Source organism: Notechis scutatus, chromosome 1 (assembly GCF_049901735.1).
Source record: "Notechis scutatus isolate UNSWTSFEM ecotype Mainland chromosome 1, rNotScu1.2, whole genome shotgun sequence".
Lineage (NCBI taxonomy): Eukaryota > Metazoa > Chordata > Lepidosauria > Squamata > Elapidae > Notechis > Notechis scutatus.
In genome coordinates this window covers 138,675,197-138,747,285 of record NC_142009.1, presented here as the reverse complement: position 1 = coordinate 138,747,285, position 72,089 = coordinate 138,675,197, and the positions used below count along the sequence as shown (strand labels likewise).

At 42.4% G+C, this 72,089-nt stretch overlaps 1 protein-coding gene across 3 annotated transcripts; it reads right to left on the bottom strand.

The window, feature by feature from the left end:
- Nucleotides 1-26,918: 26,918 nt before the first annotated feature.
- Nucleotides 26,919-71,614, bottom strand: KCNS3 (potassium voltage-gated channel modifier subfamily S member 3). 3 transcript variants are annotated; one of them, XM_026675581.2, is made up of 4 exons: nt 71,465-71,561; nt 61,521-61,682; nt 58,607-60,132; nt 26,919-27,560 (listed from the first exon to the last, which is right to left on the bottom strand). In XM_026675581.2, exons 3-4 carry the CDS (start codon nt 60,081-60,083, stop codon nt 27,523-27,525), a joined length of 1,515 nt encoding a protein of 504 aa, XP_026531366.1. In that variant the 5' UTR covers nt 60,084-60,132; nt 61,521-61,682; nt 71,465-71,561; the 3' UTR covers nt 26,919-27,522. The 3 variants fall into 3 exon arrangements, with proteins under 3 accessions (XP_026531366.1, XP_087803188.1, XP_087803193.1); XM_087947062.1 differs by having other exon boundaries at nt 61,557-61,682; XM_087947067.1 differs by lacking the exon at nt 26,919-27,560 and having other exon boundaries at nt 56,704-60,132; nt 71,465-71,614.
- Between the last annotated feature and the right edge of the window lie 475 nt (nt 71,615-72,089).

The following is a 72,089-nucleotide window of genomic DNA, read 5'->3' as shown; positions in this document are numbered from 1 at the left end:
AGATCTTCTAATTAGCTGTAACTGAGTCTATCCACCCTGCTGTGGGTTGGATTCTTTCTTTCTTTCCTTCCTCCTTTCTCAGCATTAATGACTTCTCCAGTGGCCTAGGTCTTCAATAAGGTAACCAAACTCAGGTCATTTCTACCTGGTCATTTGTGCTTTAGCTAAGAACTCTGGGTAGTTTCCATGATCCACTGGTTGCTTTCTTGGCTCTTCATGGTTTTCTTAAGAATCTCCTCCAACAGCAAAGTTCCAGTGCATCAATCCACCCTAAAACTTCTTCATCTTTGAATTTTTGGGGGAAAATAATTTTTTTCTTGGCTGTGTGTGAAAAATATCTGCCCTCTATTTTCCAACCATTCCAGAGTTGGATTATAGAGAAGACAATAATAGGAAAGCACAAATGGCACCCAATGGTGGTATACTGTGTTCCATAGTTCAGCTAACCAACAAGGGCCTCCTTTAGGATTTTCCATTCCAGCTCTCTCCCCTAGTTCAAACACTCAGGCTACTAAGCCTTCCCTGTGGCCTCTTTGGGGAAAACTAAAAAAATACAAGTACATTCCTACAAACCTCAGGATTTTTTCAAGCATATTGTTACTTCTTTTGCATTTTTCTGTAACCTCATTCATGATGGAATCTTATCATTCATTACTTGAATTCCTACCACAGGAAGCAGCCATCATCCTCACAATCATCACCCTGTTTGCTAGCTAAATTTAAAGTATAGCTTAACAAATGTGTTATGAGGCTAGGTTTTTCTTTAGACTTAGACTCATTCACCAGATATCAACCATGTAGGAAGAGAACCATGTTAGTTTACAGTGGTAAAAAAATACCAAAAGGATTCTAGTAGTATCTTTCCTGACTAAAAAATGTTATTAAAGGCATCAGGAGCTGGATATTGACTGGTAGAAGATACTGTATACACTACAATGGTATCTCAGTACTCATTGTTAATTGGTTCCAGGAAGTACAATGAGTACCCAAAACAATGAGTATCAAATCAATTTTTTCCCTTAGGAATAATGTAGTGAGTCACAAGGGAGCCGACACTGAAAAGTTCTAGCTTGTGCATTGAGTACCAAATAAACAATGAGTACCAGGACAAAATTTTCATGTCAAAATGCACTGAGTACCAAATTTGATGAATTTTAAACTAGTAGATACCAAGATATCACTGTATATCACATCATAAGTAACAGTTGTTGGCAGGGAGTAACTACATTGGGTACACATTTGAGGCTGAAAACAAGTCATTAGTCCGAAATGAACTACTATAGTTAAAAAAAGTAAAAAGAGACCAGGTCATATCATACCAAATCAAGACACCTACACACACATCTACACACATACCATCACCTAACCACCTTTAGGAGTAAGTTCCATGATGCAGAATGCAGAAAAGCAGAAAAGCATGAAATAAAGAATGTAGATTAAACCAACCGCATGCATGATAAACCTTCGCTTTCTATCCTTGTTTCAAGCAGATACCTACCCAGCTTCCCACATTATCTTTTGATTTTTAAACTTCACACGGTCTCTTTTTTTTGCCTTGGCTTCCTTTATCCCCAATGTGCAGTGTGTTATATGAACCACGATAGCTGGATTCCCAGCTGGCTTAAAGTGATGGATAGATCAGTCAATGTCCAAATGTAAGCCAGTGGGCAAAACTGCAGCTGGAGAAAGGCTATGAACTTCAAATGGTTGTTTTGAGAAAAACAGGTGCTGTTTGCATGGCTACCTGCTCCCTTATGCTGTGTTTATTGATTTGTAAATCATGTATTTATTTAAAATAATAAACAAAGGAATAAAATAAAATGGATTAGACCTCTGCAATTATTTTAAGACTCCGGGCTGCAAACAGTAAAGCAAAATGGAAACACTAATAGCACAATAAAAAAAATACTATAATACATGCCCAAGAGAAATGCCCCCAGACAATCAGTTTGAGCTGAACCTACCATGAAAAATATGACTTTATCTGCCAAGTGGATTGGAAAGAGGGAGGAGCTTTGGAGTATCATCCAGAGTACAGTAACCTCAATAGAGATGGTTTCCCATCTGGCCCATCTTCTATGCCTTCTCAAGGAAGAAAAATTCTCCGCAGACCTTCTCTAGATGTTTGGGCTGAATAGGCAGATTCTGTTCTGTTAAAATGGTGCTTGATGTAACCAAGAACTATGCTGTAATGAGCTTTAAAAGTAATAATGAACGTTTGAATTGAGCCGAAGAACCTAATGACAATATTGTAGCAACATGGGAGTTGATATTGTTCTACAATGGAGACATTGCCCCACCAACATCTAGCAAAGACATTTTGGATCAGATGCAGAGTCTGAATCATCTGTAAGGCCAGTACTTTATAGAATACTGTCAGGTGAGGCTCCATTCAAGAAAGAAAACTTTAGACTCCATTGTGATACAGAAAAGGACTTTTACTGAAAAATTGAAGTGGCAGCATCAAAAGAATTCAAGATCTGAGGCAATAGGTGCGCAAATCACATATACAAAGTTATCCCAATGTTCCCACCCCCAGTAGTTCAAACTGACCATCCAATCTGAGACGTGTATAATGTCATTTGGGGCATCTTCAGGTGGTGTTTCAGACATCTGGCATGCCAGGCGGTTGACCTTGGCCTGAATAGATAAGAGGCTACATCTGTGCAGTAAGCAAGTAAGCATAGTGTTGTGTCGGCGCTTAAGCAGGCTCGGGAGTCAGTAACTGATTTTCAGCTCTTTATTAGTCCCGAGATCGACTCGGTCTCGGCTAGGGTGTGTGGCGGCTTATATAGAACTTGCCGGCCAAGCGCAGCCAATGACACCGCTTTGAATCTCCCGCGATCGGTTTCCTCCAATCGCGGGGATTCGCAGCGAGCCAATCAGTGCGGCTTGCTTGACCAATCGGATCGCCGCGCGCCTTAGACAATCAGAATGGTTATTTACAAGAATGCTAATGTACAATACAGAACACCCCTCCCCTCTTGGTATGGTCCCACGTGACGTAGTCCCGTAAGTAGGCGGGCTCCGTACTTGCCTACTTGACCTGCGCAGGTTAGTTGGTGTCTGGTCTTCGAGCGGTTCGGTCGGGTTCTGTGTTGCTCCTTGCCTCATTGGTGGAACTGCCTGGAAGGGTGAGCCGGGCCTTCGCTGTAGCTCCCTCCCGGTCTACTCGGGTTGGTTGAGCTGCTGGCTTTGTTGCTCCCGCCCGGTCTTTCCGGGCTGGTTGAGCCGGCTTGGCTGTATCTCCCCAGCAAGGCCTTCGAGTTGTTCGTCTGCTCCTGTTTTGGTTGGTGAGTATTCTTGGTTTCTTTCTTGTTGGGGTTGGCTATTTTGGTTTCCGGGGTTTTCCCTCCCTCTTGGCTGGTGTCGGGTTTCCCCTTCCCTCTGTGGTTTCTTTTTCCGTGTGTGCTTGCGTGTCGGTTGTATTTCCCATGTTGGTTCTCGATCTTAACTGATCGATGTGTCTTTTCCATGCTCGTCCGTCGGTTGTCTGTAGCTGGTACGAGCGGGGACCTGTCACCTGGGTTATGGTTGCTGGTACCCAGAGTGGGTCCCCTGTGAGGTTTTTCGCATATACTGCGTCGCCCGGTGCGAATGTTCGGTGTTTGCTAGATGAGTTGGGGGTTTCGGGGTTGTATGTGGGGTGCAGTCTGTCAAGCGGGGACCTTAATTTCCTCCCCATTAATAGTTCTGCTGGGCTTTTGTTGGTTGTCGTGTTTGGAGTTATATGTTGTATGAATAGCATTTTATTAATCTTTTCTTGTATTTCCCCAGTTTCTATTTTTGGATTGGTTTTTTTGTAAATTGGACCATTCGTTCCGCCCTCCCATTCGCCGCCAGATGTGCCAGCGCGGTCAGCGCATGCCGTATTCCCTTCCGCTAGGAATTTTTGAATCCAGCGATGTAAATTGGGGCCCATTATCTGATACGATGACATCTGGGAGGCCGTGGGTTGAGAATAGTCTGTTGAGTTCTTTGGTAACAGCCTCTGTGGTGGTAGTTCTCATGTTGCTTACCTCCAGCCAGTTGGAGTAAGCATCTACCGTAATGAGGAAGATGTGTCCCTTCGTAGGTCCGGCGAAGTCTATATGGATCCTGGACCATGGTCCTCTAGGGTTTTCCATTCCAGGATTGGGGCGGTGGGAGGGCTTGGCCTGGATGTTTGGCATTGTTTGCATGTTGCCACCAAGCCTCGATTTGTCTGTCCATCCCTGGCCACCAGGTGTAACTCCTGGCTAGGGCTTTAGTCTTAACGATGCTCGGGTGCCCCTCATGCAATAGCTCCAAGACTCTTTCTTGTAATTTTTCCGGGATGACAACCCTATCCCCCCTTTTGTAAAGAAAGTTCTGTTTGCTGGTTCCGAAATGTCCTGAATTGTTCGTCGTCATCGTTTTCTGGCCACCCTTTCTCTACCCAATATAAAACCCACGCCAGACGTTTGTCTTTATTGGTTTTGCGGGCAATGTCTGATGCGGTTACAGGGAGATTGGGTAGAGTCTCTATGCTCAGGGTGGACGTTGTGGGTGCTGGGTCGGCGTCCAGGTCGGGCAGCGGCGTGCGGCTCAGGGCGTCTGCGTGGGCAATTGTCTTACGGTCGGTGTGTTAGCCAGTAACTGTAGGCGGCAAGGAATTCGACCACCTTGTCATTCTTGGAGATAGAATGTTCGGGGTGGCCCTGTTCCCTGCCAGGATTCCCAACAGCGGCTTGTGATCGGTGATGATGGTAAAAGTTCTGCCATAGAGGTACTCGTGGAACCTCTTTACTGCGGCAACGATTGCCAGAGCCTCCTTATCTAGCTGGCTATAATTTCTTTCTGGTTTTGAGAGGGTTCTTGAAAAGAAGGCGATGGGTGCTTCTTTTCCGTCGGGGAGAGTGTGGCTGAGGACGGCTCTGACGCCGAAGGGTGATGCGTCGCATGTGACCGCTAATGGTAGGGTCTCGCTGTATTGAATGAGGACAGCATCTGATGTGAGTAGGTCTTTTGTCTGGTTGAATGCGTTTTCCTCTCGCCTTCCCCAGTTCCACGTGGCTGTTTTGTTGAGTAGCCTATGCAAAGGCTCCGCTGCAGTCGCCTTTTGGGGCAGGAAAACATTATAGAAGTTAATCAGCCCGAGAAATGCTTGCAGTTCGGTTTTATTATTTGGTCTGGGGGCCTCCTTGATGGCCCTGATTTTTTTTTTTCTGTGGGGTGGATTCCGTGCTGGTCCAGGAGGTACCCTAGGAATTCGACCTAGCTGACATTTTTCTTTTTTTGACTTTTAGCCCCGAGTCTTTGAATTTTTGTAGCACCTCCCTTAGTTGGCTTTCTAATTGTTTCGTGTTGGCCGCTGATACCAGCACATCATCAAAGTAGGGCACTACCCCTTGATGCCCTGGAGTAGTCTTTTCATAAGGCTCTGGAAGATTCCCGGTGCCACACTGACTCCGAACTGGAGTCTCTTACAGCGGAAAGCCCCGGGTGGGTTACTATGGTCTGCGCCGGCGGTTTCTGCGTCGACTGGCAGTTGTTGGTAGGCTTGCGAAAACCTTGCCCCCCCAGTGAGTGCAGGAGGTGTTGTACTACCGGGACCGGGTAGGCGCTTTGCTGTAAGGTGCGGTTTAGGGTGGCCTTATAGTCCCCGCAGATTCTCACCGACCCATCGGGCTTGACCGGGTGACTATGGGGGGTCTCCCATCTGGCGTGGTCGATCGGTTCTAGCACTCCTTGTTTGATGAGCTTGTCTATTTGCTCGTCGATCTTGGGTCTGAGTGCAAAAGGCACTCGCCGCGGCTTAAGGTGGATTGGGGGAATGCTGGGATCTAGGCTGAAGGGGGCCCTCGGTACTTGCCTAGGCTGCCATCGAAAATCTCCTGGAAGTCCCTCGCGAGCTGTCCTTCCCAGTCTGCTTCGGTGATGTGGTCGATGCCCATTACTCCGATTCCGAGCGGCACGAACCACTGTAGTCCGAAGAGGCTGGGTCGGTCTCGGTCCACAATCGTTAGGGGAAGTGTTGCTGTTCGCCCTTGAAGGTGATTTTGAATTGTCCTGTTCCGACTACGGGGATGCGGTTCCCCTGGTAGTCCTTTAGAATTAGCTTTTGGCTTTCCAGCTCCCTCTTTTGGAGGTTGGGCATCAGGCGCTTGATTTCCCGCCATGCAACCATGGAGAGGTAGGACCCGGAGTCCACCTCCATTTTGCATGGCTGGCCCTCGATGCCCACTTCCACGTGTACCTTGCGGGCATCCCAGCTAGACGAATGGCCGATGATGACCGTCTGATGTGTTTCTTCTCTTTGTCGGTTCTCGCCATTCCGTCGGCCCCGTCCATCTCGGCTCCACTGGCTCTCGGCTTGGCGGTCTCTTGTCCGGGGGGTGCTGTCTCATCTTCAGCCGCTGCTGTTTTGCCGTCGGGGCTGTAGTTTCGCTTTGAACCGGCAGACTCGAGCGATGTGCCCCTTTTGTCACAGTGTCGGCAGATTGCCTCAAAGAAACGGCATTCTGACCGAGGATGGTCACCCGCACACGGCGCATTGCAGCCCCGACTTACAACTCCGCCCGTTCATGCCGGTCTCATTCCGCTTGGAGTCGGTGGATGTCCTCCTCTTCCTCAGTGGTGTCAGAGAAGGAGTCGAGGTTGCCATGATGGGTGGTGGTGGACGCTCGGCGGGTTGTCTCTGGGAGTGCCTCAGGTGTCTTGGTTGCCTCGGTGGTTGCGGGTCGGTCTGCCCGTCGGTTCGTCGCATTCGGGCTGCGGACTTCTGGGTTGCCTCGGCGGCGGTTGCCTCGGCGAGGCGTCTGCGAGGAGATGTCGCCCTCACCATCAACCGGCTCTGCAGGACGGGGTCTTTGAGCCGAGGATGACACGGTCTCGTAGTGCCTCGTCCATGTCTGTGAACCGCACATGCCCCCAGATTCCGCAGATCAGCCACAAAATCGCCGATGCTCTCACCCTCCTCTGATCCCGGTGGTAGAAATTGTGCCACCGGATGAGGGTGGGCACGACGGGGCATAGTGGCTCCGTAGCAGAGGCTTGAGGTCGGCCCAGTCCATCGCCTTTACATCTTCGGGTTTCGCGAGGGCTTTTGCCATTTTAAACACTGTGGGCCCGCAGTGTGTCAGGAAAACAGCCCTTTTTTTCTGTCCATTCACGTCCTTGAGGTTGCTGCTTTCCAGGAACATCAGGAATCGATCTATGTACGATTTCCAGTCCTCAGTAGCTTGGTTAAAGGGTGCGGGTGGCGCGATGCTGGCCATCTTGCTGGCTGTTCTATCTTGTTGCCACGTGCTCAGGGGTATCAGTTCCACGATCCCATCCTCGTCGCCAGTGTTGTGTCGGCGCTTAAGCAGGCTCGGGAGTCAGTGACTGATTTTCAGCTCTTTATTAGTCCCGAGATCGACTCGGTCTCGGCTAGGGTGTGTGGCGGCTTATATAGAACTTGCCGGCCAAGCTGCAGCCAATGACACCGCTTTGAATCTCCCGCGATCGGTTTCCTCCAATCGCGGGGGATTCGTGGCGGGCCAATCAGTGCGGCTTGCTCAACCAATCGGATCGCCGCGCACCTTAGCCAATCAGAACGGTTATTTACAAGAATGCTAATGTACAATACAGAACACATAGTCAAGAAAAATATCCCAACTTTTACATTTCACCAACTCAAACCTCCAGCACTCTTCCCCACTCATGAATCCCAATTAATCTTCCCTTCCCCCCATTTCTATGGCAACCAGAAAGACAAGCAGATGAAGGATTCTTGGAGGCTGACAAATACATTGCAAGAATCCAAGTACGTCGGGATTAAGCATATGTCACGGCCACCAGGACATCCTAGTCTAAGTAGGTTCACAAATGGTATACTAGCTGAAGTTGAGAGAAGCCTGTCCTGCTAACAACAGCTTAAGCAAGAGCTGTGACTCCAGAAATAACCCTGATTGGTATAGTTGTCAGAGGGAAAAAGACAGAGAGGGAAGTGAAGCATTAGGGTTACGTTCATTGTTGTTGTATGAATGGTTAGTTGAGGCCTACTCCGCTTGAACTTTTGATCCGGCAGGGTTCTCCACTTATAGGAAAAGAAACACAATTGTCATGTGACCGATTCTTCTTTGCCAGATATAGAACACTTCTATTTTACTTCTCGCATTAAACCAATAACCATACAGATCTGTAACCACATTTATACAGATCCAGGGAGTTCTCGACTTATGAACGGTTCATTTAGTGACCGTTCAAAGTTACAACAGCACTGAAAAATGTGACTTATGACCGTTTTTCACAGTTTGTGACCTTTGCTGCATCCCCATGATCCTGTGATCAACATCCCGATGCTTGGCAACCGGTTCATATTTATGACCATTACTGTGTCCCCTTTTACGACATTCTCACAAGCAAAGTCAATGGTTCTTTTAACAACCAGGTTACTAACTTATCAACTACAGGATTCACTGAAAAAATGTAGCAAGAAAGGTCGTAAAATGGGGCCAAACTCACTTAACAAATGTTTCACTTAACAAGAGAGATTTGGGGCTCAATTGTGGTTGTAGGTTGTAGGTTGAGGACTGCCTGTACAGAAGCTCAAGAATGATGTTATACAACAAAAGTTTTTATAGTCAGTGAGAATGAATTCACCACTATCTGTCTAACGTGCTTTCTTAGTGAATACAGTCTCTTGTTATCCAATGGTTCAAAACTTTTCCATTTTAAATGCCAAATATAACACCACTCAATGTTCTTGGTCCTAACTGGCTTACAAAAGTCTCAGGAAGCACTTTCTGTTCCTTTCTTTTTGACTCTGCTAGATTCCTCTGGCATCTCCTCCTCACTGGCTCCAGTCAAAACCAGGCCAGCTGCTCATCAATTCTTCCAGTCACAATCTAACTCCTGAGCACTCTTTACTCTCTCAAACTCAATCTTCTCTCCAGCTGTCAGATTGGGTTACACGTCCCCTTACAGATTCCCTTCAAGGTGGCTTCTTCACTGATCCACATTGCAAACCGCAAGTCAACAAAACACCCAGCAGAAAGAAAGCCTTGTGGGTTCTTGTTTCCCCCTTGCTCATGAGTAATCTTTTATTTCCTAATTTTATCTTCCCCCTTCCCTTTTGGCTTCTTAAACTGGCTAGCGAGTAAGTCATCTTTCACCCATTTTAAAGCTTTTCCTCTTTTCTTTCCCTCGGATCATCTTTTAGTCTCATTTTAAACCTCGAAATCCTTGTTGTTTCCTTAGGTTGCTTCCTTAAGCTAACCACTTCCTTTTTGTTTTCCTAGCTGTTTCTTCCGAACTTGGTCTCTCTAGATCAGGGGTCCCCCAAATTGGCAACTTTAAGACTTGTGAACTTCAACTCCCAGAATTCCTCAGCCAGCTAATCTGGTACAAAGAAATCTGGTACAAAGGTATGCTGGCTGAGGAATTCTGGGAGTTGAAGTCCACAAGTCCTAAAGTTGCCAAGTTTTGAGACCTCCGCTCTAGATCAAGTCTGTTTCGGTTCAGCAAAGGCGCTAGTTTCACCCACAACTCCACTTGTTTCCCAAACTCATTTGTATCTTTCTTGTACCTCTTTAGGTAATCTTCCATTCCCTTATTTTGACTTTCTCATTTAAAAAAATAAAATCATTTATTTCATCTAGTGGTCCAATTACTTAATATCCACATCTACACCCTCAAGGCCTCACAGTCTTTTAATTACCAGCCATAAAATCCCAGTTTCCTAGCATTCAAGTTATCATCTTGCTTCTCATAGCAAACCCGTATCAATTTCAGCAGCTTCGCTAATTTTCTCGATTTTACAGCAACTTCTTAGGTTATAGATAATCCATGGCGGGGGGTACTTTTTGACAGTGTTTGGATATAAATGTCCTCCCCACTCTTCTGCGTCAAAGAAGCTAGGCAGCCATGTAATGGTGAGATTAGGCATTTTCCCCTGCAAAGTTTGAAAGCAGAAAAATCAATGTGAAAGGGTTTGATGTAAAAAGTTGCTGCCTAAGGAAATACTATAGGAAAGATTCCAGTGAATACAAATAACTCAATCCTTTTTCTGTGTACAGAAAGTTCTGTAGGAAAACATATAGGGTGAAGTAAGGAAAACACTGTGTGGTCTCTCTGGCTCTCTCTGTTTCCCATCCTACTCCAAATCTGGTACAAAGAATCAAGAAACTGGCAGAGCAAGCTACTATATATAAACAGGGAGAAAAACCCACTCCTTCCTAGCACTGCTGATTTTGCCTAGCTGGGTAATGAAAGTTTAGCTAGCAAACAATCAAGATGAGAGAGCATCATGGACTCCACAGTTCAACCCTGAGCTAAAGATATTCCTTTCTGGCATGAAGAACCAGATAAGCTTCACTAAATCTACCCACCATAGAAAATTTTCTGTTTATATTTCCCCGTTGGTGACTTACGGCATCATCTAGATTCGTCCAAATCTAGTAACAATAATAAAGATGGACTTTCTATCTCTCAAACTCAATCTTATCAACTACAGGATATGTATAATGAACACAGTACTGTCACGAGGAGGAAAAAGGATGCTCAGCTGTACCATAGAGACATATTTATTATATCAGAAACACTGAACTTCCCACTGTAAGACGAGAGTAACTGTGGAGTCTATATAAGGGGAATATATATATGTGGGGATGCGCTATATAAGGGGATTTTTGCACAGGGTCCTTAGTTAACTGGACTCTCTTTCAAAAAATGAAGACCAAAATATCTGTGGTCCAGAATTCATACTGGGCTTCCCTACCAACTTACCTTGGAAATTAAGGGTTCAATTCTCCTCACAGTTATCAGCCATCATTTTAAACTGCCCCAAAACAACTATTAGGGGAAATAATCTTAACACATAATAGTAACTTAGAGGGAAATGAGAGTTGGGGGCTTAACTCAGGAGCAAATGGTTGGGCCTTCCTTCTATTCTTCTATGCCAAATTTCCCAACCTCTGCCTTCAGATATATTGATTTGATCTCCCCTCATCTCTTTGGCTAGATAAGTTGAAGTGCCACTGTTGAAAAAGGAAGATTTACTGGTTATAATGATAAAACTTTTCCTTTATCTCTTAAAAAGTTTCAAAACAAAATACAAACTGGTACAACTTATAAAACAACAACAATGTTCTGTAGGTCAAACTTTAGAACATGTGTATGTCTTACACTGCAATCCTGCATATGTAAGAAAGATTTCTATCCCACTGAGTTTTCTATAAGTTTTCCCCAGTATATAATAGTAGGTCCCATTGAAGTAAATGGAGCTTGCTTCTGAGCAAACATTTTGCTACAAAATAAAGTATTTTGGTAGAAAATAAAGTATCCACTGTTCAACCTTCTTTTCCAAATAAAGTTTTATGACATAAAACTTATACTTTGATGAGAACAACATAGTTGCTATGAAATAATGCAGTCATACATCTTGGGAATGTTTTAAGCAAGAGCAGGCAATCTAGTCCTGGCCAGATGTTCTTGTCATTTGTGCCAACCCATCCCTGGTTTTAAGATGTGCTCATAAGAGAAAATTCTGCTCTTGGGAGTAATCTGTTAAAACTACAACAAATTAAATTATGCAAAACTGATAAATGTTGATACAGGCACAGACCTCTCTCTCTCTCCCTCCCTCCCTCCTCTCTCTCTCTCCCTCCCTCTCTCTCTCCCTCCCTCCCTCTCTCTCTCTCCTCCCTCTCTCTCTCTCCCTCCCTCCCTCTCTCTCTCCCTCCTCCTCTCTCTCTCCCTCCCTCCCTCCCCCTCTCTCCCTCCCTCCCTCCTCTCTCCTCCCCCCTCTCTCTCCCTCCCTCCCTCCTTCTCTCTCTCTCTCTCTCCCTCCCTCCCTCTCTCTCTCTCCCTCCCTCCCTCCCTCTCTCTCCCTCCCTCCCCCTCTCTCTCTCCCTCCCTCTCTCTCTCTCTCTCTTCCCCCTGGACACTGTTTTGCTCTTTTGTAGCAGTTCTGAAGCAATCTGCCAATATCTACAATGGTACACCCATGTTCTACAAGCAATGCCCCACATTATTGCTTACTTCGCCTCCCATTTTACTACAGGTGGCAAGCACCCAGGTGGAAAACCAAAGCAAATGCCCAGCTGAACCTGGATGAGGCATTTGTTTGCACAAAATGGTGCTTGTTGACCCAAAAAGCAGATTCTGCCCCTGCAGGAAAAATGTGATGATAATGATGATGAAGATGAAGATGATGATGATGATGATCTTTTCTGGCAATGAACTTTGAAGGGTTGCCATTTCATTTCTAATGCTTGAGACACTAGGTCATCATTCCTTGGTACATGTAATCCTCAACTTACGACCATTCATTTAGTGATTTTTTTCTTCAGACTGACAAAGCCATTGAAAAAAAATGACTTATGACCAGTCTTCGCACCTATGACTGTTGCAGCATCCCCATGGTCATGTGATCAAATCCAGGCACTTGGCAAAGCCAGCATGCACTGCAGTGACTCAATGTCATGGAATCACCATTTGCAGCCTTCCCAGCCGGCTTTCCACAGCAAAGTCCATAGGAGAAGCTGGATGTGTTTAATAACTGCTTGATTTACTTAACTGCTCTAGTGATTCACTTAACAACCACAGTATAATTTTTTTTTGTCAAATCGGATGAGACTCACTTAAACCACACGGCCAAAGCTATTGCAGAGGGAGCAATGGGATATAGGGAGCTTTTGGAGTCAGGCAGGAGGACAAACTGAATAAATAAATAAACCAAGGTGAAGCCTCTAATACAAGTAGAGGTCCACTTGCAGGTAATTCTTTTCAAAAGTACTTTATTTTGGAGGATTTTTGAAATATATAGAACATATCAACAGTATACCACAGCATAATTAGTTACCTTCAGGCAATAAAAACTAATGCAGAGAAACTCTCTTATCTCATTACTGGTTTTGTTCATTATAGTCCATCCATGCCTATACAAATGCAGGGAATTTCTCCATGAAAAGATATGATATATTTCTCTTATTTCCCTTCAGGCCTAAACCATATAGCTTTAAAACAGGGGTGTCCAACCTTTCACCTTCCCTGGGCCACATTAGAAGATGAAAATTTGGTTTGGGCCGCACATAATTAAATTAAATAATTAATTAAATTAAATTAATTAAATTAATTAAATTAATAAAATAAAATAAAATTATTATTTATTATTAATTATTTATTTTAAAAAAATTATTTTTTATTTTATAATTTTCCGGCCAAATTTTGCGGGGGTGGGGTAGAAAGCTCACCCACCTCGCGCCTACCTCTCCTCCTGCAAATTATTTATTTTTTATTAATTTTCCGGCCAAATTTTGCGGGGTGGGGGGAGGGGGGAAGAAAGCTCTCCCGCCTCACGCCTACCTCTCCTCCTGCAAATGCAGCAGCGGTGGCGGCGGCGGCGGGGGCAGAAGCAGCAGTGGCGGCGGCGGTGGCAGTGGCGGGGGCAGAAGCAGCAGCGGCGGCGGCGGGGGCAGAAGCAGCAGCGGCAGCGGCGGCAGGGGGGCAGAAGCAGCAGCGGCGGCGGCGGCGGGGCAGAAGCAGCAGCGGCGGCGGCGAGGGCAGAAGCAGCAGCGGTGGCGGCGGCGGCAACAGCAGGAGGTGGCGGGGCGGGACTTTTGGGCTGCGGCTGCCCGCCTTTTCTGTTGCTCTCCTCGCCCCGCCTCACGCCTGCCTCTCTTCCTCCTCCTCCTCGCTGGATCTTTCACGAAGGTTGGGGTGGCGTTGGGCCGCATTACGAGGAGACCTGGGCCGCATGCGGCCCGCGGGCCGCGGGTTGGACAAGCCTGCTTTAAAAGATGACCTGAGTCTTTGGGGCAAAAAGGGAGACATCTTTGGTTCATAATAAGTACAATAAAAGGAAACAGAATTTTAGCCAATAAATGTTCCTATTTCATTTTCTAATCCTTTTTAATATGTATGTGAGTTTCTCAGTCTGAACAATAATCAATACATAAATTAATCATTTAACTATTATTAAATAATGATAGTCCAGGAAAAAATTTTCCTAAGGGTTGAATTCTGTATTAGAATTCCTGCACCTTCCCAGCTTCTCTAATATTTGTTCAAAACAAAGAAAATAATAATGTCAATAACTGGATATAAATTCACAGGAGTTAAGTACTGCAAATGCCCAATCTTTAAGATAGATCCTTGATGATAAATAAGAGTAGCTCAGATAGATCGTTGATGTCATGCTTAGGCCTGCATGCCATACCATACTTAAAAGATGATATATATTTTTTCTAAACAATTTACCAGCCAGTCCTGTAATCCAGAAATTAAACCTCTTTAGCTGAAAAAAAAAACACTAGTGGTTTAAAACAAAATTTCAGGTCTTGCCACTTCTTTATAGTTGAGCATATTGTGAATCTATTTGACTCGTTGACAGCAGATGTTCTAATGCCCTGTAGCATTAGGAATTTCCCCGAAACACGCTGTCTCAGGAAAATCAGACAGTGATCTTGACGGTATCATCTAGGATTAAAAATGGACCTGAAAGGCAATCTAAATCCTGTCATTAGGTGATGCAATGACTGGTTCTGTTGTGATTGAGTGTGAGCTGCTTGTGACTGTGTCTCTGGCACAAACTGTGAATGGCCATCACAGAGTTTGCATGTATAAAACAGTTAACTATTCATGTCTTATAAGTAATGTTTGTAAGAGAGTACCATGATGTTGGGTCATACTGACTGGGGAATTCTAGGAGTTGAAGTTCATATACCTTAAAGACGCCAATTTTAAGAAACACTGATTTAACCTACAAAATTCTAAATAAATATATGAGGCATTAAAATTCATGAACTTCAGGGTGAAGTGCCATTACCATGCAGGCCCCTATGCAAATAATCCAGCGCTCCCTCGTCTAACAGGAGACAAAAAGATCTGAGGTGCAATAAAATCTTTTCTTTTCCTCTTATTTCAATGCATTTGTAATCTGGAAATTGTACAACCTGGGAGAAAAGAGTTTCCTTGGCTTGATATATACCCAGTGGTGGGATTCAAATAATTTAACAACTGGTTCGCCCAGGTTCAGGTTGGCTGTTGTGGGAGGGCGGGGCCCATCCCTGTCCTCCACCTCCGCCACACATACGGGACGACCCTCCCGCGACAGCCAACCTGACCCTGGGCAAACTGGTTGTTAAATTACGTACACACACCCGCTATCAAAGTGGATCGTGGGTGCTTTGCTGCAATGGAGAAATGGGCAATGGAGCAGCCGGCATGAGGTAAGGAGGAGGGAAAGCGGCCTTCTCCTTCCCTCATGCCAGCAGCTCCGTTGCCCGTTTCTCCAGAGCAGCACAGAGCAGCAGCCAGGATCCACTTTGATAATGGGGGCTGGGTAATTTAACAACTTTAATCCCACCATTTTATACACTCCTATTATCTGTAGAGACAAAAAAGGAGGTGGGGTTGTCAAATGATTAGACTTGGGGATACAAATACTGATGGAAGGTTAATGTTCTGTCCATAGCTGATAGGACCATTTTTGCAAATTGGTTTGCTTGGAAGAAAAGTTGGAACCGTTTAAACAAACCCTTAGAGCTGTGGTAAGAAAAATAAGTACTGTAAGATAAAGCGACATGGGAGCTGTTTAAGATTAAAAGGCATTATAAGGAATAAGATAGATATTTGTCAAAGAAATCTTTCTCCTGAAAAAAATATGTATAAAGTCTGGTTCTACAGCAGTCCCCTGTTGTTTGCTATCTTTCGTTTACGAGATGAGTTGATTCCAGAATGGAATTCTTCAGATTAATAATTAAAACCTTCTCAGATTCTGCACAGATGCTTGAAAATCATTTCAGAATTTAAGAGTTCTCCTGAAATGGAGATGGAGGTCTGTCACAATTTGTCTATTCCAGCTATAAATCTTTCATTATGCTGAGGGGTAATGTAATACCGGGAAAAAAATTCCCTCCCCTTTTTTTTGCAAGATGAGGAATGGGCAACTGAACATTATGAATTGCGCAAAGGGCAAGTTGCAGTCCTCTTTGGCATATCTAGATAGGAAAATGGAGGTTTATGATACACAAGGAAATAATATGGGTGCTGAGATTCTTCTTGAGAACAAATTTTGAAAGAAGATGCTATTATATCCCATTGAATCCCTAGAAAATGTTCAGTACAGGTAGTCCTCGAGTTATTTCTGAGGCTGCTGAAAAAGAGTGGTCTGGGTGAGAAGTGGCTGGTTACTTTTTACCAGTCTACCATCAAGAGCATTTTGGCATACTGTGTAATGGTGTGGTATGCTGGATGCTCTGCAGTGGATAAGAAGATGCTCACGAGAGTTATAAACACAGCACAAAAAATAATCGTTTGCTCTCTTTCTTCTTTGGAACAGATTGCAAAGTCCAGACTCCTCTCTAGAGTACTAAAAATCTCCACAAACCATTCTCATCCTGGTCATTCATATTTCAAACTGTTACCATCAGGGAGACGTTTTAGGTGTCTTAAAATGAGGACTAATAGACTGAGAAACAGTTTCTGCTACTTTCCTTGCACAAAGCCTAAAGTCTCTCTCTCTCTCTCTCTCTCTCTCTCTCTCCCTCTCCCTCTCCCTCTCCCTGAGAATAGAGCTGGAGAAGGTATCCTGCCATCCCAAATAAAGAATGATCAATCGGTAGGAAAACGGGGTGGGGAATTTTCCTGCAGACTTTTGGGGGGATTTTCCCAGGGTCTCTGCTCCACAGGATTTAAAATTAGGAGTTTGGTGGTCCCTGAGGTCCAAAAGGTTGGCGACCCCTGCCCTGGAGCATAGCTAGGTGGTCAGGAAAGAAGGTGAGAAAGTATTTTTTGTTTGGTTTAAACTTTAAAAAATGTTTTGAACATTAGAGCACTTGCTATTTTATGTTTCAGGAGTTTTGGGCAAGGGAGAAATTAAAAGCTGAGTGGCTTTGTTGCTCATTAACCTGAGGGTATTCAAGGGTGCCAGATAAAGCTGTACCATTATTGCAATATGCTAATGAGGCAATAACTCTTGGAAGAGGCGCAAATGGCAGGGAAAACAAATGTATGCAGCAGATAGTTTTAAAAACTGAGTATACATCAGGCTTCCGACTCAAAGGAAACATATACCGTGTTTCTCATATAATAAGGCCAGGTCTCTTTTTTTTTTGAGCCCCGAAAAACAGCTAGGCCATCTTTTCGGAGGTGACTTAATTCCCCCCCCTTGCATCCTCAGGTGGGCGGGCAGCGACGGCTTGAATGTTGACCTCGGCACTGGTGGGGCACTTCGTATCGGGAGACCTTCCGCCCTCATTGCTTTCCCTTCTCCCTGTGCTGCCGCGGCATTTGGCGCAGCCACGCGGCATTTGGCACAGCCACGTGGCGTTTGGCACAGCCACACGGCATTTGGCGCAGCCACACGGGGCTGGCCAGGGCTCCTCCCTGCAACCGGAGCCCGGCAGAGACACTCGGCTTCAGGAGCTCCTGTCGCCGCCTTCCCAGGCATCATTTGAAGGCAAAGCCCATTCTTTTAAAAACGACGCCCTACTACCATTATGACAAAGCCTCCCCTGCCTGAGAGGGCAGCCCAACCACACATGGGGAGGCGAATCTCCCGGGGCCGCAGTGCAGGATCAGCCCACCGCAGGAGAATCACCCAGCCACCATCCCTGCCTAGCGCCGGGCAGAGCGTGAAGAGCTTTGCCTGGGGTGCCTAGCGCAGCTGACAGGCAGGCCCTCCTGCCCGGTAGTGGAGCTCTGGCCAAGGCAGTGAGTGCCTCCCCACTGGGCCCTCCACTCATCCTCCCAGGGCCGCGCCAGAGCCAGGCAGGCTGGGCAGAGCCAGGAAAGTGAGCCACGGGTGCGCGCCCACCTGCCAATCGAAAGAGCTGGGCCAACCCAAGCTTGGCTTCCTTCCCAAGTCCCTCCAGCCCGACCCCAAAGGGGCCACCGGGAGAGGCCACTCAAGGCAGTGATAGTGCCCACTCATCCGTGGACAGGGAGGCAAGGTGACGGCCTGCGCCGCGTCCTTCTTCAAGCTGAGCCCTGCCGAATGAGCACCTCTGTCCAATGCCCGTGCTGCTGAAGTGTTTGGAGCTGCTGGTGCATTTGGAGATGCATGGGGAGGGGGACGGGCTGGGGAAGAGATGGAAAGGATGGGCGGCTTCGGGCTCTCTCCGCCGGACCTGCTGGCCAGGGAAGCAGCGCTGCCGTCGCCTTGCCTCCCTGTCCGGGGATGGGTGGGTGCTATCACTGCCTCAGGTGGCCTCTCCCGGTGGCCCCTTTGGGGTTGGGCTGGAGGGACTTGGGAAGGAAATCAAGCTTGGGTCGGCCTGGCTTTTTCGCTTGGCAAGAGGGCGCGCACCCGCAGCTCGCTTTCCCGGCTCTGCCCAGCCTGCCGGGCTCTGGCGCAGCCCTGGTGGGATGAGCGGAGGGCCCGGTTTGGAGGCACTCACTGCCTTGGCCGGAGCTCCGCTGCCAGGCGGGAGGGCCCGCCGGTCAGCTGCACTGGGCACGCCAGATGAAGCTCTAAGTGCTCTGCCCGGCGCCAGGCAGGGATGACGGCTGGGCACTTCTCCCGGGGTGGGCCAATCCTGCGCTGTGGCCCTGGGAGATTCGCCTCCCCACGTGGGTTTTGGCTGCCCTCTCGGGCAAGGGAGGCTTTGTTGTACTGGTAGTAGGGTGTTGTTTTTAAAAGAATGGGCTTTGCTTTCGAACGATGCCCGGGAAGGCGGCGACAGGAGCGCCTGAAGCTGAGTGTCTCCACCGGGCTCCAGTTGAAGGGAGGAGCCCTGGCTGGCCACACGTGGCTGTGCCAAATGCCACGTGGCTGCGCCAAACGCCACGTGGCTGCGCCAAACGCCGCGTGGCTGCGCCAAATGCTGCGTGGCTGCGCCCAGTGCCGCGGTGTTGCTCCAAACGCCGTGGCAGCACAGGGAGAAGGGAAAGCAATGGTGGCGGAAGGTCTCCCGATACGAAGTGCCCACCAACGCTGAGGTCAACGCAGGCAGCACCATATCCGGGTGTGCAACAAAAGTACTTCCTAACGGCAAGCCCCCCTGCCATTCCCCCCCATTTTGCATGTTTTAATATAGGCCTTAATTTGGGGGGAGGGGCTTAATTTCATTTTATGCCTATAAAACATGCTGGGACTTCCTATTGGGGGAGGCCCTATTGTTGGAGAAACACGGTAGGAAACATGCCACCAAGAAAACAAATTAGAGCACATAAGCAGTTATGCTCCTTTTTCCTACCTCGGTGTAGGTGTATATGTTGTGTTCGTATCAGCAATTAAAGTTTTTCAAGCCAAGCACTTCCAAAATGTTGATTACTAAAGGCATCCTTTTCTTGGGTCCTGGAATCTTTAACTATAGAGGAAAAGTTATAGTTCATACTAGATAACCTAGTGCCCTGTTTGGATATCACATCATAAATATTTCCTTTCCTGAACAGAAGCAGAATGACCATGGAGCGCGAGTGACTTTTGACTTCCTGCTGACTTCCCCATTGGCTTCCTGCTGTCTTGTGGAGAACTGGCAGAGATCATCAGAAATCTTCTTCCTTCCTCCCTCCCTCCCTCCCTCCCTCCTTCCCTCCCTCCCTCCCTTCCTTCCTCCCTCCCTTCCTCCCTTCCCTCCCTCCTCCCTCTTATTTCCTCAGTATTCCTCCATCTCTGTTCCTTCCTTCTTTCCCTACCTCAAATTCCAGTTGGCTTCCCCATTTACTTTGCTTGTGGGAAACTTGCAGGAAGAAAAACAGTGGGGAAGCCAGCAGGAAGTTGCAAAAGCAAGGTTAAGGCAAGCAGGTAAAGGGCTGCTTCCTGATGGTTCAGGGAATGAGAGATTTCTCAGAAGTGATGGTTGGGAACAGTTTGCAAGAAATGCCACATGGGTAAGTGCTATGGGTTGGGAAGGGTAAATGGGGACGTACAAGAGGTGCCCAAGAGAGTCACTATTAGGTCACTAGAATAAAAAATGCATAACTTTTCACTGCAATTGGCTTGTAAAAAGCTGAATTCAAAATCTTCAGGTGTTGCTGTCACTCTTAAGATTATCCTCTTAATTTTACTGTTTAGAATAACAACAAAACAACAACAACAATAAAAATTACAAATTAGATACAAAAATCCACTGACAATCCAAACTGCCAACTTTGCAATGACAAAGTTGAAACAGTTTCACACTGAATATGTGAGTGCAGCAAAACTGCGCAAACTGACTACAAAGTTAGACATGATCGAGTTGCTAAATTAATCCATGGGTCATTGTGTAAAAAGTACACCCTACCTGTATCCGAAAAGTCATGGGAACATAAAGTGGAAAAAGTTGTTGAAAATGAGACAGTGAAGATCTTATGGGACTTTCAAATACAGACAGATCGCCATTATTGGAACACAACACAGAGAGATTATGGTTGTTGAGGGCCAAAGTGTACAATGTATTGATATCGCTGTACCAGAAGATGCCAGAGTCGAAGAAAAAGAACTGGAAAAATCATGAAATATCGTGACCTGGCCATCGAAGATATAAAACATAAGATACTATATTTTGAATATGAAAACCATTTTTCAAGAGCTAAGGGACAACATATACATTTAAGAAAGAAGATAAGCAGCACTTCATTTGTTTAATTGGATAAACCCTATGTTCTGACCCAGCTCCCCAAACACAAAAAACCTTCTGTAGTTGAAGGAATGATTCTTTTATTAGGAGCGCCAGCAGCCCCAGTAAAAAAAATCTCACAGCAGGCTAACAAATCTGTCCAGCAGGGACATGTATAGTTGTCTACCACATCTATTCATCTCCGCCCCCTGCCCTTTATTCCCAGAGCTAGAGTGGGGCTTCACTAGCAGCTGTGGCTCTTCAGTCCCAAGGATCAGCCCATAGATTTTCACTGCTCTCCTCTCCTCTGCCTTCTGCGTATCTGCGCATCGGGCACTGGACCCAGCTGTTCCTCCTCTTCTTCATCAGCCACCTCCAGACCTGGGGGCTTTTGACTCTCAGATGGAGACTCTCAGAGGGCTGATGGATGGCCCAGGCTCCACCTCTGTCTCGCTCTCTGACAGCTCAATTCCCTCTCCCCCCTCGGACTTCTCAGTTTACCTTGATGCTGACCCTGACTCCCATACCTCCTGATTCGGCTGCTGGAGGGGCTGGCAGCTGACAGGCCACAACTGTATGAAATTAATGTTTCTTTTGGCTAAATGTGACATTTTCTATCTGTGGTTTGAGAAAGTTTGAGAAAGCTAGCAAAGGAGAAACTCGTGATGTCTCTCATGGGCCACAGAGCAGCAGACCATAAACCATTGTTCTATGTATTTTATAGAGGTAAAGGTAGCAGTTGTTCTACTACTAATGTTGAATTACCCAGATAAAAAGTCTAAATTCCACAAAGCTTATTTATTGAAGGATCGAATTATTCTTCTTATACAGTGAATTGTATGTTTAGGCAGCTTTGATGGTTAAGAAAAAGTAGGGGAGGGGTCAAAATTATTTGAGTTTCAGGACTGTATATAAGTATATATGTTTTGATATACTACTAGGTTTTTTTATGGCTTAAAGTCTTTGTGTATGTTTTGTTCTTTTTGTCATGGCTTGCAATTAAGCAAATAGGTTTTTCTTTATTTATTTACATAAGTCACTCAGTCAATGCGATCTTTTGAAAATGTTATTTTGACTTGTGATATGCTAAGTGCATCAATGAAGCTAGAACATTTATTTGAGAAGCTGAGCTCTAAATGTAGTTTAGATTGTCATTAAGAGAAAGATAAATATGCAGCCTTAAGCAGAGCTGACAACAACCTGTGACTCAAAGGTGCATGTAGCCGTGGATTCTTGCTGCTCTCTGAGCTAAATATCATCAGTGTTAAGGAGTGTAGTTCCCTTGCCTTCCCAGTGCTGGTGGGTTGTGATTTTCTCTAACTAGTTTGATTAAATTATTGTTTTTTGCTTGATTGTCTGCTGTTAAAAGCTGCTTATCTGGAGAGGATGTATTTCGAAAAATCTGCAAGCAAATAACCAAACTTAGAGAGCACTTAAGACTTCACAGTTGAACTCTTGAGTTACATATATTCCATTGAAACTGCTGTACCCTAACCCTAACCCAGCATCAAATTTCCCATGTACTCCCAAGCTGATGCACTGAAACAATCATAATTCAAAATGTCACAATTTCTTTTGATCCCTCACCTCTTTCTCCCTTTTCCGTCCCTTCTTTCCTTCTTTTTTTTTTTTTGTAAAAAAAGTGTTCAAGTATTATAAGTCTATGAAGATTCTCAGTTATCCAGTTCATGGTTGTCTCAGAGGTGGCTTTTCCAAAAGGCAATTGGATTGTGTTTTTTCCATTGAGGAAGATGTTTCACTTCTCATCCAAGAAGCTTCATCAGTTCTGGCTGGCTGGAGGTAGTGGGGGAAGAATTATTTCTGACAGGATGTTGGGAGGAGTGGAAGGATTATATTTCTTTGCAGTCATCTGGTTATTAGCACTGTCTCTGAGAGCTGCTGAGGCCACTTGGGGGTTTATCTGTGCCATGGAGGGATTTATCTGTGTATTGTATTTCAGTAAAGTTTAAGAACCCATTTTATCCATTAAATTTACAATATTATCTCATGTCAATGGATTGGCTTCAATTTTCATGCGAGTAATTTAGGAGTTTCACTGAAATCAATTGAATTTCAGTCAGTCATTACTAATTTAAAACTTATTGATTTCTCGAAGTCCATATGAAACAGGGCCAATTTGCATCCTCCCCACCCTCACCCCTTCATTCACACTGAAAATATTTTTTTTTAAATTTGAATACTGCAAATGAAGTAATGATTAAAAACAAAGCAACTCAACAAACATTTGCATTCTTTCCCCATTTCTGTCCTTTATGGTTCACTTCCTCTATACCCTTTGCTCGCGCTACCATTTATTGTAAGTTGACCAGCTATGACAAGCCACACACCTTTTCTTTATGAAACTTCAAGTCTATGACACAATAACTTCAGATGGAACATTACTGTGTCCTGAATAAAACTCACATGCGTCTCCTCTGTCAGCAAAGAGAGGGTGGAAATACGAATGAATGAGAATAAAACCTTTGCGTTTGAAAGTAAAAGATGCCAGCCAATAAATAAAACATCAGTGCAAGCGTGGATGTCTTCGGCCAAGTGCTGCAAATCACTAAAAGTGGCCAGCTTTTTTGAAGCACAAAAGCAGCTAAATGGTTTCAGCTCGGTTGTTCTAAAATGAATATATTGTTTTTTTAATTGTTTTTAAATGTTCTTAAGTGTTTTAACCATGATATTTTTTTTAATATGAATTGTAAGCTGATCAGAGTCATTGAACGAGATGGGTAGCTATAGAAATTGAATAAATAAAAATAAATTTATTTATTAAAAATAAATATAGAACTTTCATCTTAGTCATCATGACCATGAATATTTGTGGGTGGGAGAATTGGAGTTACAGTCCAATGTATATGGATGAAATTGATCTACATTATCACTGTGATTTAACTACTGAACCCTGTGAAAATTTCTGGGCCTTGATAGGAAATGTTAAGTGTTTTCTCCTTCTGTCTTTGCTCTTTCATTTACTAAAATTGGTTTTTATAGTGCTTTTCCTTCAGGATAAGTCCTTGACTTGCAACCACAACGGGGATCAGAATTTCAGTTGCTATGCCAGGTAGCTGTCGAGTCGTGCTCAATTTTATAATCTCTTTCGTCATGGTTGTTAAATGAACCACTGTAGTTGCTAAGTGAATCAAATTGTTGGTAAACGAATCCAGATTCCCCCTTTGGCTGTGCTGGTCAGAAGTCAGCTGGGAAGATCACAAATGGTGAACACTTGACCCTGGATCACTGCAATTGTTGTAAATACATGCCGGTTGCCAAACATCCCAATTTTGATTGCTTGACTGTGTGGATGCTGTGACAGTCATCGGTCCAAGTGTTTGTTGTATGTCACTTTTTTAGTGCCATTATTAACTTTGAATGGTCACTAAACAATATGGTCGTATGTCGAGGACTACCTGTATGTGCATGGCATTAGTTCAAAGACAGGTTCCAGGTTTTATTTGAAATATTCCAGGTCCCATACCCGCCTAGACCCAGTTTTCCCTAACGTTTCTACCTCTTTATTTTGCAGACAGAAAAATATTTTGTTTTCCTTGAAGGAACTTAAAAGCTTAAAGGCTCCTGAATTCTGAGGTGTTCTGAAATATTACTACCAATGTACATACAAATGGAGACAGAAGATGATAAATCTCTCCCACGAGGAATGGAAAGCATTTCTTTTGAGAGAGGAAAGCAGAAAGCAAGAGTACAAGTGATAAGCACATAACATCGTGTTGAGTTTGCAGAAACAAGAAAAATATACATCAAGGTATTCATGACTAGCTTTTTTATCTCATGGGAATTTATATCGGTAGATTTGCAAAAATGAAGTTTAACTCTTCATGCACAAGGTAAGTGCAAGGAAGGACTCCGAAAATCATTAGTTGGGCCTCCACCCCCAACCTCTGGAATTCTCTGCCTAGCAATAGCTATAAGGGTAATTGTAAGTGTCATCCACGTGAGTGACTATATACTATATATCATTTGGGTTTATTTGCACTTTATTTACAAAATAAAGAACCCTGTAAGGCAGCGGTGTCAAATTGGTAGCCCGCGGGACAGATGCGTCACATCCAGGCCACGCCCACCCTGGCTCCGCAAAGGCAAAATAAAATCGCAATACATCACATGACTTGATTTGAGTTTGACACCCATGCTGTAGGGAATACATCACAGTTTTATTCCCTGTTTCCCACTGTTTTAATAACAGTTCGAGGCTTACCCTATTGTCCAAACCTCAATCACATTATGGATTTACGCACAGTGGAAATTGCAGGCTCGTCTGCACAAATCCCAAACTGGAACTATTTCAAATGGTACATTTCTCCAACCTTGATTAAATGCAGTTTGTGGGAGAAAACGGTGGTATGTGCATTAGCTGAATTTCTGAGCTTCACATGTCATGTACAGTACAAGCAGGTCAGTGGTGGGTTTCAAAAAGTTTTGCTACCGGTTTGGTGTGAGTGCAGGCTTTGCATACGCACATTTGCAACTCACCTTCTGCTGCAAGCCCTGGGTGTAAAACAGCTGATGCGCGGCAATCAGCTGTGCTGCGTGAAGCAGCTGAGGTTTAAAAGCAGGAAAGGTCAGTATGAAGCCAGGGCACGTGGGAGGGCCCAGCAGCTGATCGTCAGAGTGAACCAGTTCACTCACAGATGATATTTGGAGCTACCAGTTTGGCCGAACCGGTAGAATACCACCACTGAAGCAGGTTTCCCTGACCATAGGATCCAGTGATTATTTGCTGACGTACAAATTCTGATTTTGCAATAGCAAAATGGCAATAGCAATAGCACTTAGACTTATATACCGCAATAGCACTTATATTGTTGAGGGCAATAGGCTGACTCTATAAACCACTTAGAGCTTTACAGCCCTAAGTGGTTTATAGAGTCAGCCTATTGCCCTCAACAATCTGGGTCCTCATTTTACCAACCTCGGAAGGATGGAAGGCTGAGTCAACCTTGAGCCTGATGGGATTCAATCTGCCAAATTGCAGGTAGCCGATAGTCAGAAGTGGTCTGCAATACAGGACTCTAACCACTGATCCACCAAGGCTCTTAATGTTCCTAAATTGTAGGAACTAATTATGAGTTTCATCACCACAGATCCAAAACTTTTGATTGGAATCACCCACAAATACAGCTACTAGTTTTCAAATTGATAAATGTAAAATGACTATGAAGCGTGTAATGACCCTTATGAAATGCTTCTATGAAAGGCTATTATGTCCTATGGCAGCTTTATTTATTGCAATATCGATTTTGGAATTACAGCTGAACGTGTGAACTTTTGGAACTATTCATCTTAAGGTACGGACTTCAACTCCCAGAATTCCTTATCCACCATGTTGGCCAAGGAATTATGGGAGTTGAAGTCCCTGCACCTTAAAGTTGCCAACATTGAAAAAAATTGGTTTAACTAAGTACTGAAAGCAAACTTTGACAGCACATAATCTTGGCTTTTCAACGCACAGACAAAATAATCATGAAATGAACACATCACTGAATTAAAACTATTAAAGAAAGAAAATGGAGCTGATTTTTCAAAAAGCAACAGCCTATAACACAAAGTGAGCCAGCTGCTGTAATTATTTATCCACTAGCATTATGCAAATTTAAAAAACAGAAGGCAATTTTCAATTAAGTGGTCATGCACCATCTGCCTATGGCCATGTGTTTTAATCAGACAGAAATGTTGTTTGCCTGCTCTTTATGATGTATGTGACTTGATAACTAATATAAAAATAACATTCTAATAAGATACAATAGGAGCTTCCCATTGTGACATACAATGAACTAAATCCATTGTTGCAGAAGCAACATTGCAGAATTGTTTGGTGGAATGGGAGAGGGGAGCGACTCTTCTCCCAAGTTTCTTCCCGAGAACTCCATGGCCCATAGAAATGGATTGACTAGGGAGGGAGAGCTGCTCCCCTCCGATTGGATACCGCCAAATGACTGGAATCTTCTGGATAGTATGGACACATTAGGAGATTTTTGCTCTTCCAACTTTTAACATAAAATTGTGTTGCACTGCCAGATCTCCTAGCTGCCTTATTTCAGATAAACCTAACAGTATTTGTTGCTAGCCTTCTTAAGGTAGATAGACCAAGAGGCGTATGCAAAAATTTTAACTTTGTGCCTCTCAAGACAAACATGCCTATTATGGTAGGCTGCAGGGGGTGAGCTTCAAAAATTTCAGCAACCATTTCTCTGTCTGGTTGCTGGGTGGGTATGGCCATGGTGGGCGTGGCCTAGTTGACCTCTTGCACCATGGTGGTGGTGGTGGTGGGGGGGTGTTTTTGCCCTTCCCGGGTTCTGGAGTCCGAACTTTTGAAAATCCTCCACAGAAATTCCCATCGCTCAGCATACAATGCAAGCAAGAACACTCACACTCGCCAAGGAAAATTGTTCATGTCAAAACTTTATTAGTGTTGAGGTAGCCTTCCTTCTTGTGAAGAAGTTGGGTGAGATATTTGCAGAGTTGCCCTGCTGAAGTTTCGGTTTTATTGACATTGGTAACAACAACAAGCAGAAGAGCAGCAAGCAAATACATAGTTCTCAGGATCATCATTGTCATTCAGCAGCCAAGGTCAATGGCAGCAGTTATGATTGAGGGGACGGGGGGGGGGGGAGCGTTTGAAGGGACCCAAAGGGCTGGTGCTTTGTTAATTCACAGGGAGGAGGGAACATGAAAAGAAGGTCACGGGGGGGGGGGGAGCTGGATTCTGTATAAATTCTTTCCCTGGCCCATAGTATAAAATGAGGCTATTAATGGTACATATGGCTTGCTTAGGGTGAAATGGGGGTTGGCAGGAAGCTGCAGCAGCAAATGCACAGTAAGCGGTAACGAAATTTGCTAATAGTGCCTTATGTTTGCCACTTACTGCTTCTCCCCTAGTGCTGTGTGTGTGTGAGAGAGAGCTCCTTTAACCATCCTGATTTAGTTGGGTTGCTGAAGCGTCTCGCCAACAATACATGGATTCGTTTGGCTGTGCTTAGTGCCCGAGGTAACCAGATAGGTCCAGTCACAGATGGGTCTTCGAAGAGACTAGAGATGCACGTTCTAAATGAGGGAGACAAACACACACAACACATATATACACGTATATATATACATATATAAACATTAATGCTTGGTTTCTTCAAAATCAACTTTTTATACACAAGTCAATGATGTGCTTGGAAACAATGCATAATGCAATAGCACTTAGACTTATATATCACTTCACAGTGCTTTATAGCCCTAAGTAGTTTACAGAGTTAGCATGTTGTCCACAACAATCTGGGTCCTCATTTTACCGACCATCGAAGGATAGATGGATGAGTCAACCTTGAGCTGGTCAGGATTGAACCGCTGGCAGTCAGCAGAATTAGTCCATAATACTGTATTCTAACCACTGCGCCACCCTGACTCTAATGGGGTTCTAATAATTCCTTGTGTCCCTAAAGAATAGGAATATCCCACAGTTCTCCTTCCTTCCTTCCTTCCAGTTATTGAAGTTACACAAGATTTTTTTCCTCCTTGAAAATACAATGATTCAGAGAGGCTACAGTAGCTAAAATGCTATTTTAGAATATTATCATAATGAAACCGTTCAGCGCTGATCTGCTCTCTTTCACTTTCCTCACAAAATAATGCAATATAGCCAAAACTCAACTATGAAATATTAAATCAGATTATGCTGTTTAAAGTCAGATAAAGGGACGTTTGCTGCTTTCATTATTCTGACAAAAACAATGTTGCAGCATTCCACAGCAAGCTCTGCATTTTGGGGGACATGTGTGTGAGGCATTTGCTACACACAAAGAAAAAGAGGAGATTTTTATCACAACACTTGTTATTTTGTTAGGAAAACCTTTTCCCTGTGACTACTACTGATCAGACATCTTCCAATTCACATGCTGTTTGGGTATAAAGAATCTTTCCTGGTACTATTTTTCACCAACCACCAACTATGTATGACGGGCAAGGAGGAATGAACTGAAAACGTGTTCATGTCTCCTATGCCCCATCCCTTACTCATTTGATGCTAAGCTCTTAGGCTCTAAATCACGATGTTTATGTTAAATGAAGTGGAAGGATGGGAGTAAGAAGTATTCCCCTAACACTCCCTGTCTGGAGGGGGAAATTAGAGAGCCACTGAATCCTATCAAAAAAATATAGATGTAGTTTCATTCATGATCATTTGAAACATGTCTGGTGTGGTATTTATATTAAGAATTTCACATTTTTCCAAATGACTTTCATTGGTCAAGCAACCCCATCCGAAGGTTTTTAATATTGGGCCGTTGCTTCTCATGCTGGAAAATACTTTCAAATTCTGTTGATTTCAGGATGAGAATTCAATGGATGCTTAATTGTTCCCACTGAAATTCACGGCACTTTACAATGTTTTATCCTGAACCGCAGCATCCTGCTTGACTGACTGCAGCTACAGCACGATATTAGGAATCTTAAAGGCTTTCTGTTTTTTTTTTTTTTTTTAAGTGAATTCATCAGCGGACTTTCCGGTTATCCTTTGAAAGAGAATAGCAGAAAATCCCACAAAAATGGAATCAAATTATGATACCTAAGATATTACAGGTATATCTCGCTTAATGACCACAATTGGAACCAAAATCTGAACTGTTGTCATTAAGTGATATATTGTGTGACCAGTCAATTACTACAGTCCCAGTTGTAATTGTTGAGTAATCTGATAGATCGTTAAGTTAAAATCCTTGCATTCCCCATTCTCCATGCCTGCACAAGCATGAAGTAGTAAGGAGATAAGGCATTTGACAGAAGGATTTTAACACACTAAAACTATGTAAAATAATCCTTGTCTCTCTAACTCTGTGCTTTCTCCCCTGTGAGGGTGACTCCCTGGGGAAACTGGCAGAGATGATTGCAAAGAAAAATTACGAGTCATAAAGCAGCCTTCCTAAAGGTAAAGGTTTTCCTCGCACATACATGCTGGTCATTTCCGGCTCTAGGGGGCGGTGCTCATCTCCCTTACAAAGCTGAAGATCCAGTGCTGTTCGAAGACGTCTCTGTGGTCATGTGGCTGGCATGACTAAACACCGAAGGCACATGGAACGTTGTTACCTTCCCGCCAAAGTGGTCCCTATTTTTCTACTTGCATTTTTACATGCTTTCGAACTGCTAGGTTGGCAGAAGCTGGGACAAGTAATTCCGTTACACGGTGGTAGGGATTCGAACCGCCGACCTTTCTGATTGACAAGCTCAGCGTCTTAGCCACTGAGCCACCGCATCCCTTCCTAAGACCATCACTAATACCAGTCATTAAGTAGGAACTACCTATATTGAACTACAGTTCTTAGGATTTCTGCCTATTTGCCATACATCAGCAGGGGTAGTTGGAAATCATAATTTAGCCACATCAAAATGGCCACATGAGCTTGATTGCCATTGATCTTAAACTTTGTTTCCTTTCTAGCCTACATCAACTTGCATTATAATGACATGTTTTCTACCATATCTCAGCTACATGACCACCAAAAAGACCTTTCACATTTCTTCCTGTTGTTGGACTAATAGTCCAGAAGTTTGATTTGAGAGCTATGAGTAGAGTTATAGTGAAGCAAAAAGGCGGAACATTCACCCCCTACCCAATTATTTTCTCTGAAATAAATGTATCATTACTGGATAAGAGAGACTGAGAATTACAAAATGAATTTTGGGAGCTTCAATTGTATATGACCTGGTCTTATATTGTGCAACCACTCTGCCAGCAGAAGCAGTATGGACACGATTAGAAAGCAAATAAAAGTGGAAGAGATGGCAAGAATCAAACTGAAGAACAGCAGTGGTTTCATTCTCATCCCCATACTTTTAACAGTCTGCCTGGCTTTCAGAATACCTGCTATTACACCAACCATTCCTATCGTTTTAGTTCTATTTCCATTTGCTTTCCAATAATTACCAGTTTGTATCAGAGTACAAGATGACTGAAGATTCCAAGATCATCAGACTGCACAATGAATGGCAGTATGATAGAGATAGATCAATGGATGGATGGATGGATGGATGGAGCAACGTTCTAGTGGTTCACTGTACTGTATTATGTATATATGAATGTAACACTTTGTCTGCAACTCCTTAAAGCAGCCATATCTTTTCCTGGGATCATTATCCCAGAAAAAAGATGCAGTTGCTTCAAAAATTGCAGGCAGATAATTCCTTCTTCTCTGTATGAAGAACCATTTGTAATTCCAAAATACTGCCCAACCCTAATATAAAACTATTTGCACAACCATGATATGGAAACAGAATTGAGTACCAAAATACAGAGAAAAATACAGATATTTTCTTCAAAATGTCATGACTTTGGGGGACAGAGCTACATCTGAACAAGACGAGTAGTGGCCAGGTGGGTCCCTGGGCAGGCCTGGTTCTGCATATCCTTACAATGTCACTGCCACAGAAAGATATGCAGGGAGAGCTTTTTGAGAGAACCTCTTCAGAGCAGTGATCTACCCAGATATAGATTATTGCTCGAGTAACCTTTCTTTCACAACTATGATCAGAACCTAAAACTTCCAATATCTGAGCCTTTGCTTTTAGACTTAAATGCTGACACAACCAGCCTCTTGTATTTTCTCTGTCTTATCTACAAAACTTACCCAGCTATCTGGAAGCGCTATCATTTGATGCTTCAACCTGAGAATACTTTATTGCTTCATCCACAAGTCCTTGGCTATTGAACAGAACTGTGTGTGTCTTAAAATCTTGGACTGGGCGATGTATATATATGCCTTTGGCTAATACAAGGCTGTCAAACTCCCGGCCCATGCGTCACACACTGGCCACACCCACGCAGTTTAGCGAAGGGGGAAAAGTCCCAACATGTCATGTGATGCCGCCGTGATGCCGTGAGTTTGACACCCTTGGGCTAATAGATTCTAGGGTGATGTAATGCTAACCTTGGGCTGTTATTCTTTGCAGACTCAAGACCTGGGCTAAAAAAACCAAAACTATGCATTTAGTATAGACAAAGTAATATTTGGCTATATTTATGTACCTACTAAGAGACTGAAAATAGGATTGAACCAATGAAACCAATGAAATGGAATGGCCGTATAAAAATAATGACGATAATAATTGGGAAGGACTCAATAGCTAGACGAAAATGCCAATTTCAATCCGAACGCCTGCTTAACTCTGCGACAAACCATAATAATATTACTCAGGCTAATACCCCAATGAATTTGTGAAAAACTACTTACACTGTAAGTTTTAAAGCAAAGAGCAAATGTAAGAGGCTAATGCACCACAGTGGTATGCAGTCTGTTTGTTTACTGCTACAGTTCTACACCAGGGGTATCAAACTCGTGGCCTGCGAGCTGAATGTGTCACATGCTGCCCCTGCCCGGTTTAGCGAAGGGGGAAAAGGTCCCAATATGTCACATGATGCTGCTGTGACAACGTGAGTTTGACACCCCTATTCTATACTGTCTTACGTTCCTTACACCTCTAGGCTGCATTGGAAAAGCTTCCAATGATGTGTGACTTAGAGCTTCAATGAAAATATCCAATGCAGAGCACAGATCATTGTTGGAGACAAAGATTAAAGTCCTCTTACTTAGTTTTAGACATGAATCATACTGCCCTGCTTTTGAACTTCAAATTTGAACAAATTGGGACCTAGTTTTACAGTTGTCATCAGCCATGAGAATTTCAAAGCAATTTTCCAATTTATCCTAATGGTCAATTTTAGCTCTTGTAATTTGACTCAATCGAGTGCAAAACTCTGCTATGAGTCAAAGCCTCACAGACTGCATAAAGTGCACATCCTGTGTGACATTTATTTAAAACTAAGTTCTCAAAGTCATAGGAAGGGTGATATGTCTAAATTTCCACATCCCACCTTTTTATTGGGAAACCTCTGGAAACTCTAAACATCTAAAAAATAAATCTCATCTTCTAAAAACCTTACAGCAATGTTTATGGGTTGCTAGTCACTTATTTTTCTTCCCTTTTTGTCTTTATTGGTTGTCATGCAGAATGATGGCCTTTATTAATTTTTAGACATGTAAGGTACTTAAATCCAAGTAAGTGTTAAGAAAAATACTGAATAAAAACAGGTTTGAACATTTAATCACACATAATTTTTGTTCATTATATTTTGATCACCTTAAACAGTGTTTTTAGACTTTCAGACATTATAGACATTAGAATTTTCTTTCTAAGTACATTCATTTTCATTTAAAAAGAAGGCAACGGACAGCACACTAATTACATTTTCCTCTTTTCAATAAGATTATCAAAGCCAAGATCACCAGATGGCAGCAAACAGGTACCAAAAACTATAATCCTTTACTGCCTGCCACGTAGTGGCTCTCTGGGGTTTTGCACCCCAAGAGACTTACATTGGAGGCTAGAAAATATTACTGCTCTTTATAATATAGACTGGATTAAAAAAACTCATAGCTTTTGAAAATGCTAGGTTTCTTCCTACTAATTAAAAAAGATACTGTTTCCCTTTGGCATAGATTTTATATTTTACAAGAATAGTTTTATGCAGAAATCGATCAATTTTAAATATATATATATGAGATATATTTAATGGATTTATATCCATTTTGCATGTTGGGTTTTTTGTCTTTTGTGTACAGTAACTTAAAAACTAATTGAATAGGATGTGCATATATCCCATAACTGTTGGATGAGATGTGTGTATATCAGCTTTAAAAAGTTTTTGAATGCTATTTCCTATGGTGTTTTTTTTTAAATACAATAAAAATATTAATTCATCTGGAAGAGGGAATGAATAACTGAAGATTTAGTTCAAGATACATCATTAGTTTATTGCCAGAAAATGGAAACTATATTAGGTATTTGCACACCCAAAAGAACCACTTATCTTCATCCTATTTTAAGGAAGGTTCCTTGGATAAAGCAATCTAACTCATCTTCATTCTCATCATCTCCACTAGAAAAAAAAACACTTCACATGTTTATTTCAAAGGGAAAAAAAGCTTGCAGTCTAATTTCCTGTCATTCATTATGGAAGGACAAGTCACTTAACTAGCAACCCTTCCGTGGGGTCCTTGGTGCCGATGATGGTAATTGCCATGATGATGTGACCTAGTTTGGTAATGAAACGTCTGCAAGAAAACCAGCAAGATCAGGGAGCACCAAGGACCCCACAGTTCAGTCCTTAATTACAAATATTCTGTTCTATTGGCAGCTTCCCTTCTACTGTTACATTCAACCTCTGGGTCAATGCGCATTTTTAATACATGGCAGTATGTATAAAATACCAGTTTTCAAACTGTTGGTGCAAAGGTGTCTTTTCCCAGGCTCACTGCTTCAAATGCTGCTCACAGCTGCTTCCTCTTGCAAAGCAATACAGAACCTCTTTGCTTTGCTGAGGAAAATGCCGGTGTCCAGCCTTCGAGACAGCTGTGCAAACCTTGGCTACTTTAATACTCCGAAGACAAAGCTGCAGCTGTACTACTCTGCTTGTCAAAGCATTTTTCTAAGTGGTTTGCACAGATAGATATAGAGTGACAGGGACCGATAATCAATTATACTGTGATCCAACCGCCTGGATACAGAAATGATACATACCATTAAATGGGCTCTTAGCGGGTTTAAATAAATATATGGTTACATGGTCTGTTTGCTAAGAAATGTATATGCAAGGACTGAGATCCACTTAAAATATGCCACACTAATCTTAGATTCTTGATTAAAAGGTTAGTGTCTTTACTGGTTGAATGCAGGTAATTCAGGTAATTAAGAATAGCCCTCATTAGTCATGGATCACAAGTTAACAAAAACATGATAGCAAGCCCTAGTATAGTACCTGCAGTTTCTAAGTACGGGACCAACTACAGATTATAAAACATAAGAAATTCAGAGGTGGTATTCAGATAACAGATAATCAGAGTTGGAAGGGACCTTGTAGGTCATCTAGTCCCAAGCGGGAGACCCTACACCATTTCTAACAAATGGCAGTCCAATTTCTTCTTGAAAGTCTCAAGTGATGGCGCTCCCACAACTTCCGAAGGCAAGGTATTCAGCAGGTTCTGACCAGTTCTGGAGAACCGATAGTAGAAATTTTGAGTAGTTTGGAGAACTGGCAAGTACCACCTCTGACTGGCCCCGCCCCCATCTATTCTCTGCCTCCTGAGTCCCAGCTGATTGGCTGGGTCTTCTTTTGTTGCCCTGCACAGAACTGGAAAGCAGGTTAGTGGGGTGGGGAAGGAATGGGGATTTTGCCGTAACCTTCTCCTGGAGTGTGGAGGGAATGGAGATTTTGCAGTTTCCTTCCCCTGCCACGCCCACCAAGCCACACCACGCCCACAGAACCAGTAGTAAAAATTGAATCCCACCACTGAAGAAATTGGTGAAAAAATAAACTATAGGGAGTCCTCAACTAATAATAATTTGTTTAGCAACCATTCAAAGTTACAATGGCGCTGAAAAAAAATGACCCATGGAAGTTTTTCACACTTATGACCATTGCAGCATCCCCATGGGAACATGATCAAAATTTGGATGCTTGGGAACTGACTCATATTTTGTGGTGGTTGCAGGGGTCATGTGATTACCTTTTGCGAGCTTCTGACAAGCAAAGTGAATGGGGAAGCCAGATTCATTTAACAACCATGTTACCAACTTACCAACGCTGTGATTCACTTACTGGCAAGATTGGGGCAAAACTCTCTTAAACAAATGTCTCGCTTAGCAACAGAAATTCTGGGTTCAGTTGTGGTCGTTAAATCGAGGACTACCTGCACTAAGGAAATATAATTTATCGTTATACTTATAGTATATGAATATACTATATGTTTATACTTCTCCATGCATTTCTACCCTTGGAAATCATCTTGCTCCCAACACACATACATATACCATGCCATGCATTGCCTTTTGTTCCTTAGATTTGAGCCGTGGTGGCGGAGTGGTTAGAATGCAGTACTGCAGACCACTTCTGCTGACTGTCGGCTGCCTGAAATTTGGCAGTTCAAATCCCACCAGGCTCAAGGTTAACTCAGCCTTCCATCCTTCCGAGGTGGGTAAAATGAGGACCCAGATTGTTGGGGGCAATAGGCTGACTCTGTAAACTGCTTAGAGAGGGCTGTAAAGCAGTGCTATTACTATTAGATTTCCCATTTCTTTCAGAAAATCTCAACTCTCTCCAGCTACAACCTTCTCAGCCCTCCCCTTTCCTCTTAACCCATTCACTCTTCTATATTTGTTTTTGATCTTTATCTCTTGACCATCTCATTATGATCAAACTACCTCAATATGTATCTTTCAGACAGAAACCTTATTTTTTATTCAGCCCACATATATTCTGCATCCATTCATTCTTAACTCTGTCTCTTCTTGTTTTATTACACAGATTAAGTATCTACTCCCACTGCTTCCAATTTTTATGATGCTTCTGACATACCCAGTTCTTATTCCATACAATAAATGGGCAGAAACAGGTAGCTGTCTAATGTTCAGTCAACAAATATTCATGTCTTACAACAAATTAAATACTATCACTACTATTCTACCCACATTTGCATGTTTTAAAACTTCTATATCCATTTCCCCATCTTTAGCAAGGTACTAAGGTACACATAATTTTTCACTTATTATAGTTTTTCACCATTTATACATAGTCCATGCTTAATAACCACAATTGGGTCCAACAAATGAATAACTAAATGAGCAGCAATTAAGCAAGACATCATGCGATTGCAATGGGTTTGCAACCTAACTTCTGCCATGGTTGTTAAATAAATCGACCAATGTCATGAAGCAAGACATCTTGTGACCATGACTTGCAATTTTACTGCAGACTTTCTCACTGGCTCTGCCTAGTATGACCTGGCTGTGAAACTCACAAGTGTCGTTCACACAACTGCTGAGACATTGCAACTGTTGTAAACCTGAGGACTGGTTGTAAAGTTATCAGCCCCATCATAATTCTGAATGGTTCATAAAGAGGACAGTCATTAAGTGAGAATTATATGTATCATTTACAATTGTTTATTTATTCCTACAGACTCCTATATACTACTAGTCTGTTTATGCCTCTAACCAAGACAATTCTAAGAAGTCATCAGAAATATTCTTCATATTTTTATTTTAGTTTATTTAAATTAGTATGATATACTAGTCTGAAATCATACTTATAATTTGTATACATGAAAATATTGCCTTCTTTTTCTTTCTTTTCATTTTAGAGCTCAGCTGCAGCCAAAATGCCTTTGTTTTGATGATGATATAAAGACAAACATAGCAACATGACGATGATATAAAGACAAACATAGCAACTTTAAAAATTTAAAGCTTAGGAGCAAAGCAGGAATCTTGTTGGCAATCAGCAAAAGTTCCCTGTGCATCCTAAATGATAAAAGGAAACAATACTAATGGCTATTTTGGCATCAACTAAAATGAGATCGGTTCCAAAATTATTTCTCTTACCAAGAGCTCATAATCAGCAGAAAATGTGATTGCATCAGAAGTTTCTGCATCAGTGGGAAATTTCCAAGATGTACCTACATGATTCACTCTTTCTCTTTGTACTCAACAAATTCTATCTTCCCTACAGCAAAACAAAACTGGAGAGCATATTCTCATGCAAATTCCTTCCAAGACAGTATCTGGAATAGTGGAACAATGCAGTATTATGGTGGCTGCTTTCTTTGTACAAATTTCAGGGACCTGAATTGGGGGGGAAAGAAGTGGATCCTGCACCTGCGGAAAAGGAGGAGGAGGAGGAGGAGGAGGAGGAGGAGGAGGAGGAGGAGGAGGAGGAGGAGGAGGAGGAGGAGGAGGAGATGATGATATTGGATCTTCAATTTCCAGAATTCCAAGCTACAAATACCGTATAAGGAATTGCCCTGTTTACATAACAAGGAAGTGTCTGGTTGGGAAAAGCTGATAGATGATAGTTATATGATAGATATGTTATGATAGATAATATAACTCAAACCAGACTTTTTCTTTCATAAGAATTTATGAGGGAAACAGGATGTCTAAGTGCAATGACCTTGCATCTATTATCACATCTCTCCTTTCACATGTCTATTCTACTCCCACACATATTAAGACTGTTATTCAGTCAGCTGAATATCCACTCTTGGATATACAACAGTTTTTAACTTTATTTATCCAACTTCTATCCAACAACTAGCATATGCAAGAAGAATCAAACATTTAGCTTAAAGTAGACATTTTGTGCGAGGCCATGAGCCCACTCTGAATTTTCTGATTGGCTCATGGAGAAAAGGGCTAGCATAAAGACTTACAAAATGACTGGCATTTTAAAACACAAAATACCAATTTACTACATGTCAAACTAGTCCTACCCTCAGAGGCATTTTATTATTCCACTATAATAATATTTGCATGTTGCAAATGAGTATTATGCTACAGATTCACATTTCGCCTTACAGCATGATATCCACTTACTTTTAAAATTAAAATAATATTTTTAATTTAAAAAAACTATTCAAGGAAAATGTCTCACAACACACTGATGCCCTCAAGAACCAGACTTCCTCCCTTCAATTTAAGTGGGAAAAGATTAGGTGGATTGCAAGCAACTCCTAAAGATCCCTTTAGGGCCTTCAAGAATGGGGAACATTTTGGATCTATTTTGAAGTCTGGGAAGGATTGAGGACATTAGCATTCCTAGAGCACCTCTGTACTTACAGCAGGGAGAACATTAATTAAGAAAAGACTATTCTATGCACACAGGCTTTTGCTACGATTTAAATGCTACATGATCAGGAATTTTAAATCCTTCCTGCACACAGATAGTTTTTCTGTAATGATGTTTCTCCTGACCTGGGGGCAAAGGAACGTGACAACTGGGATGAGACAGGCCCAACTATATTCTCATATGATTACCAATCAGAACAGAAGAAACCCTCTAACAAGGATAAAGTAAACCAGGAACTTCAAATGGAGTGTCACACAGAGCTATTCTAAAGAAAAAGTATTTTTGTTGAAACCAATTCTATGCAGACATCTCCTCATCCTTACTGCCCAAACATTTCTATTTCTTCAGCTTAAAAATAGAGTATTCTCAAAGTAGTTAACAAAGTCCAAGTAAAGTTTTAAAAGGATTATTTCTAGAGATTAGTGTTAAATATGCATGGCACTACATTTACATGAGTTTACGTCATATGCAAAGTGGAGACTGATGCTGGCAGGAAGATTGAAGTCCTGTCAGTGGCTGAAATATCGGACAGTGCCGGCTATAAAAAGCTGGCGCTGGCTATGTTGCTTTGCTTTTGATTCCGGTTTGTAAATAGTTTCTCAAACTCCTTAGTCCTGCTCCTTCCTCATCCATGCCCATTCAACACTGTCGATGAGGATGGGATACTGAGGAAGACAAAGGACTTCGTGGGGCACCGCAGCCATTTTCCAGCTGAATTGTGAACTCGACTGTTCAAGCCGACAGCAAACCAACATGGCCTACCGACCCCTATCAATCCCATTCGAGCCAACCAAAGAGAAGTGGTCCTCGTACATGGGAAGATTCAACCTAAATCTGGAGGTGAATGGGATGCAGACAGCATCCGACGCAAAGAAGAAGGCTTATTTCTTGACCTATTGTGATTCTGAACTCTACGAACTAACCGAAGCCCTCGTTGCAGATGAGCTGGCGAACGTCTCCTGGGACGAACTGCAACAAGCATTGAAGGGGCATTTCGACCCTACTCCATCATACCTGGCAAACTGGAATGACTTCTACATCCGGAGCCAAAAGAAGGGAGAAAGCATAAGTGATTTCATGGCAGCGCTTAGAAAACTATCAAAGAACTGCAAGTTCTCAAACACCGAAGAAATGATCCGGGATCGGCTAGTCCTCGGTCTAAAGGATTTAACCCTGCAGAAGAAACTGTTCGCAAGGGAGGACGTCCTGTTCAAGGAGGCTCTGGAAGAAGCAAAAGCCGTGGAAGCCTCCGACTGCTCGGCAGCCCGAGTCAAGGGCAGCAGCAAGGTCCACGCCACCCATGCCGCGAGGGGGACCCCACGAAGTCCATCCTGCTCCGAAAGCAGCGACAGTGAGAAGGAAGATGTCCACCAGGTAAACCCAGCAAACCTGGAACCGCCAAGGGAACCAAGCCTTGCGGAAGCTGCAGAGGGAACCATCCCTGATCCGTCTGCCGTTTTAGGGAAGCAATCTGCAGGTGTTGTGAGAGGAAAGGCCGCATCACGGAAGCTTGCAGAGCCAGCCAACAAATGGACAAACCAAGCCGCAGAACATACTCCCCAACCAGACAATACAAGGGTTGAAAGACATTTGGCGCAAAATTCAAAAAACAAGATGGCGACCGGGAAGAAGAAACCCACCATACAACCGGGGGCTACACACATGCCCGTGTGGGACACACAGATACTGAGGAATCCAACAAATTCCTCACCAAAGTGAGGATTGATGGGACTCTATGGTCGATGGAAGTGGACTCCGGGTCTTATATATCAATTATCTCCTGGACAGCTCTCCAGAAGATCAAACCCCACATCCGCCGAAACCACTCCAGCTACAACGGATAATACTAAAAGACTACCAAGGCTACCAAATACCAGTGCTGGGAAAGAAAATCTGCCATGTGGAATATGGAGATTTCCAGGGATCCCTACCACTGACCATTGTGGACCGAGACCTTCCCAGCCGCCTAGGGAGAGAATGGTTTGCACTGATGCAAAGCAGCCTCACCAGCATCCATGCGACAGCGATCACCAGAGCAAGCAGCGGAAATGACTTAGATGTGTTGGCGAGGGAATTCTGGGATGTTTTTCACAGCGAACTGGGAAAGTATACGGGGAACCCGATCAGTTTTAACCTCAACCCCAACATAGCCCCTGTCTGACTGAAGTCCCAGAGGGTCCCTTTTGTTCTGCGGCCCAAGGTTGAAGAGCAATTAAACAAGTTGGTGGCTCAAGGGATCCTTGAGCCAGTAGACCACAAGAGGTGGGAGAGCCCTATAGTGACCACTGTAAAGTCCGATGGGTCAGTCAGAATCTGTGGGGACTACAAGAGTACCCTGAACCTCATGCTACAACAGAGCGCATATCCGGTAGTGGTAGTCCAGCACCTACTACATTCATTGGGCCAGGGCAAGATTTTTGCTAACTTGGACCTAGCACAGGCATATCAACAATTGCCTGTGGATGCAGCCACCGCCGAAGCCCAAATGATCGTAACCCACAAGGGCGCATTCAAGTGCAACTGGCTGCAATTTGGAGTTAGCCCCCGGCCTTTTCCAAACCATAATGGGAAGGCTGCTACAAGGTCTGCCGGGAGTAGTTCCTTACTTTGACGACGTAATAATCTCAGCCAAAGACAAGCCCCAACTAATGGAAAGGGTCCAAACAGTATTAGAAAGATTCAAAGAGGTGGGGTTTAAGTTAAAAAGGGACAAATGCTACATTGCTGTACTGAGCATAGAGTTCTTGGGTTTCCAAATCGATGGGTCAGGCATCTGACCCACGAATAGCAATCTGAAAGCAATTAAGGAAGACCCCACCCCACAGAATAAAAGTGATCTCCAAGCATTCTTGGGCTTATTAAACTTCTATAACATATTCTTACCACAGAAAGCGACCTTAGCGAAGCCACTCCATAGACTGTTGGATAAGAATACAACCTGGAAATGTGGCCCCCCGAGGATGCCGCATTCTCCAAAATAAAAGACATTTTGACATCTGACACAGTATTGATGCAATATAGTGAGACCCTGCCGCTATGGATGACCTGCGACGCATCACCATACGGCATCGGGGCAGTACTGAGCCATAGACTACTGAATGGAAAGGAAGCCCCCATAGCCTATTATTCTAAGACATTGTCAAAAGCTGAGAGGAACTACGGCCAAATAGACAAAGAAGCCCTCGCTGCCATAACTGGAGTAAAATGTTTTCACGAATACCTCCACTTCAAGTTGGTCACTGACCACAAGCCACTGCTTGGCATTCTCTCAGAAAACAAACCCATACCCAACATCTTATCACCTAGGATGTTAAGATAGACAGTTTTCCTGGCAGCATATAACTACAGCCTTCTACACAGACCAGGAAAGAACATTCCACACACCGACGCACTCAGCAGGTGCCCCCTGCCAGACCTAGTGGAAGACCCAGCCCCCGCGTCTTTTGTATTCCTTGTAGAATGTTTAGAGCCGGGTTTATTGACGGCAGCGGACATCTCGAGACTCACCGCGAAGGATAAAACATTGGCATGAGTTTTAAACTGGGTATGGTGAGGTTGGCCGAACAAGACGGAAGGGGAGGAATTCAAGCCTTTCAAAGACAGACAGCTAGAGCTGTCAGCATTAAGGGGGTGTTTATTATGGGGAGACAGGGTAGTGGTACCACAACCATTAAGGGAAAGAATTTTGGATTCCTACATGAAGGGCACACCGGGATAGTAAAAATGAAGGCCCTAGCGAGGAGTTACATCTGGTGGCTTGGAATAGACAGAGACATTGAGACCTGGGTCGCCACATGCTCACCATGTCAGGAATCCCGACCTGCCCCTCCCTCAGCACCCCTTTCAAGCAGGAAAAGCCATGGGGGTCACATACACATAGACTTTGCAGGACCCTGCCAGGGAAAAATGTTCCTAATTGTGGTCGATGCCTACTCTAAATGGTTGGAGGTGGTTATCATGAAATCCACAACAACCAAGGCAACTATCACAGCTTTGTGGAAAATATTCGTCACCCATGGGCTACCCCCGATGTGCTGGTTTCGGACAATGGCCTGCAATTCACAGCACTGCAATTCAAAACCTTCCTTGCCCATCTGGGGATCGGACATGCCCTATTGGCGCCGGCTCATCCGGCGGTGAACGGGCAAATGGAGAGAATGGTCAGAACAACCAAAGAAATTCTAAAAAAATTAGGCCCTGGCAATTGGCAAGAAAAAATCGACAAATTGTTGCTAACCCAACACATAACACCAAGCCCAGCAACAAACAGAAGCCCAGCAGAAATGCTCATGAACAGAAAATTAAGGTCCACCCTGGACAGAATCCATTCAAGCTATACAAATGACACTCCTCTAGACTCCAAAGGGAAGTGCAGAACATTTACACTGGGAGACACAGAATATGCACGCAACTACACAGGAGGGGAAACCTGGGTCCCGGCAAAAATAATTGAAAGTACTAGACCCAGATCATACAGACTGGAGGTAGAAGGGGGGAAAACATGGAACAGGCACACAGACCAACTGCGGGGCCGCATAGTTCAACCCAGAGATGGTATTCAGCTGGTTTGCACTGGTTCCGGAGACCCGGTAGGAAGAATTTGGTGTGGGTCGCAGAGCCGGTAGCAACTTCTACCACCAAACTGGTATGGTCGCCCGACAGTCACTCGCCCCTTCCGGATGCTTGATCATCTTTTCCAGCCGTTTGATGCTCGCCCCACCCACCCCACCCCCCGCCCTATATATATTGCCTTCGCCACGTGGCCCAGCTAATCGCCTTGCCAGTTGCCTTGTTGATGCCCGGTTGGCTCAGCTCACCAAAGGTAAGCAATGCATGTCCCCTGCTGAGCTTTTGCCTTGAGTCGGGGCTGGGGCCCCAGGGTCGCACTATTCCCTGAGGCCCTGCAACCACCGGCTGCCTTGGCTGGGTCGGGGAATATGTGATTCCCCAGCTCCAGCCTTGCCCCGGAGCCACCGCCCACTTGCCACCCGCTCTCCCTTAGGTGCGGTGCGTTGCCTATTTTCCCCTCCTTCAGAGGCCCTAGCCTGGCCCTTAATCTTCTCCCTTCCTCCCCTATGACTGCCTCTTTCATCGTCCATGGCTGCGACCTTACCTTCCTCCAGTGGCTGGCTGCCAGGGAAGGCAAGCCAGGCTGAGAGCCGCTGGGATCCCCGCCAGCAGCTGCTGCCTCTCTTTTTTTGGTGCAAGAAGTCTCCCAATTGATGCCTCTTTACTAGCTGGAACCAAGCTGGTAGCCCACGCACCGTCTCCTAGCAGGAAGTCCCGAGATCTCATATGTGCACACGTGAGGCCAGGACTTTCTGCAAGGAGAAGGCGCATGGGCAAGTCCCTCCGGTGCACTGGGCTCAATGGGGTGGACCTGCGTGCCAGGCCAGTACTTCTGTTCCCCTTGCTCTCTTCCAGGTTCCGGCGCACTGGCCAGCCTGCCACCACTGCAGGTAAGAGGGTGGTGGTAGTTCACACACGCAGCTGTGCCTCCCCAAAAGAGCAGCAGCGAGAGATGGGCAAGAACCGCTCTCAGCGGTAAGAGCAGCTGACAGGGCAGCGTTTGTTGGCGAGGCATCAAATGCCCCATATCCAAGCTGGCCAGTGTGCTGGAACCTGGAATAGCAAGGAGAGCAGAGCTGCCAGCCAGAATGGATTGGCCGGGGCTTTCCTTCCTCTCCACCAAAGCAGGCTTTTTGCTGCTCTTCTGGGAAGGCGGGGCTGTGCAGGAGCTGACTCCACGCGGGAGGAATATCTGTCCGACTCCGTGGTAAGAGGTGCTCCAAAAGGGAGGGTGGGGGGACTCCCGGGGCTGCCTCCCGTAGCAACACCGCTGCACCTATAGCCGTTCACTTTCTGCCTTCTCCCAGGGCACAAAATGAACAAAGCGACCGGCCATGGTGGCTGCATGTGATGGCCACTTTCTGCCTCCTCCCAGGGGATGTGCCACTTCCATCCCAGCCTGACCAATGGGTGGGCGTGCGGCCCTTGAGGGGCATCTCCACTGAGCTGAGGGGGCAGCAGAGGTGCACACATGCAGCAGCGGCAGCCCTGGTACATCCATCTGCCCCACGCCCTCTTAGAATATTGCCAGCGCCGCCGCCGCCATAACTGCTGGGAAATGAAATAAACAAAGCGAGTCTAGCTGCCACCCCACCACTCGCTTTCTGACTTCTTGCGCCATCCCAGTCAGACCAGGTGTGTGTGCGTGTGTATGTGTGTGTATGTGTGTGTGTGTGTGAGAGAGAGAGAGGGAGGGAGGGAGGGAGGGAGAGGGAGAAAGAAAAAGATCAGAAAGAAAATGAAAGAAAAAAATAGGAAGAGAATGGTTTGTGTGTGTGTGTGTGTGTGAGAGAGAGAAGAGAGAGAGAGAGAGAGAGAGAGAGAGGGCTGGAGTGGGGCGGCGGAAATCTTTGGGAGAGTGCACCGCCCGATTTCTTCCTTATCCCGCCACCCCACTGCTGACTAGAGCTGCTCGTGAGTTTATTCAGTTCTTCCCAGAGTGGATTGTTTATAGTTGCTTTTGAAGGATGGCCTGTTTGGAATTGCTCCAAGGGAAAAATGTTTGAAAGAGCAGAATTATCCAAGCTTTCTGCAGGCTTCTTTTGTGCAGCATCATTCCATTTCAGTGGAGCAATTCTTTAGGGAAGACGGTGCCCTCAGACCTCTCTGCCACTTAACATGCAAGCTGATTGGGGTTGGAAGCTCTTGGAGCATTTGTAGAAACTCTTATCCTTGCAATAAGGCAAAAGGCTGTCTCCATAGGTCACGTGGCAGAAGAGATCCAAATAACAGTTCAATAAGCCCCGTCCTCCCCCTCGTGACGAAAACCCCGCCCTCTGGGGAGCTGCTTCCCCTCCATCCTCCGTACACGGGGAGGGGAGATCGCCTGTATGGCCTCGTCTGACCGATCAGGGAGAACCAGAGGAATTTGTGTACTCCCTGTGAATCTTAGACTGACCTGTCTGTTCCATCAGTTCTTTTCTTATCGCCTTAAAATAGAATTTGCAAAGAGATCCTATTTGCAATTAGGAGCCATTCTTGACACCTAAACGCTGATGACCAATTGATCAGCATTCTGTGTAGTTGGAGAGTAGAGAAGCTTCCAGGGGTGTCTCTTCCTAGAAACCTAGAAGTCCCTCCCCCACTTATTCACCCCCTTCTTGGGCCTGGATGAATAGGTGTGTGTGTGTGTGTGTGTGTGAGAGAGAGAGAGAGAGAGAGAGAGAGAGAGAAACAAAAGAAAAAGAAATAGGAAGGTAGAGAAAGAAAGAAAACTCTGTGCTATTATTTTTAATTGTTCCATTATTTATCATGTATTAATATTTTACACTGCCCCTACACCTAGAGTGATTTTACTGCCTTTTTTTGCCCAGGGCTACCACATATTTTGGGGGGATTTACATGCATTCAATGTCTAGTCCAGAGCATAAATATGTGTATGTTTATTTTGTACATCAGGTTGCATAAGTCCAGCTTAATATGCTCTTCCTAGTATGTGATGTTTTGTATTGAAGGGAATAGTAATAATAAATAAAGAAGCATGTGAGCCATTTCCTCCTTTCAGTGGTCCATGAAAATACATCTATAGTATGTAGATAATAAAGTCAAAAAATGTGAACAACATTTTTACAGAACTATAGCTACGTTGAGGCTGGGTATGACAAGGAATGGCCGGGAGGGGAGGGGCCAGGAGAGGACCCTTTGATGTGAGTGACATTGAGTTGACCACGCCCACCCAGTCACATGACCACCAAGCCACGGCCACCAAATAAGCCACGCCCATAGAACCGGTAGTAAAAAAAAATTGAATCCCAACATTGGTTCAACCCCCACATGAAGCTGAACAACACAACACACCTCTGACAACAACAAAACCCTGGGAATTAGAAACCCCACGAAAACACATATTAGCAAGGGCAACCCCGAACAGGATAGCAAGGACTTAGCTGTAGTAGGAGGAGTCCAGCGTAGTACTTCTGAGGCCTCTAGCTCAACAGAAACTGCCATGCTTCCGGAAGCTTTCGAGGCGCTTCCAAAGGCAGAGTCTGGAGCAGCGGCGGACCTGTCCGCTCAGGCCGCCGCCTCAGGAACAACTGAACCGCGCAGGCCCAGTCGCACCCACAGAAGCCCCTCCTACCTGAAGGATTACGTCTGCTGCGTGTGCGGTGATTGGTCAGACTGAACTAAGAGGGGAGGGGTGTTAAATATTCATGACACTACATTTACATGAGTCACATCATGCAAAGTGGAGTCTGATGCTATAAAAAGCCGGCGCTGACCGCGTTGCTTTGTTTTTGATTCCGGTTTGTAAATAAAGAGTTTCTCAAACTCCTGAGTTCTGCTCATTCCTCATCCGCTCCCATTCAACAATTAGCATTGAGTAAGAGTTTTCACAAAAGTGTTTAAAATTTGTATTTTAAATACAATTTGGGGTGGGGAGAAAAATCACCCACAACTGCAGATAGTTAAACCTCTAATCTGGGTTCAGACTGAATGTATACCTGACATTTTCTTCTTGTTGTTAATGACCCTGTAATCCCTTGCTTTAGGGTAGGGTAAGGGTGACCAAGTGGAGTTAAGTGTTTGAATATATACCTGACAATAATGGAGGTAAATCTCTAATCCAGGCCTCCACCATTTGTGGCTCATTAAGTGAAACCTTTCAAATGTGAAGGGAGTTGGCATATTTTATTTATGTATTTATTTATGTTTTGTGTTTCTAGACTATCTTATCTCCCCCAAGGAGGGACTTTTGAAGATTTCATATTGTTAAATCTGTTTCACTTACTTAAAGCTGTACAAGTAAGCCCAAACACTGAAGTGCAATATTCAGTTTGTAGGGTCATCAACCCTGCTGTTCAAAAAAACAGTTTTATCAGAATTATACATAGGGGCAGTTTTCTTTCACTTGCACTGAACAATTTCAAAATTCCTTTTCCGGAATCATGCGTGCCTATTCTGCTTGTAACAAACATTTTACATCTGAATTAATTATGAACTACTTTGAACGCACCACATATTTTTCTCATGTGATGATCTGATCAGCACTTCAACATTAGCAGGCATTAACTCAGATACCAACTTTTCTAGGAAGTAATGACGACGGCAACAGCTATGCAAGCAGAATCTATTCAAAACAGCGGGCAACATGCATTACCAAATAGATGTACAAACACACATTAGTAGTCTAGAAAGAGGGAGAAAACCCAGAAACGGTGCGACGATAAATTTAGCATTTGTTATACTTGCTAACGTAGTCTTATCATTATTTGAGATTATCCTTTAAACCAGGGGTGGGGAACTATGGCTGCTTTATGATCTGTGAACTTCAACTCCCAGAATTCCAGAGCCAGCCATGTTGGAGGTAGGAATGGAATGGATGGCTGAAAGTAGGAATGGTGCAGGAATTCTGGGAGTAGATCTTCGCAAAAGGGTTAACCCTAACCCACCTCTGCTTGAAGCAAACATTATGAGCAACTGACCTATCATGACAAAAAAGCTTTACCTTCCAATTGCCTGGGACTGGACCCAAAATAAAATAAACTGTTCCTGGAAGGTTGTTACTTCCTACCTCCTAGGAAGAACATCATGGCCATCTGCTAACCAGAAAAGAGAAAAAGGAAAGGGGCTTTCTTTTCAGCTAGACACTGCCTTAGCCTTGGAGCTATAGCAGGAGTGAGTAACTTGGGGTCTGCTTGATATTACTAATCATCAGCCTAGGCCATGAACAATGTTAAAAGGTCCTGGAAGTTGTGATTGAGCAACATCGCAAAAGGCCACAGATACTTCACTCCTAGAGTTGAAAACAAGGGAGAAGGTTTGCTTTTCTTCAGCTCTGTAGATTAGGAATGGCTTTTAAGATGGATGGCTGGATGGAAGATAGAGAGCACACACACATTGTATGTGTGCATATATATAATTGCCATCTTCTTTCAGCCACAATGAGGATAAAACTGATAAATCGTGCACAATCAAGCATAGCTTTATTCACTGCTTTCTTCTAAATTTAGAAGCTGCAGCAGTGTGTGCAGTGATTTTTAGTTCTTGTTTTCAACATTTCAAGCCATCAGAAATAAAGCCCATCAGTGACTGTCTTCTATCTCCTGAAAACACTTCTGGCTGCCATTTAATAGGCATTTATCTCAGTATAATTTCAGGGCTCCTCACAATCCAAACAAAGGCAATTATATCATGGGAAGGTGACTTTGAATAGGACTAACCCAGGGAACAGTACAGAGTAAAACTTTTTCAGCTCCAAGGGATGTTATCTGCAGAGATTACTGTGCAATGGCCCCCCAAAAAATAGGGTTCAAAAGTTGTGGGTTTCAACTGCTTCCTCAAACTTTTGATGTTTAAAGGTTATATTTTCTAATGGATGATTCCTTGCCTGGCTGGTCCCTATAGGAAACACTGGGATCTTTTTTTAGATCCAGTTGCACCCCAGTTCAGCAAAGGCATTTAGGATTTAGGCAGTGGTGATATAAACAGCTATCATCATTAAAATGAACAAGGCTATCAATGCTAGGCATGGAGGGTAGATTTTTTTAAAGAAGTTCTGTTATACGTAGAAAAACAGAAGCCACATGGGGTGGAGCACTTGCAATCTGTGGCTATGGGGATAAAAACAGAGGCACTTTAGAAGCAGCTATACCTCCACCTTCCTCCACTAACATAAAGGATGTCTTCCTATGGGGATATTGCGCTAACCTTGTGCTTCCTGTCCTATTTCTACAATGCAGAACGACACCGTTCAAATCCTTATAAACAGCCCATCATCTCTACTTCAGGAGCAGAGAGGAACAATTTGAGCAGCCCTGCAAAAAGGCCTTTAAAATCTAAGTAGGGAATTTGATGATGGTGATGTTCCGTCTAGAACAAAATGTCTGGGTGTCAGTCCTCACAGTGTTGAGTTTCATCGCATTCTTCATAGAATTTAGGGCTAGATGAAGATACTGCATAATGTATCAAGTCCAGGAGCTGAAAGGGTTCCATAACCACAGAGTACAAGATCCATTAATTACAGTACGAATGCAACCTCACCACACCAAGGAAAATTTATCCCTAGTTTATATATAGAAGGCAACCACAAAGAATAGGGAACTATATAAGAGTTTAGGACAAATTCTATGCTAGAAATGGGGAAATGTTGGTAACTGGAGACTGCGGTTGACAATTCCCATCTGTCCTCTTGGATTCTTGGCAACAAAATCTGCATCTTTACTTTTTAAAACGACAATAAGCCATCTGGGTATCAATACAGGGCATTTTAGCCTGTGTAAAAGGAAATTGGGTTTACCAACAGTGATCAAAGAAAACTTTTGAACCGGGAAGCAGATATACTCATATGCTTCTCTCAGGGGTGCAAAAACATTCTGGTGTTTATGCCACTACTACTACCGATAATATCTGCTACACAGTTGCCTACTCAGAGAGGGAGTCTAGTATACCAGTTAATGACCCTGACTCCTTTGGCCCTCTGGAGAATAGGTACAACCTGGCTTTTCCAGACAATCTTTGGTGATTAGGCTGGAGTAAATTTGGGCTGTTATAGTTTATTATTGTTTTCTGATTTTTTAAAAAAATTCTATGTTTTGTATTGTGCTTGGTTGAGTACCTTAGAGCCTCTGAAGTAATATGTATGTATGTGTGTGCGCGCATGTGCGTGTGGGCAGAGGAAAAGAGAAAAATATAGCAAACTTTACTGCACATAACAAAACCTTATTTTCCTGACATTCAGTTTCAAGGAGAATCTCCACTCCCTTCCTACTTTCAAATTACAGAGATAACAGTGTCTTTAAAAAGAAAGCCTAACAGAACAGAAATAATTCAAGATGAAGCACCAGTTCTATCATAATTTACTCATGTGTTTTTTTCCTAATGTGTTATGTTCAATGAGTAAGTTAGCATGAGCTCAAAAGATAAACAATTTTAACTAGAGTATCCATATTCCCAAAGCAATTACTAATCACTGGCTAAAAATGGTGAAAAATGTATTCTTGGATACTTTCCAGTGCCGTATCATCTCCCATTCGCTCAAAACCTTATATTGCAGTCTTAAAGCCCTAAATAAATAAAGCTTCACTGTGGCGGACCTCCACAGAGATGAAGATACTTCAAATCTTATGCAGCACTCAACAAGTCCATTAATAAAAGGAAAAAAAATAACATTAAATATTTGTTTAAGGTAAATCTGAAATAGGGATGTACTTTGAATTTTGGCTTTGAATTTGAAGCCAAGAAGATGCTTTAGAGTAGGTTTGGTGTTCAGACTATATTGTTAACATCTCTTTAATCTTTTCCTGGGCTCACAGGAATCACATAAACCACAGAAAAATATACAGTTAGGTTCAGGAGGAGCCAACAGACTGTAACGAGGCCACTATGGAGCAAGCAGGGGTGCACTGCTGTTGCCACTTGACTTAAATGCATGATTTCCTAGGAGAGCACAGCTACCAGGTTCAAACAAGACACATAAATGCCCCATAAAAAGACAAGGAACTGTGAATAATGTAACCATAATTCAGTACAGGCTGAGTGTAGCAACATCCTAGGTTGGAGTCTTGTCTTCCAGAAAATTCCCCACCTCTTCCATGAAAATGCAAAAGTGTTTCACTATTTAGCTATGGATCAATTTATTAATAGGATTGAAGACATCTGAAACCTTCCTATTAAAACAACTTTTTAATGGTAGCCACAGGCCCATATAAAGTTGTAGGGCAGGGGTCCCCAAACTTGGTAACTTTAAGACTTGTGGACTTCAATTCCCAGAATTCTCCAGCCAGCAGAATTCTGGGAGTTGAAGTCCACAAGTCTTAAAGTTACCAAGTTTGGAGACCTCTGTTGTAGGAGATAACTAGGCTGAGTCCGAACAAGTCATGAGTTCCTTCTCGCCCACAAGAGTTCTAAGACCAGTCCACCTTGAATTCCTTATCTACCACCAATTTGCTTGGACCATTAGTAGTTCATATTCTTATAGAGAGCTTACACTTGCAATAGATCTTTATACCCCTTTGAACTGCTTGGATCTCCTGCTTTCCCTGGCGCCTGACAGCAATGTACCTACAATATATGAGGAATAGTTTAAGCAATAATATTAATAAAACGTAATAAAAATATAAACAGAACTAAAATACAGTAAATAATTATTCTACTTAATCACTTTCCTCAGCCTCTTTTGAAAATACTACAGTATTATCACGTTTATATGCTTCTACAACAAATATTACTGCAGGAGACTTCTGATTTATTAATTCCACTGGATAAAATGACTTTTAATCCTAACAGTTCAAAGGTAACAGAAAGAGATCTTAAAAAATTGAGCACAAGGCAGGATGTACCTAACTTTTTAATGATTTTCACTTCACTGCGATTAAATGACTGATAATGCTAAGAGGCATACCCAACTGATCCTTTCCCATCAGCCACAGGAATTTTTATAAACCTTGCTAAGTTACACAAATTGCAGAATGTGGTTACTTAGGCCTTTTAAAAAGAGAGCATCAAGGAACCAGGGGATCAAAAAAGAGGTAATGGTTTTCTAAAAGCTATCAATTCTTCCAAAAGAGCTTTCTCCAGGTTTCCGGTTTGTCGGCTTCGCGAGCGGTAGGGATTCGCGAAGCTGCGCGATCCTGCGCTAGCCGTTTTGGGGCTTCGACCCGGACGGGTGCGGAGCAAGGCTGCCCTGCAGGGGTAGCTGAAGGTAAGGGGATCCGGAGGAAGGGTTTGGGGGTGTTGCAGACCCCCTCCCTGGCCGGCAGAACCCCCTGTTACCAGGGCAGTGCAGCGGCGGTCCGTAATGGCCGCCACAAAGAAGTTGACAGCCGGGCAAGTATGCGCAGGAGGAAGAAGAGAAAGTTATTGAAAGTAAAAGTTCTTCTTGGTCGACCCAGGGCTTTGAGATTTATTTAATTTAATTCCTGGAAAAGATGGTTTTTGATGATTTCTTCCACAAGAGAAAAAAAGCGGCTGTTTTGAGGTGCTGAAGGGAAAGTTTACTCTCTCCTCCCGACGGAATTAAGCCGGAAGGGAGAGGATAAAGAAAATATATAAATTTGGATCTTGTTGGAGGAGATGCCTTGAAGACTTGAGGACAGAAATACAATCTTAATAAGGCTTTAAAATATAGACTTGGATTCTTTTTTTTTATTTGTTTGATACCACCCCTGGAAGAGGAAGGGGGAATTTTGGCTTGCTTGGATTTATTGAGGATTGTGGATTTTGGGATTGTTTTGCCTTTCTCTCGGAATATTTGGTTGGTGTAAGAAGAAAGAGGAATAAAGAAAAGAAAAGACTTATTTATAATGGCTTTCCTTTTGAAGACCTGAGGGATGAATATGAGCAAACAAAAGCAATCTGCAAAGATGGCATGGAAAAAGCTTTTCTATTTCTAGAAATGGCGCTGGTCAATTACCAACAGACAATGGAACAGATGGAAATGGAAGAAGAACAACAAGGAAGAGACGAAGACGCCATCTTCATTGAATTCCAAAACTTATCTAAGGAAGAAGGAAGGAAGAGAGCAAGGAAAATGAAGGACTTAAGATCTAAAAACATTTGAGAAAGAGAAAAATATGATGCAAAGTAAATATAATGATAACAAACAAGAGAAAAAGGGAATGCAACAGAGAAGGGATCCCAGCAAGGCAGAGGTTAGAAGAAGAAGGGGGTAGGAAGATTTGGTGGGGAAGAAAGAAAGGGGAAAGGCGGAGAAAAGCCTCAAAGCTTTAAAATTGGATGGGAGAAGAGGGATTTTTTAGAGATAAAGGATGAAATATAATTTTCTGTAAGAAAGATTCTGCTAAGGTACAGAAGATGGTATTGTAACATTTATATTTGAAATAGTAAATTAGAATGCTTTAAGATTTAATAAGAAATTAAAATGTTGAAGTTTTTATTAATGATTGATTTTTAAAATGTAATAAAATATCGAAGGAAAGGAGGATACAATGTATTTAAACATTTTTGGTGGATAGAATGTACCAAGCAGAACCAAATTGGGTATTTGTTATGTTGAATGTTAATTTTACTAACTTAGGGGAGGATAGAAAGGCATCATACTCTGATTAGTGATTTCAGGAGAAATTTTTTCTTTTATTATAAGAAGAGATAGAGGATAAATGAATGGGCAAAAGATACAATTTAATGATTTAATTAAGATGGATTAAATAAGATAGAAATGTGAAGAGTGATATGTGTTATTATTTTAGCCCATGCAAAGAGAGGTAACTGGGGCCAAGGTACTTTACTAAAAGATTTTTTTATGTTTGTTTGTGTTTGTTTGTGTTTTATGAGAATATTGGGGAAATTATTGTAGAAAAACAGGGAAAGATTCAATATGTAATGATTTGTTTGTTGTTGAAACTTTTAATAAAACTTGTTTTAAAAAAAAAAAACAAAAGAGCTTTCTCCAGATTTCTAACAGATTTCAATCTTTTTCAACATCTGCTGCAGAAAGCACAGATTTATGGAGGAGTGGTGGGAATAAACACCCAATGAATTGCTGCATTCAGGAAGCTGGAGTTATTGCATCGCCTTTCTCAATCAAATTTCCCAAACTCGCTTAAAAAAAACAACAACCAAGGAAACCAAAAGGGCATTTTTGCATTTTCAGACTGAGTGAAGAAAAAGCAAACCTCCTTTCATCTAGGAAGCGACACACTGCTTTCAAAAACTGAATCATTCCCAGTGAACCATTTACAACTTCCATCTGTTCATACTGTACGAAACAACCTTAAAAGTTACATCCACAAAATAAATGTATATAATGAACCCTGTATTTCATCTGCATTTCACAAGCAAGGCTTGTATCTAAAATAGCAGGAAAGGTCCCTGCAGCAGCAGATTATTACAATCTAAAGCAGGGGGCTCCAACCTTGGTCACTTTAAGACTTGCGGACTTCAACTCTTTAAGTCCACAAGTCTTAAAGTGGCCAAGGTTGGAGACCCCTGATCTAAAACACAAAAAGCCATAATTTGGAAAGGGTCTCAAAAGTCATCTATCCCAGTTCTCAATCTTGCTTCTATTATTAATGGCTGAATACGGTAATACTTACTCTTTTAACTGAAAACTCTTTTAAACAACTCACTATAGAAAAGAGAGCTTTGTCTCTAAGCTATATATGTGCTCTTCCTGCGTTTGTTTGAAAGACCCACAGCAGGGGTGTCCAACCTTAGCAATTTTAAGACATGTGGACTTTAACTCCCAGAATTTCCCAGCCAGAATTCTGGGAGTTGAAGTCCACAAGTCTTAAAGTTGCCAAGGTTGAACACCCCAGACTCAGGGCTTAGACCAGGGGTCCCCAGACTTGGCTCCGCTGGCTGGGGAATTCTGGGAATTGAAGTCCACAAGTCTTAAAGTGGCCAAGTTTGGAGACCTCTGGCTTAGACAATTAACTGCTGCTACCAGAAGTCTTGTTCATCCTGCCTCAAAATCATCCTTCTCCTAACCTAAGAATGAGCAACCTGCAAGCAGCTACACAAAATGGCCAACCCCACATGATGCAAGAGGATTTGAATTTGTGGATAAATTCATGTAAAATTAATGGAGGAGACCGTTGAAAAAAGGGGAAATGTTTTTAGGGAATTATACTTCCTAAAAATTATGACATGTTAAAAGTGTTGTGCCTAGTGGTGAAAAGCTTCCAGAATTCAGCTAAAGATTTGACACCTTTAATGATTAATAATGTATGTGTATCACTGAATCCAGCATAACCTGACTAGACAGAACATAGATGACTCTTCAAAAACAGCAGAACTTGTAGAAATTACCATTTTAAGAAGTGGACTATATCATGAATATTAATTGCTCAGGTAATTTGAATTAAAAGAGGTCAGTGATCCAATATAGCCAATGCAATTATGCAGAGTTATACATTTAGCGTGCGGATGAGACAATATGGGATTCACTGAAGGAAACATTTCAAATATGAATAAAGGCAAGAACCTGAATCAATTATTCTCAACCTGCTGCCCTGCAGATATGCTGGGAGATCAGTCAGCTCAGCCAAAAACTCTTTTGAGTTTCCTGATAGAATAGGCATGAAATTTGGTAGAGGATTCCCTCCCCCCTTTCAAATCCAGACGGTTAATTTTTCCGTGCTCTGCCTGGAGGCCTTGGAGATATACTTAGTAACACTGTGATGTCATGAGCCGGTGGAGCCAATATGTATGAATTATTTGTCTTTTCACTTAGAAAGATTAAAGGTTATCCCCTCCCGCCCCCACATCACAAGTTGCAAGTAGATATGACTGCGAGATCTTTACTGGTCCAATGTTATCAAGGAAACTTTGTGGTTGAGTTGAAATTTAATCTTGACTGACCCCGGCTGTTCAACATTGTAATCTAGGAAGAAGGAAAGGCTTGCAGCAAAATGATAAGGGACAATATTAGTAAGGGAACCCCACTCATTCATGAAAAAAATATGGAAAGGCGGGACTTTCTTCATTTCCGTTTCTACAAGGCCAAGGGAAGATTGTTGTTTTTATTTTTATTAACATGCAGCTGGAGAAAGTGATGTATTACCCCTTTGTCATTTTTGCATACCCACAGCTGGCAAAAGGTGCTGCTATGCTATGTTAACTTTTGACCCCATATCCCGTAGCCAATGTGTATTAACTTTATTAATTTAGAATTCAAGAATACAGGACCAATGAGATTGGGAAAGACTATTTTGCAGCATAGAGAAGTAATCATATTATCCCTCTAACTTCTACAAAGTAGTTTCCTTTAAGTCTGGTGACTTTGTAAGAAAACGCATATGTATTTCTTGCACTTCAACAGTAGAGTTGTTATTATTGGTTTTTTGTTTTAGTTTTAGTTTTGTGAGTTGGGGTGATTTTTGCAAATACTGGAGCAGGAAAACTTACAGCTAGAATAACAATACCTTGAAGTTTTCTAGTTGGTACTTTCTATTAAAATGATAAATAATGTTTCTTCTCTTTAACACTTACTGGCCTTCTCAAACACAGGCAGGCTGAGATACAAGATGACCAGAAGAAAACTTGTTGAAAATGATAGTGATAGGAAGAACTATCACTAATATTCCACAGATGATTTTGCTAAATTGCTGGGAATGACAGGTTAGTAATTTGCAAATGGATTTTGGTGGTTTAAAATTTTTTGGGTGTTACTTGGAACCCTGACAGGGAGCTGGTCACACACTCTGGCTGCCACAAATGTAGGACATTCTGTTTCAGGGAGTGTATTGCAATAGGTTCCCTGGCTTTAAAAGCTTTTGCTCTCTATGTATGAGGTCATCTGATAATCTGACATCTTATAAGGATTCCCCAAGATTTCAAGCAATGGTTGGCTGACATCAATCTATCAGAACGACAATGCCATAAACAATGAAGGCTGTACCATTTATAGCAGCTCCTAATGAATGCCTTCTATGTTATCAGTGTAGAAAAATGGAACTAGCTTCTTCCTGGATCATCCTGGATACCGTCATCATTACCAAAAACCAAAGAAGTACACAGGCGAGAAGCCACAACTCTCCCAACAACGCAAAGGCACAACTTGACATCCAGGTTTTTTATTCAGCCATTTGACAAAGTCTACCACACTAAGGAAAGAGAGGGCATTGTGCTTTTCAAAATCAGAAACCAATCTAACTGGGGGGGAAAGAATCACATTTTATTGTACAGGAATGAATTCCCTCAAGTAGTCCTGGATCCAGAGTAGCAAAAAAGACATCACTGGGGCTTGATCGATAAAGAAGAAAAGGAGGTCAGCCTCAAAACTACTACAGCCTCCTGTCCTCTCCCCAGGTTCTTCTTATCACTTAAGAAGGTCAGATTGGGCAGCAATTCTATAGGGCTAGGCACTGGAACCCTCAATAAGGCTGTCTAGATGAACTGCCTCTCCACTACCCATGTAATTGGCACTATTGTACTGCAAATACTGCTGCCACCATTCCATTCTTTTCTGGTCCTGGAGCCACAGCTGGCAACTTGCGATACCTGGTCAACAGCAGGATACCTAGAACCTGACCAGCAACTTTGCCTTTATGGGCTGTGTTGCGATTTACGGTAGTGACAACAGCAGCAGCTCCATTACTAGGAGGAAGTAGGAAGGAGGCTCAGAACTCAGACCAACAATGGAATTGGTCATTATTGTGCAGAAATGTAAATACTGACTTTATGGAAGCTCTTCCAGGAGTGCAAACAAAGCCAAACCTCTTGGTTGCCAAGTATTATTCTATTCTCCCCAGTAGCCAAAGCAGAAATAGCCATGGAAGAACAGAGTCATGTGAAAGGATGGAAAGGTGAGGTTTTAAAGTGGGTCAGTGAGAGTCCTGAAATTCACTTCCTGTTATATAGTTCTGCTCTGCTGATTCAAAGGACACTATGTGATTTACTCTCAGTAACCAAGAGGCATTGATTTGGATTGTACAGGTTGGTAAACAAACTATGGCTTTTAGGATCCTTATAGCTATCTTATGTAAAAATTTCAAAGTCAGTGAACTGACAACCTGATACTCCCATAGTTACCACAATCTGATTCACAAGATTCAGAAAGCAGATTCAAGCAGCATAATAGAAGCCCAAGGGGCTACCTAGGAGATATAATGTGTTAATCCCTTCTGGTCAGGCATGCAAGTTTGATGTCCATATGTCGCAAGATAAATATGAAGCTATACATTGCATTTTATAAATGGGAAGCAGAGATTAAACTTATCCCTTCGGTTGGGTTGCTGATTAACACCTGAGGCTTTTGTAAGTTTAAGGAAACCTAACAAAGGTATGTCTATGGAGATTTTCAATCATCCAGGTCATGGTTGTCCCAAATGTGCTTTTTCAAGAGGAAACTGGATTTTCTGGTTTTTCTTTGAAGACATTTCGCTTCTCATCCAAGAAGCTTCTTCAGCTCTGATGGAAGGTTCTTGGATGAGAAGCAAAACATCTTCAAAGAAAAACCAGAAAGTCCAGTTGCCTCTTGAAAAAGCACCTTTGGGACTAACAAAAGTATGGCTGAGAAATTAAGCCTCTCTATGGAACAGGAGTTTCTGTGCTAGCAGGCACCCATGATTGACGTTAAGAGCATCTGTAACCCACATTAACAGGTTTTCATCTGCACTTGTATACATTTCCAAGAATATCTGCATTTTAGAATTCCACCTCACTGGGGCACACTTTCTACTTGCACACAATTCTCCCTTTCTCTGGAGACCTCAATCCAAACCATACTTTGTCCAGAAACAAACACCCAACGCCTTTTTCCTATGTCATGTTAAAAGCTAAACCACAATCTGTCTAGCCTTAAGCCTCATCTAAACAGTAAAGAATGTGCGACTTCACAGCAAAGAATGCCCCTATATGGCAGAGAGTTAAATACCCTGAGAATCAAGTGGTCTTTATAAAAGCTGTGCTGATATTAGAAAGAAACCGTAAAGAAAGAGAGATTCAATTCATTTTCCTGTACCATTCTGCAAAGATGTTGCGTTATAAACATCATCAAGATCTTGAATACTGGAAGCATCTGTTGAATCTTGATCGTTGGCTACAATTCCTACTGAAGAAAGGCTAGAAATAAAGGAGTGCATCTTTTTTGCATAAATATCCCTAATGTTAAAATAAGGGAGGTCATTTGTCTTTTCCTTGGGAGTATTATTGCACTGATCTGTATCGATATCCTTCTGCTTCTGATAGTATTTTGAAAACTTGTTGAAAATGATAGTAATAGGAAGAGCTACCACCAATATTCCACAGATAATGCAGCTTGTGCCAATGATCTTTCCTCCAAGGGTAACTGGGAAGGTATCCCCATAGCCAACGGTAGTCATGCTGATTGTGGCCCACCACCAGCAAATAGGGATATTACTCAGCTCTGAACTGTCATGATCTTTTTCCACTGAGTAGACCAGAACAGAAAAAATAGAAATCCCAACAGCCAAGAACAAAAGCAGAAGTCCAACTTCATGATAGCTGTGCCTTAAAGTTGCCCCCAAAGACCGCAATCCAACAGAATGCCGTGCTAGTTTCAATATTCGGAATATCCTCATTAAGCGTAGAATTTGAACCACCTTCCCCATGTTTTCGATGTCTTCGCTTTCTTCGTCTTTGGTGTCGACAGCCAAAGTGGCATAAAATGGAACAATCGATACAAAGTCAATGATATTCAGTGGGTTCTTCCAAAACTTCTTCTGACTTGGAGCAGCAGCTAATCTGATCATAAGCTCAGAGGTGAACCAGATGATGCATATGAGTTCCACAACATCCAGGATTGGGTTTTCAACCTCTTTGTCATTGACACCCACCTTCTGGAACTCTGGCATGCTGTGAATGCACATAGTCACAATAGATGCTAGGACCACACTTAAGGAAGATACAGCAATCAGTTTGGCTGATAAACAAGATGCAGGGTTCTCCATTCTGATCCATATATTCTTGCGCAACTCTCCAAACCACTGTTTATCAAACTTCTCAAGCTCCTTCTCAAATATGGAAGACTCATCATCAAAAGTAGAAGAATCTAGACTTCCACCTGGGCTTCTTTGATCCCATTCTTTATCAGGACATTCTTCTTTTCTATCTTGGTACCAACCACTACAACAAGTATCAATGAAGAGCTCGTTGATCCCCCAGTACTCTATTTCCTGGCAAAAGGAGAAGACACAAAGTTCTTCCATAACATGGAGTTTACCTGTGTAATAAAAATTCAGCACATATCTGAACAAAGAAGGGTTCCTATCAAAGTAATATTCCTTGTCTGCCACACTGTAATCATCGCAAAGTTCCAGAATAGCCTCTTCTGAATGGCACCTGAGTAGCTTCCCAAGCCTTGTATGAGGAAATTTGAGCAATGTACTTTGACCAATGGACTGTTTAAAACCACCAACATTCAAATTGACAAGCTCCTCATCTTGTCCTGGTCTGTGGAAGAATTCACCATACACCATTTTGATCACTGTGAGCTCTGCTTGCAAGGCACATAATATTACACTGCACCTAAAAAGGCAACACAAAACACAGGTAGGTGATCCAATCTAGTTTGGTGTTCATTGCAACTATTTAGAAAGGAAGGACGAAAATTATGAACAATACTAAATGTCATGAATGAAGGCAAATAATGTTGTAAGTTCCAATCTAAGTCAGTCATTGGAACCAGTGGTTTTGTCATCCGAGCTTCTGGACTCATGCTGGAGCCCAACATATTCTGGTAGAGAGAAGTTCCCTCAGGATGCCCTCTAGCATGAGTCTGAAAGCTCGAAAGACTACATTTCTGGTTCTGATGACCAACCCATATTGGATCTTGCAGTACTAAATGTTTTCAATGAAGTGCTGTTAAATTACTTAAAAGACAGTTAATTAGATCAGAAATAGCAAGTTTGTATACAACAAAGAATGCCTTACACTCTCTTACCTTTTCCATCAACCCAGCTATCTAAAAATACAAATCAGTAATTTTACTGCTCTCACAGTTTTATCATTTGAATTAATATTAATCTTTCAGATAATTTAAAAGTTGTTTTCCCAGGCAAACTTATTTTTCCTTTTCTCACTAGGGAGAAGTCCAGAATGGATTTTGGTTCCTGATCTGTTCCAGTTCTAACTCTGGACAAATCTCATTTTATTTGAAAGTGCGGATGTGCAACTTGGAAGACTCCCAGTGATTGCTTGATTGACAGGTGGATGCCATGGCCAGGATATTTGAAGCAAGAGGCCTTGACAACTCACACTCACCACAACTAGAACGGACTCCTGCAACATGTTCAATGTGAGGTTCTTTGGAAATCCACCTGGAAACTGCTATTGCTGCCCAGTGCAGATACCCACATGGTGGTGGTTGAGAACCAACTAATGCTTGTGTTGTGAGCACTGGATTAGTTTCACGTAGGATTTCAGGGAGAAGCCAAAAGGTAAAAGCTAGAAGGCTTGGCTCTTGGGTATCTTCAGGACTGCCTCCTGCACATAGAACTGGTTTGTCCCGCGTGAACATGCTTAGCATTTGGGTCCCAAAAAAGAGAATATATATATAGCTCAGGGTTGAACTGTGGAGTCCTCGGTGCTCTCTGAGCTTGGTTGTTTGCTTGCAGATGTTTCATTATCCAATTAGGTAACATCGTCAGTGACTTGTGTGGGGCTGTATAAATAATAGATAAGATTTTATAATCTGCAAAGGCTTGTTTTTAGCCTCTATTTATCTCTCCTATTATTTGTTTTTGATATTAAACTGGTTATGTGATCATGTCCAGTTTAATATCTATAAAACAAGCAAAGGCACATTATTTAGGACGGTACTTAATATTGGCATTTTAATTCGGTTGGGAAATAACTGATTGTCTTTTTTTCCCTCTCTCTCTTCATTTTCTGACATTTCTTATTTTGCTACTTACCAGGAAAGATAAAAAGTCTCTTCTTACAGCATTTACCAGTTCTAGAAGCATTTCTTACTGTAGCAGATTGTATCTACAAGCATTCAGGGGCTGCAACCAAACCAGAACTGGAATGACTTTCAAGCTGCCAAATTCTGCACATTCAAAAACATCCAAAGATACCTGAGGACAGGGAAAAAAACAAAAACAGGTCATGATTATTTTATTACCCACATAGCTTTTAAGACAAGTGGTGATGAAAACAATGTTGATAAGAAAAAAGAGATATACAAAATGTGGTTACAAAAGATTTATGTTAGAGGTTTTCATGACCTCTGAATTGATCCATGGTTGCCATTGGGGCCATGAACTATGGAGCTGCTCCCAAAACTCAATTCCCACATAAGGGCAAGTTGAAATTACTTAATATTATCAATCTCAAGAGCCAGCACCAAATCAGGCAGGAATGTCACATCACAGTAGGGAAACCAGTACAGCAATAACCCAAATAATCCCTATATCCAAGTTCAACCACAGGTTCTCACTTCTATATATCTGCAATACAGATCCTCTGGAAGCCGTGATTTGATGGTTGAGGTTTTGTGGTCAAAACGGAGCAAGTCAGAAGTGTTTGCCTCTACTTCTGGGTTTCCTCATGCAATCTGTGGTTTTACTAGCTGTCTCAGACTTCCATATGTTCTTTCACTACACAGCATAACTCTCACCAATGTTTCAAGAATCCTAATTCCCACCTTAGGACTAGAAAACCCATTAAGTTATAAAATTTAAAATTATTTTATTCATTTACAGGTAAATTTTGTATATTGTTATATTTTAATAAAAAACCTCCCAGCTTAAAATTTTGATGTCAATTATTTGAGGTCATTATTTTTAACGAACAGCAAGGATTATAAAGATCATATGGCTAGGCACAAAGCACCAAGTAACTGAAAGCTACTCCTGTGGTGTTTGTGTGTGTATACACATACACATCCCCCACATATATACATTCATACTATTGGCTTTTATAGGAGTCACATTTTCTATAGCTACATCTAGATCTGACTTAGGTACCTTCAAAATATCAGGATAATCACTGCAATTAAGTGTTGTTTAGAAATTTTATATTCTGTCCAATCTCTCATTGGCTTTGGAAGCCTTTCAATCACTAAAAACATCCATGACAATAACATTAAAAACTTAAACGATACACAAACTTTAAAGTAAAAGAGGAACATTAAAAATTCTGGGTAAATATGTTTTTTAAGTTCCTTTCTAAACTTTAACAATGATGGGAGTTCAATTTCAGTAGCAGCTTGTTCTTAATTTTATTATTCTGTAATTCTAATTTATTATGACATAATGATAAACAAATAAAATACCAATAGCAGTTGATGCTACAAAAATACAGACTTTGATAGTCATCATAAATTCTGAGTGTTGGCAGGGGCCACTGAGGTTATTAAATCCAATTTTCTGCTCAATGCAGTCATTCAGATTAAAGTATTTGTGATGTATGACAATTTAAGGTCTCCTTGGTCATGTCCAGCAAGCACTATTTCTCTGAGTAACTGACTTTCCGTTCCAAATGGTGTTACCGTTAGGAAAACGGTCTTGCCATTCAGTGAAATTTGCCTTCTTTTGACTTAAAGGAATATCATATATATTTGCCATCTTGAGTTCCTTATAAAAGTAATAAGGGGGGGAATCTAATTATTATTGTTTTGTGTCTGTATGTTGGAGTGATAAAGAACATTGACATGTCAAAAACAGTATCCTCTGAAACAATAAAGGTAACATAACTGACCCCACAAAAAAAGTGCCAGGCTTTGAACTACCACATCAGCAATGGATAATCCTGAACAAAATTCGCACCTAACATAGCATCTCTGGTCTCTGTATAAATGGGGCATGGTATCCTCCCCTTAGTGTGACTGCAGCATGCCACGTCAAACTGTAGATCACATCATGACCGGTTATAAGCTGAGGGCATATATCAGCCCAGTATCTGATTTTTTAAATATAAACTATGCTTCGCTTCAATGGTTAGATGGCCTAGACCTTGGTATTTGAACATAGATCTTTTTAACATTCATATTTCATTGTGTTCTACTCCTCTAGATGAAATGTTAATATATATTGCTAGTCCATATAAGATATGCCATATACTAAATAAATAATCCTCTAGACATGCCTTATGCCATTCCCAAAATGATCCAAAGTGTTCTATTTTGATGTTAAAAATAAAATCCTGAAAAGGACACATAGATGTCTCACTTAATGAATACTCATTGAATGACCGAGATTCAAGCTGCAACTCTGTCATATGCCAAGGACTATCTATACTATAAAGAGATTAGTGAGCACCCGGAATGGGCTGCTCCCACAAAAAAAATTAACATCATATTGTACTGACTTTGGTATACCAAAAAAAGTACTTTTTTTAAAAAGGAGTTAATTAAGGTTAATGGACTGCTAAGCAGTACAAGAAAAACATAGTGGGAATAGCTTGTTTAAGATAGTTCACTGTATTTATATATGGATCATTAGCTTCATTTTGTTCAACCTCCAACAGTACAACGCTGATTCCACAAAATATGAGAATTTGCAAGACATGAATTGGTCAGTTTAAAAAGGGAATATGAGAATATACCATAAACAAATATTCACTAAGATTCTTTGAATGAAGCTCATTTACCTAAAACATATGTATTGCTTCAACTACAGCCTGGCTTTATTTGGGCCAAGATAATCAACACAGCTTTAGGCACTCTGATTTAATAAAGATAAATCCTGACAGTTTATATCACTTGAATGAAACATAGTGCATCTAATTAGAAGATTGTAATGGTAGACTCCTTTCCATCCGTTGCCTTGAAGACAGCCACTATGATCAAATGTTCTTTGACAGGTTGGGAGGTCTGCAAGTTACAGATCAGGCATTTCAGAAAAGTGCAAGCTAGGACCATTAAATAAAAGAAAAGATTAAGTAACTAGAACTACTTGTCCCAAAATCAGTTTTGCACCTACTCTCAGCCACGTTCTTGAATGTATACGGCAATAAATTCTGCCAAAAGCCTTTCCATTGCATTTGGCTTGAAACGCCATCCAGCATGAATGCCTAATCCTATCATTCAACTGTGTAGAACATGATCAAGTAGCTTGCACAGGTACTGTGCCAACAAAGATGTAGCCAGACTAAGAATAACTACTTTCTCTCCTTTTTAATAAAAAAGTATAAAATTATGATTATGGAACTTTTAATAAACAACTAATGAGGAACAAAATATCACCAAATATTTTATGGTGTTTTGTGGCTTTATTTTTTTACAGTTTGAGGTTTTAATTGTGAGCTACCCAGAGTTGTGTTTCAAAATGAGTAGCCACCCAAATATTTTAAATAAAATATGACTAGTCTTTAATTTTTCATATAAAGTCCCCATTAACCTCTCTCCATCATTCAATATGAATCTAATGTTTAATAGTTACAACTCTTTCTCAAGAATGATTCCCAGTCATGAATAACAATGCATCTCCTTCCCCAAATACGTCCATGGAAATAAAAATACTAACTATTAAGTGAATTCTAACAAATTTCCAATACATTGATAGGCATCAATTTAATACACAAAGTCAATTCCATTACAAGTATTTCTATTTCTATTCAATCTTTTGGATAGAGAAATTTAGCTCATTGAACCTCTTGGACTTAATCTGCCTTCTCCAAAGCAAACGGCTTTTGAAAATCATGTTTGCTTGTGGTTAGCATTTCAGACATGGTAAAAAAATTCCATACCAGACTTCTAGTGGGCTTTCTAATACAAAAGAGGCAGGTTGCTAACTGTTGTTTCCACCAGAGGCCTCCAACATTCATCTAAACTATAACTGTACTGTAATAACAACTTGAAGTCAAAAGACATTTTTAAAATATTATAGTATCACCTAACCAGCAATTTCACCCACGGAAACCTGCAGTTGTTTCACATCTATACTGGTGGCAAAGGAAGAGTCTCCAAGTAGCAAAATACTACACACAAATATATAAGAAAAAACTAGCTGATTTCTGAGCAATATTTTTTTTTTAAAGATATACATCTAACATCATTAAAGGAACTCTCAGTTATGGAGGATATTCCATCACCAACTGTGGTAAAATCTAATCCAGCTAGATTAGAGGGAGATGTTAAAAGGTACCGAGCTTAGATACTGTACCTTGCATTGCAGAACGTGGCACAGGTCTTATCTCCCCCCAGAATCCCTGAAGACTTATCTGAACATTTCCAAAGGAATTAGTGAGTTGGTAAGGTTCCTGTAACATATGTAACTAACAATAAACCTTCTATTTGAGATTACTGAAGAGTGGTTCTGGTTGCTTGCACCTGACACTAACTCTAAGATAGCCATCTTCAGCAAAAGTACTAAATGGACCATTCAAATTTAAATGGCCTAAACCAGGGCTGTCAACTTCTGGCCCACGGACTGGATGCGTCACGTGCTGGCCACGCCCACGCCTGGTTTAGCGAAGGGGAAAAAAGTCCCAATACGTCAGTAACGCTGTGTTAATGATGTGAGTTTGACAACCCTGGCCTAAATGATTCATGAAATAGTTGAATTAGCATTCTTCGGGAGGTTCTGGAAGACTTTAATAACTTAGAAGGTTCTAATGACTTGGAAATTAGAATAAAAGGATTATAATATACTTGCTTAACCCATGTGGCACCCTCCTTACCTTCCCCAAACCTTTCTCTGCCCTTATCCCCACAATCCTACAAGCTACCCTAACGCCACCCAACCTCTCTGCCCCTCATTTGCCAAGCAGGTTTTCACCCTATTGTTTCCACATCAGAATATCCCTACACCAGGTTTGCCCATGAACCAGATGCATGTGTTCTGAATCCATGTATAAACCAAGTGTACTTCATACTCGATTGCCCAGTTTCGACATGAGCAGTTCTACACACAGAACATTTTGCAAATACCTATTCCCTCTTTTAACCGCCATCTTTTGTTCCAATTCTGGACTTCAGGTTGAAGCTAGAATTTTTCCTATTGGCTGTGATCCAGAAGATATGTTATTTGTTTTTCCTGTAATTTTCTTTATCAGCATTGCTCTACTATTTAGTTGATTGGTTACCATCTTTGCCTTGCAGAAATTTTGGTAGGCCCCATCCTTATTCCTCTCAGTCAACCAAAGTCTGAAACTTCCAGAAGGCCAGACTTTGTAATTCCTACAAGTGAGAGCTAACATACAGTTGGAAGAATCCTACTTTAACTAGAATTTATGAAGTGTAATCACAAAGAACCATCATAAACTCAGCTTTAGAGGAAAAAATAAAACAAAAGGAAGATGGTTTGGGAAATTGTCTCACGAGTTGGAGGTTGAACAAGTGTCACGGAGCCATAATGAAACCTTGAGTAAAGTGATCTCTAGGTCTCAATGTATTTTTTCTCCAAGTTAGAAATGTTTCTTATTCTTACCTAAGGATAACAGTTTATGCAGCCCAGTGAGCAAATTGTGCAAAATGTTTTCTTTTCAAATGTGAACATCATTGTTTTTCCTTTCAGAAAGGAAGAAAAAAAAACATTTTACATTTATTTCAGCCTGTTTTATTGCCCTGCCTTACAAAGTCAAAGAGAGAACATTGAATTGCTTAAGAAATTTCCATTTTGTAGATCATATTTACAAGCAATACAATAAGGAGATCATTTGCACAGGTTCAATCCCACCGGGCCGGAGAATGCATTCTTGCAGCTGCAGTTTGGCACAGACTGTTTAAAATTGCTGAAAAAACATATAGCAAAAACAAACCCATCTAGGAAGAAGCCTGAAGAGTAATTGAAAATATATGTAGCTTTGGTAATAGTCCTTTCTAGTCTTGCTACTCATTGATTTGATATTGGATGATGGGTGGTGTTTTACAGGCAGCTTCATTCAGCCTTTCTGAGTCAGTGGGACCCACACATTATGGACTGGAGGAAGAGGGTAAAGGGAAGGCTTTTGTCAGAGAAAAGGTAACTTGTCTAATCCAGCCCCGCTTTCACTTTGGAGTATTTGTGAGGACTTGCAAAGCCATTACTGTATATCATCAGTCACCCAGCTAATCCTCCAGATCGCTGCAGCGAGACACTCTTTGAGCAAAGTGATTCAGCAAAAGCTGAATTGGAGCCAAAAGCTTTCACATGATTACACTTCCCAGGTGACATTGATTTGGCCATTAAGACTTTTCACTGCTCTGGGAAAGTGTATTAAATAATTAGGATTTACCCAGAGGGCCAAATGCCTGTTATTCATTCAGTTCCCCCATCTTCCTCAACCAGACTATGATCGCTTGTTTTGAACTGTAATTGTGGGAATGTTTCCTGATGTAACAGGGGGTCAAGGCAGGGCAAAAATTGACCTACCCTCTTTACTTTTTGTCCCTAAAGAATTATTCAAAGCAGATGTTCCCATCTTTTCTAAAGGTCACCTATTTATAAGAGAAGCCCTGGTTTTATAGTCCATGAGCATTCTTGTTATTACTACCAATTTCAAATTCTTATACAATGAAAAGTGCAGTAAGAAATAAAAAGTCGGAAAGGAATTCTTTAAACATTTCTGCCAGCTCCTTCATTCACTGCTCTTTTTGCCTTTGCCCTTTTTTGCTTTCAGTAAAACTTATTCTTGACCCCAGATCACTATTGTTGATTTTCTTTTTCTTTACAAAGTTTGTAAGGAATGCATCATTATTACTAAGTAATCTGTGGAACTGAATGAAGCTTAATCACCAGAGTTATATATACAGTATGATATACTGTACATTATATTATATTACATTATATTACTTTTCATTTCAGGAAATAATTCCAGCCCAGCATCATACACATTTTCTAGTTGTTGTTAAATCACTTACACCTTGTGGTGCAAGTTCAATGTATGTTTCTTTTTTTAATAATTAGTATATATTTAAAGTTCAGTGTGTGTATCCAAACATGTGCATGAAACAAACCTAAGTACCACAATCAGAAGGGGCTGAGATTATTCTTGGCTTCTCACTGTTTCTACATACAGTGAGATTATGCAACTCAAGCTTGGCACTTGTTTTGGGGCCATTATCAGCTGTACTCCCTAGACTCTAAGAACACACTTAATTCTTCATACTTTGGAAGAGCCAATTAAACATTTATTTTCTGAAGTGAAGTACAGTACAAGTTTCTTAATTTCAATTGCAATATAAGTGAGAATGTTTTCACTTCCATAAGGTATATTTACACATTTAAATAACAAGACTTCCTCTTAAATACATATAAACAACACATCTACTCTCTTTAAACTCATCGGTTTTGCTATTAGACTTAAGCTATGTGTGATTGGATCCTGAATCTTAAATGTACATGCAGTGGTCTAGAAGTAAACCTGAAGGTATACAACTGGAATTACTGAATTCCTTCGCAGTAAATAAAGACTCTTAAATTTGTTCCGGGATTTGTGTGTGTGTGTGGGGGGAGTACAACAGAATCCTGGTTCGATGTACATAGAAAAAGGCATTCTGTAGCCAAATGTAAACAATCCACTTCCATTTTTTTACAAAGGTAGAAAGGAATGGCTCATTGCAAAGTTTGGTCGTTTCTGGATCCTCGGCCCAGAAGTTGGCAGGTTGCATAACTCTGCAGATGAGCTTGCAAAAATTTCTCAGCCTGTCATCACTGGTCAGAAAGCCAGTTCAGCAAGACAGCCAGCAATAGGCCTTCTTAAGCAGTTACCTGCAAAGTCAATATTCCAGGACAATTTCTGCAACAAGGATAAAGACTTCATGTCATCCACTAAAACTTTAGGCGCATGTGAAAAAATTCACCAAAATCACTGCTGGTCATTTTTGGAATTTCTAAGAGACCCAAACCAGTCACTGATGCTGGGTAAAACTATAATTCAACATCTGTAAAGGAAGATAGAGGGGGAGCATCCAGCTTGTTCTTTCTTATCCAAAAGAAGCCAGAGTGTAGGAATGGACAAGAGCCCAGATTGGGACCACGGTATGATGAGAACAAATTTTATTTGTTCCTCCTATGTTCTTTTCCCATAAAATGCCCTTTGATAATGTCCTTGGTTACACTATTGCTTCAGATTCCTCATGAATGAATGCACATCATAATTGCTCTTTTTAAGAACTAACAAGGCCTAACAATATACTACTACTGTAACAAGGCATATGGCCCTTAGAAATCCCCTCAAGTTCTACCACACTTGCTTCTACCAACAAAGCAAATAAGTTGCGGTTTAATTATATTTTTAAATGGCCATATAAAACATCTAAAGTAATAAAAACATAAGCCACCCGATTCCACCACAGAGACACAGGTATAAATCCACAGCAGTCATCAATCCAGCCCTTCTTCCCCCTTGTTCCTTCTCTTGCTGAAATGCATTGAAATATATTTCTGTACTCTTGTAACTAATGACTTTCCACTTTTGCTGACAAACTGGACTAAGATTCAGCACAACGAGGCAGAACAAGAGTCAATGTTTGCAGAAACAGATACTTCTCACTGATGGGTCACATTACAGAAATATAAATTGTACCGTACAGCAAGCTCATTCCATAGTCCATAATTAATGCATCTGAATTTTCTGCCTGCTTTCTCCTTTGCTTGGGAAAATTTGTTCCCATACTTCTCTTTGCATAAGACTTTGATCAATGACATGTTTATTGCTGATCAACTCTCCTTCCATCTTCTGGGAAGAACTATTAAAAAAAGCATTAAACCCTTGCAAACACACTTTTAAAATGCAAGTAAGATGTTCTAAAAAGCAAACAAACTCTTGATTTGAAAAGGATATTCTGCTTTTAGGGTTCCAATACTGTTACAGCCAACTGCCTAAGGAACCAGTGCATGGTTGCAGTTGTAAACAATGCTTTAAAGGAAATCCATCTAAACGCCCATTAAAAATATATTTTGGAAAAATACAGTAGATCTCTGCAGCGTGATTTTCTTCCCTTGGAAATAAGAAGCCTTTCAGGAGCTATAATACCGTAGCAGAAGGAAGCACAATACCCTTGCTGGGAATCCTAAACATTTCTCTTCACAAAGCACAGTCAGAAAATAGGAACAGTCCAATTCCACAGACGTTTGTGGCTAGAGCAGTTTCAAGTTAGAAGGTAAATATCTTGCAAGGAACCGGATCACCATTGTTCAAAGCATTTTCTGTTTCTTAGATTGCCTCTCCCTTCACACACGCACACCATACACCACAAACACACACAATTTTCCTCATCCCCATTCTACCGTGCCTATACGACACCTGTTTTTTAAGAAAAATGTCCATCTCAAACTGACACTCCTCCCCTCCGGCGCCGCCTTTTAATCCTACCTCAAAACACGAATAACTTAGCTCTAAAATTCTGCCTTGGGAACCGACGAGTTTAGATAAGAGCAGGCTACCCTGCAGCCCGCGCCTCCTCTTAGTAAACCAGCGCACACTTGCAACGCAAAGGGGCGACGTCCCAACCAAATCCAGGCCATCGGAGGGGAGATTTCAGATCCCAGTCCCAGACGCTCCGTCCCGGCCGGGCTCCGATTTTCTAGCTAGTATAAACCCGGACGCTGCTTTCCTTTCCTTCATCGATAGAGATTCCGTTTTATGAAAGGCGTCCCAACCGAGAAAAGAGAAATCACACCCGGGTTCTTTTAGCACTCGCCGGTGGCGGGAAAACTTGGAAGCACCAGAAGCCGCGAGGAAGGGCGCCGACGCTGCAGCGCACGGAGTAAAGTTTCCTTTGCCCCGGGACGATTGAAGGGAATGAGGAGGAGGGCGGGGGGAGAAGGAAGCGAAGTGGGGAGCGGGAAAAAAAAAGCGAAGCAGTGGCCCGTAACTTCTGCTTTGCGGGTTGCTTTGCGGATGGGCAGCAGCGAGAGATCGGAGGGCTGGAAGAAGAGACCGAGCGCACACCTCTCCGGGCCGGCGCTGGGGAAAGGAAGGTTGCAAATACCTGCAGAGCGCAACGGGATCGAGCAGAACAGGGGGCTTTGTGGGCGGCCGCAGCGGAGAGCCTAAACAACGCGGGCGACCCGAAGCTTTGAAAGATGTCCCGGTGCAGCAGTGAAGGTGGAAGGTGGGGGGGAGGAGCGCGAAGCAGGGAAAAGGGCAGGGCTTGAGGAACGCGGGGCCTCCTCCTTCCCTCCCGCCGTTTTCGGGTGGCGTCCCGTCCGCGCCCCCCCCCTCCACTCCGTCGTCCCTGCGGGGAAGCGCCTGTGAGCAGCTCCGGGAGTGCAGGTGAGAACTCCCTTTCCCCGCCGGGCAGTGTTTTTTTGCAATGCGACGGGAAAGGGATCGCTCCTCCGCACAGCGCGGCTAACAACTTTGCGGACCGGGAATGATGGGAGTTGAAGTCCAACGCGTGTAAGCAGGTTGGTTGGGGAAAGCTGCTATAAAATGGTACAGGGTGACTTGTTTGTGTTATATGTCGTCCCGCTTCCCCCGCCCCCCGACTCCAGTATTCAAAGAAATAAAATAACGGGAGAGATGAGAAATAAATATATGCAATCATTATCTGCTGCAATAAAAGGGCCGGATTGGGAACAACAGAAAAACGAATCCTGGGCTAAAAGTCTCTA

Coding starts and splice junctions, on each gene's coding strand:
- KCNS3 (XM_026675581.2), bottom strand. CDS start 60,083: ATGGTGTATGGTGAATTCTTCCACAGACCAGGACAAGATGAGGAGCTT. Junction 27,561..58,606: donor CGCAACATCTTTGCAGAATG/GTACAGGAAAAT, acceptor TCCCTCATTTAG/AACGTGCATCTCTAGTCTCT.